The sequence below is a fragment of the Cricetulus griseus genome, chromosome 7 (assembly GCF_003668045.3).
Source record: "Cricetulus griseus strain 17A/GY chromosome 7, alternate assembly CriGri-PICRH-1.0, whole genome shotgun sequence".
NCBI classification, from domain to species: domain Eukaryota; kingdom Metazoa; phylum Chordata; class Mammalia; order Rodentia; family Cricetidae; genus Cricetulus; species Cricetulus griseus.
In genome coordinates, this window is record NC_048600.1 from 17,155,191 (window position 1) to 17,227,279 (window position 72,089).

The window sequence follows — 72,089 nt, forward strand, 5'->3', positions numbered from 1 at the left end:
TCTGCCCCCATGGGAGAGAAAGGGAAATTTAATTATTTTTCTATGGATATATTCCACTACTATTGCCTGGATATATGTTATGTGCCAGCCACTATATAGAATAGAGGATACTGTTGTTTATACTAGAGAAACTTCTCTGCTCTCAGAAAGCCTGTATTTTGAAAGAAGCAATACAGTGATGGGCAACGCAATAACAGGTATTTTGAAGTCTAAATGGCATGGTTTCAAATCTTAGCTGTACCCTTTGAGGTTTGTTTGGTTCTTAACCTTGATGTGAGATTTTTTTTCTGGCAAAATTCAGATTTGAATGCTAACATTGTGATAAGTTTGTGATGAGGTTAATAGTTTGTTGACTGAAAAAAATCAGCAAATACAATAAAATTAATGGTTCCACAGACATATATGCACAGCATATATATACAAACAATTATTTTTTGCTGGTTATATTTTTTTTAATTCTTTAATTACTACTCATATTTACATGTCCATCACCCCCATTCCATGCCCCTCCCATACTCCCATGTTCACCACAAACTGCCCCAACCCATCCTGCCACTACTCCTCAGGGATAGTGGGGTCCTCCACCAGGGACCTTCAAAGTCTGTCATATCGTTTCGGGGAGGGTTTAGGGCCTCCTTGCTGTATCTGGGTTGCAATAGTAACCCTCCATAGGGAATGGACTCCCAAAGCCCATTTGTGCTCTAGGGTTAAAGACTGGCTCCACTGTTAGAGGTCCCATAGACTGTCTTGGCCACCTAGCTGGCACCCACATTCAGAGGGCTTGGTTGGGTCCAATGCTGTTTCCCCACCTTTATGACTAGGGTCTCCATGTTCTCTCTAGGTCAAGTAAACTGTTTCTGCAGGTTTCTGCAGCACTGTTTTGTCTCCTTTCCTCATCCCTCCTCCCTCTCCACAACTGAATTCCAGTAGTATGGTTCAGTGCTTAGCTGTGGATGCCTGTTTCTGGTTGAACAGCTACTGGATGAATGCTCTAGGAATGGTAACCAAGGTAGACACAAATTTCATTATAGGGGAAAGACATCAATGGCATTTTCTCCACCACTGCTTGGATTCTTAGTGGGGGTCATCCCTGTGGATCCCCTAACATTTCCCCTGTATCAGAACTCTCTCCATAACTGTACTGTCTCCCTCTATCAAGGCATCTCCTTTCTTGCCCTCCTCTATTCCTCCCCTGTCTCAGTCCTCTTGTTCTCCTCCCCCATCCCATACTTCCCCTCCAACCTCCTTCCTCTCCACCCCCGACCCATGCTCCCACTTTTGTCAGGGGTTTTTGTCCCTCTCCACTTCTTCGAAGGACTATGCAATCTTCTCTTGGGGTCCTCCTTGTTTCCTAGCTCCTCTGGCAGTGTGGATTGTAGACTGGTAATCCTTTGCTTTATGTGTAAAAATAAAAACTGAGAAAGTACATACTATGTTTACCTTTTGGTGATTGGGTTACCTCACTCAGGATGGTTTCTTCTAGTTCCATCCATTTGCCTGCAAATTTCAAGATTCCATTGTTTTTATCTGCTGAGTAGTGCTCCATTGTGTAAATGTACCACATTTTCTCTATCCATTCTTCGGTTGAGCGGCATCTAGGCTGCTTCCAGGTACTGGCTATTACAAATAGTGCTGCTATGAACATCATTGAACAGATGTCCTTGTTGTATGAATGTGCTTCTTTTGGGTATATGCCTAAGAGTGGAATTGCTGGATCTTGTGGTAGACTGATTTCCGGTGTCCTGAGAACCACCACACTGATATCCAAAGTGGTTGTACAAGTTTGCACTCCCACCAGCAATGGAGGAGTGCTCCTCTCTCTCTACATCCTCACCAGCATAGACTGTCATTAGTGTAATTGTCTTAAGCCATTCTGACAGGAGTAAGATGGTAGTAAGCTGCATTTCCCTGATGGCTAAGGATGTTGGGCATTTTCTCAAGTGTCTTTCAGCCATTTTAGATTCCTCTGTTGAGAATTCTCTATTTAGATCCATACTCCACTTTTAATTGCATTGTTTGGTGTTTTGGTGGTTAACTTCTTGAGTTCATTTTACATTTTGGTGATCAGCCCTCTGTCAGATGTGGGGTTGGTAAATATATTTTCCCATTCTGTGGGCTGGAGTTTTGTCTTGCTGACTGTGTTCTTTGCCTTATAGAAGCTTCTCAGTTTCAGGAGGTCCCATTTATTAATTGTCAATCTCAGTGTTTGTGCTATTGGTGTTAAGTTCAGAAAGCGGTCTCCTGTACCGATTTGTTCGAGGGTACTGCCTACCTTCTCTTCTAGGAGGTGCAGTGTGGCTTAATTTATGTTGAGGACTTTGATCCATTTGGACTTAAGTTTTGTGCATGGTGATAGGTATGAATCAATCTGCAATCTTCTACATGTCAACATCCAGTTATGCCAACACCATTTGTTGAAGATGCTTTCTTTTTTCCATTGTATAACTTTACCTTCTTTGTCAAAAATCAGGTATTCTTAGGTGTGTGAGTTAATAACAGGGTTTTCAATTCAATTCCACTGGTCAACCTGTCTATTTCTGTGACAATACCAAGCTTTTTTCAGAACTATGGCTCTATAATAGAGCTTGAAGTCAGTTATGGTGATGCCTCCGTAAGTTCCTTTATTGTACAGGGTTGTCTTGACTATCCTGGGTTTTTTGTTTTTCCATATGAAATTGAATACTGTTCTTTCAAGGTCTGTGAAGAATTGTTTTGGGATTTTGATTACAATTGCATTGAATGTCTAGATTGTTTTTGGCAAGATTGCCATTTTTACTATGTTGATCCTACCTATCAAAGAGCATAGGAGATCTTTCCATTTTCTGGTATATTCTTTAATTTCTTTAAAGACTCAAAGTTCTTACTATACAGGTCTTTCTCATTTTTGGTTAGTGTTACCACAAGATATTTTATGTTGTTAATTGCTATTGTAAAGGGTGATATTTCTCTGACTTCTTTCTCAGAGCATTTATCATCTGTATATAGTAAGGCTTCTGATCTTTTTTGAGTTAATCTTGTATCCTGCTACTTTGCTGACAGTGTTTATCAGCTGTAGGAGTTCCCTGGTAGAGTTTTTTGGGTCACTTATGTAAACTATTATATCATCTGCAGATAGTGAAAGTTTGACTTCATCCTTTCCAATTTGTATCCCCCTGATCTCCTTTTGTTGTCTTATTGCTCTAGTTAGAATTTCAAGTACAATATTGAAAAGATACGGAGAGAGTGGATAGCCTTGTCTTGTTCCTGGTTTTAGAGGAATCGTTTTGAGTTTCTCTCCATTACTTTGATGTTGGCTCTTGGTTTGGTGTATATTGCTTTTATCATGTTTAGATATGTCCCTGTTATTTCTGATCTCTAAGACCTTTATCATGAAGGGGTGTAGGATTTTGTCAAAGGCTTTTTCAGCATCTAGTGAGATGATCATGTGGTTTTTCTTTTTCAGTTTGTTAAATTTGTGAATTACATTGATGGATTTTCATATGTTGAACCATCCCTGCATTCCTGGGATAAATCCAACTTGATCATGGTGGATGATATCTCTGATGTGTTTTTGGATTCAATTTGCCAGGATTTTGTTGAATATTTTTGCATCCATGTTCATGAGGGATATTGGTTTGTAATTCCCTTTTTTCATTGTGTCTTTGTGTAGCCTGGGTACCAAGGTAATTGTAGCCTCATAGAAAGAGCTTGGAAATGTCCCCTTTTGTGGAACAATTTGAGGAGTACTGGTATTAACTCTTCTTTTAATTTCTGGTAGAAAATTTCTGCACTGAAACCATCTGGCCCTGGGCGTTTTTTGGTTGGTAGACTTTTGATAACTGCTTCTATTTCATTAGGGGTTATAGGTTTGTTTAAATTGCTTATGTGTTCTTGATTTAATTTTGGTAAGTGATATCTATCGAGAAAATTGTCCATTTCCTTTAGATTTTCAAATTTTGTGGAGTACATGTTTTCAAAGTATGGCCTGATGATTCTCTGGATTTCCTCAGTGTCTGTTGTTATGTCCCCCTTTTCATTTCTGATTTTGTTAATTAGCATGCTCCTCCTCTGCCTTTTGTTTAGGTTGGATAAAGTTTTGTCTATCTTGTTGACTTTCTCAAAGAACCAACTCTTTGTTTCATTGAGTCTTTGTAGTGTTTTCCTAGTTTCTACTTTATTGATTTCAGCCCTCAGTTTGATTATTTCCTGGCATCTACTCCTCCGGGGAGTGTTTGTTTCCTTTTGTTCTTGAGCTTTCACTTGTGCTGTTAATTCTTTAATGTGACTCTTATCCAGTTTCTTCATGTGGGCAGCTAGTGCTATGAACTTTCCTCTTAGCATCGCTTTCAAAGTGTCCCATAAGTTTGGGTATGTTGTGTCTTCATTCTCATTAAATTCTAGGAAGTCTTTAATTTCTTTTTTTATTTCTTCCTTGACCCAGGAATGGTGCAATTGCACATTATTCAATTTCCATGAGTTTGTAGGGTTTCTGCAATTTGTGTTGTTATTGAATTCTAACTTTAAAGCATGGTAGCCTGGTAAGATAAGGGGTTTATTCCAATTTTTTTTGTGTGTCTGTGTAGGTTTGCCCAGTATGTGGCCAATTTTATAGAAAGTTCCATGTGGCTCTGAGAAGAAGGTACATTCTTTCATGTTTGGATGGAATGTTGTATAGATATCTGTTAAACCCTATTGGGTCATAACTTCTGTTATTTCTTTTGTTTCTTTGTTAAGTTTCTGTCTGGTGGTCTTTTCTAGTGGTGAGTGCGGGATGTTGAAGTTTCCTACTATAAGTGTGTGAGGTTTTATGTATGATTTGAGCTTCAGTAATTTTTCTTTTACGAATGTGTGTGCCTTTGTATTGGGGGCATAGATATTCAGTATTGAGACTTCATCTTGATGGACTTTTCCTGTGATAAGTATGAAATGCCCTTCTTCATCTCTTTTGATTGATTTTATTTTGAAGTCTAATTTGTTAGATATTAGGATTACTACACTCTTGTCCAGGGGGAGGCTCAGGAAGATGCAAGCAGAGGGTGATGGGGGGAGCTGGGGACAGAGCAGTGTTCAGACTCACCTCAGGCAGCAGTTTGAGGGCAGAAGGCAGAGGGGGAAGAGATAGCTCAGCCATTAAAGGCTGGGCTCACAACCAAAAAAAAACCATATACAGACCATTAATGCATATGTACATATATAGTCAGATAGATAAAAAATACATACATACATACATACATCTACACATAAAGAAAATTCTGTGAGTAAAGCCATAGGCGAGTTAAATTTTTAATATAAAATAGACCAGATACACATCTTCTCTTATTTTCCCTAGACATCTTTAGATGACAAGATTGTTAAGCAGTAGACGTAAGCACAGAAATATGATGGTGAGAAATTGTTCAAAAAAGAGAGTTGTAGATGGAGTTTCTGTCATACCTGGCCCCATAGATGTTCAGCCCCAAATAAACACATAGAGGTTTATATTAATTATAAACTGTGCAATGGCCAAATTATTATTATTAATTATAATTAATATTGTAAATATTGACTAGTTCTCTCTTAATTATTAACCCATAACTATTAACCTATGTATTCCACATGGTCTTATCTTACTGGAGAATGGCCAGAAATCCTACTTTCCCAGTAGCTCCTTTTTCCTCTCCTCCCCAGAATTCTCTTTGTCTGGTAGCCTCTCCTATGATTCCTGCCTGGCTACTAAATAAACAATGTTTTATTCATCAACAAATAAGAGAAACATTTGTTAAACATACAGAAGGACATCCCCCATCAGAGAGTGAATAGTAGAGCCCTTGCCTTTGGAAAATTAATCAATAACATAATTTCATTATCACACAAAAATTATATCTTCAGTATACATTAGAAATTGTTAGACATGCAGACCAAGAATCTTCTAATGTGTTTCAAGAGTAACCTAGTCACAAAGAACTCCAGAATCCTATGGATGTGGCCCATTTGTTTCTGCATTCCAAATCTGAACATAGTCATTCCAGTAAGGAGAAATGGCAGAAAGCCTTCCTGATTGTGATGAACTGAAAAATTTATTTATGCACAAACTCAAACATCCAAGAAAAATCTCTTCCCTGGTCACAAAATTCACCAAACGAAGTTTCATACTAGATCCATTCATTGTCTTTTTTGTCTATTCTGCTATGCTCACATGGGGCTCAACAATCTTTCTAGCCAATGCAAGTTTTCCTGGTTATATTTGTGTTGAGTTGTGCATATGGCAAACTTTCAACGATTCAAAACTCTTTTTAAAGGTACTAAATATATTTCCATTTTATTTTTAACTTATGACCATGTAAGAAATGATTAGTAGGTTTTTCCTTCTTTTTGCAAATTCTGGTGTAGCATAACCCATTTTTTTCAATCCTACCAAAAGTGATAAAATTTTTTAAAAGCCCTATCATTGGGGATTTCCAGGCCCACTAAAGAGGCACATTGTTAATATGAGTTAAAACTATATACATTGCTATAATAAATAGGCTATCTATTGAATGTGAGATGCTTTTTGAAATACTTGAATATTTCAAAGCATAATATAGTCTCTTTTATTACATAGCTCGAAACCAAACTATAAGCAACAACCTGAGTATCCCATAAGTGTTATAAAGGTAGCAGAATGGCACTATGGGGAAAGAAAGCAAGTATCACACTTTGCAGTGAAGTTCCTCTGATATATTTTCATGCCATACCTCAGAATAAAGTTTTCTACATTCATTTCTTCTAATGTGATAAAAAATTCCATATCAAAACAAAGCAACAACAAGAAGTTAAGGAAGAAAGGGTTATACTGATTACAAGTCCAGGCTAACCATCAGACAGAGCAGGAACTTTGAGTCACAAGTCACATACACAGTCAACCAGAGAAATGAATGCTTAAATGTCTACTGGTGACAGTCCCCTCTCTATAGTTACACAACACCCAGGGCTCCAAGTTCAGCAAATTGTGCTGTCACCAGTAGGTAGGTCTTCTACATAAAGATACTCCTCCCACAACCATGCCCATAGGCCAATCATATCTAGAGAGCCCGTCATTGATACTTTCTCTCCAGGTAATTCTAGATCCTGTACTGAGATTCATCTTATAATTTTGATGGATGAAGTTCAGTTCAAAAGGATGGTCACCCTCCTGCTTTCCATTGCTTTGTGAATAAGAAATAGCCTAGTGCCAAGCATTATTTTCCTGCAGAATGTGACAATATGGGATCTGTCATCATTTTCTTTCCAGTAATAATTCTTAAATTTCCTGTCAATATCATTAAGGGTTTTCTTTTTTCACCTAGGATTTGGTGTAAGATTCTTGACTCCCTATATGTACCAGTTTCTGAGTCAGTGCTATTTCCCTTATTTCTCAGTCTCCAATTTTTCATTAATTTTCATGTTATAATGTAATGAATAATCCATGTGGTTATCACCAGTGATGCACAAGAATGTAATTGGGGATAATAAGTGATGTGAATGTTAATGGAGGGGTGAACTCACCCTACAGAATTCTAGACATCACGTATTGTTCAATTGCTTCAACACTTCAACCCCCACAGGCACTCCCAGAGGAGAATGCCTAATCCTGAGGTACCTCTTCAGTGCAATTTCAAGGTACTTTCTAGGGACCCTGTCTTCCTTGAAGGAATGCACTATAATTTTTGAAGAATTACCTTCAGTTTTGGGGGAAGATTCACCTATTTGGAAGTGTATGTCCCAGCAGGTAGCTAATAATTACAGATGTAATTAACAGAGAGATTCCAATTCACAACAGATTATTCTCAGACTTTAGCTCTTCAAGGAGAACTGTGTTAGCATGCATATGGTGCATATTATGGAGTCAATCTGCCAAAAGGGCTCCTCTCAAATATTTTTTAAACTTTATATAGAAACTCTGAGTTCTGGCTTTCCTTTCTCTGTGATATATATGCCCTATGTTATTCCACCAGGTTTTAGTCCATGAACAGAGTACATGGAAAACTGGTGTAAAAGTTAGCATATTCAACTCCCCAAACTATCACTTGACTGTTGCTGAGAAAACACTAAATACATTGAAATTTACTGAGTTTAAAAAAGAACATCTTGTCCATTGAGTCTTAGGATGCCCATACTTGGGAAATGACCTATGTTCAAGTAATTCGGAGTAGGTCTGGAAATTTTTATTATAATTATTATTTTCTATGAACAGGATGAGGAGACAGAACTGACACAGAAAACCATTGATGTACTAGAGTCATTTGGGTATCCAACAGCCATTCATAAGGAGAGAAAACTCTTGAATGAGAATGGATGGGAAAGTTCAGGGGAAAATTTGAAGCATATAAGAAACTAACTATTGGAGTGGCTAAAAGGTTTGGAGTATGAGAGTAAGATTTTGGATATTAACTCATGTGGCAGAAAGTGTGTTAATGAGTTGTTCTTTCTGAGCATTTAATAGAGTTCCATTACAGAGTTTTATAACAGTAATACTACCATCATCACTATTACAGTTGCTAAATAATAATTAATATTGTGACAGTAGTAATCATTTGTTTACAGGAAGAACATTCAGAGAAACAATCAATAGCATCTAAGCCATTGCCCTAAGTAGATGTGAGGCAAACAGCTTTCTCTGGGCTACAGGCAGCAACACAGAAGAGTTAACCAAGGGACCAAACAATTCAAATTAACAAGTCAGATGAAGCAGCTTGTGACCTTTTTCTGCCTACCACAGCATTTACAGTTAGACTTGGGTCAGGCTCTACCAGATGTGATAGAGCAAATATTGACTTCAACTGGAGCTTGTTAGAGATGCAGAAGTGAGACCATCCCCCAGACATTCTATGACAGAATCTGTATCTTAATAATTTCTCTAGATGCTATGTTTCAGGTTAATGAAGAATATATTTTTAATTTCATATATAACCTAGAAGGAGTATTTCTTCTTTGTGGGCTGTTTATTGGCTTTATTTCTTGCAGTGCTGGATCCTGACCCTTGACATTCCTAAATAGCTTCAGAATGGACACTTTCTCCTTCCTCTTCCTTTCTTAATAAAAGCATTTTGAAAAATAAATTACAACTACTCCCACAAGCCTTCCAGAAAATATAAATTGTCTAAATGTGTTGACTTATGTAATCCACATTTTTAAAAATCATGAATAATAAGAAATCTGTAAATTAGTTATTCAGTTGTGTGTTCTCAGGACTTTTTTGAAAATTTGTCACAAATTTACCAAGGTCATTTATTTAAAAATACATATAAACACACAGCAGCATTTTTTCATATGACTTCTATTTGCATTGGGAATTTAATATATTAGCCCTAAAAATCTTCACAGTTTTTTTTTTTTTTGCTCACTTTTTCTTTCTCTGTAAAATGAAATGTCCTCTTTTTCCTAGAAAGAGACAAACTAGAATAAAATACTAACCAAACAAAATGCAAGTCGTTATACTTCTTAGAAGCAAATTTCTGTTAGATACCAACTTTGGCATCCAAATGATGGCTTTTGATAACAACAAATACTGAAAACTCTGTCTCGTAGGGATTAGGATGAAGCAAAGAGCCTCAGAGTTCCTACAGCTCACACTGACAAGGAAAGTATCCCTATTCAAGGAGTAGGGGTAATTCCTTAAAACCTTGCCGATTGAATAAATGCCACAGTGCTTTATTTCCTAGTGCTTAAGAAGGTTAAACATTTTCATCAAGGTTTGGACTGGTGATGATATCTAGAGCAGATAAAAGAAGCTATGAGTTGATTTTCACTGACTTTATCTGTAGTATGAAACTATTTGACAGAAATCACCCTTTAAAAAGGTTTTGAGGTATTGATGATTTCTAATTGCTGAGCAAATCAAAATAGGAATGAGGAGGAAGAGGAGGAAGAGAGAGGGAGTAAGGAGGGGGGAGGAGGAGAGGTCAATTCTTGACTGTAGCCTCTAGATGTGTGTTCTCAGATTTGAAAACTTATAAAATTTGTAAAGTGGAATCAACTTGTCAAAAAGACCATAGTTTTGTTTTCTAATCAGTTTCCTATGCCTCCCCTTCACAGCTGTGCCACTTACAATTTTCTAGTTGCATTTGGAAAATTTTTGTTTGTAAGGTCAGATACATGCCACAAATAAGGCAGTGCATCAAGAAACTGCCCTGTCAAAATGCTGTAAGAGATGCAGTTACTGTCTCTGCATCCTCAAAAAAATGATAAAATGAGGTTTATTTGAATATTTTTAAAGACCTCAGAAACCACATGATTTCTGTATGGTAGTAATACTCCCATCCTACACTAATTTTTTTAAATGGTAACAAAGTCTGGGCTCAGGGAGATAACAGTTTGCAAGGCAAGACATTGAGATTGCCTTAAGTCATTATGTATGCCAATAGAAAGCAAAGAACAACTTTTGTTCCCCCTAAACTCGTAAGTCATCACCATTCTATATAAAAGTTACTGGCTTTTGTTAAAATACAGAGCCCCTGGAGTATCTTGTTCTACTCTAGAATAATCCATTTTTTGGAAGGAATATCATGTCACTTGATATCGGGCTGGCTGCAACTAGGTATCAGAAAATGCCCTTCTCTGACTCAGAGATAAATTCCAGCTTGACAATTACAAACCTTTGTGTCCTAAAGTCCCATCCCCTCTTGAATTCTTAGATTTCTAAATTCTCCCCCATGCTATAAATGGAAGACATTTTTCTGTTCTTTTGATTGGTTCATCTAATTCATATTGTGACAATCTAAACCTGATGATGAAATCAGGAATAAATTTGATAATATTTGCATTCATGTAGAACTGGGGAATAAAAAGGCATATTAAAACAGTTTTGTAAAGGACCAGAACAAACACAAAAGATCATATGACCAAATCTGGTGTATATTCTCTAGAGAAATCTAAATAGACAAAGGAAGGGCTGTAGTGGGGAAAAGTCTTCCATAGGGTAGTCTGTTTTATTAGTTATTAGCATAAAATGGTAACCCCTGCAGTAGCCATTACTGCTGTGAATTCAGACTCATAGTCTGCTCTGTCCAATGAGCCTTTACTTGACATTGTTACTGACAATCTCTTAAGGAATTGACTACAAATTGGTACTTGAGCAGCTGACTCTACTGTATGTGCAATTCCATTATTGTAAAATTTGAATGCCTACCCTCTATGCATGTAACATACATTATCCCACTTAGTATGATCCTTCTTAAGATAGCTTCTATCATGAACTTAAGAAAGCAGAACACAGAGTAACTAAGGGATGGGCCAGTGTAGCTAGGAGTTGGTTCTATATTCACTTGACTTTATCACCTTTCAATCCCTCACAAACATCTTGACATGGGTACCAGACTCAAACCAGTAACAAATTGGCCACCAGCATGAGAGAAGCCATTCTTGTGGTCAGGCACCATAAGCACCTGAACTTTAACATGCCTGGTGTCCTCTAGGTTTCTTCAGGAAATTTAAGCCATTGTTCATAACCCAAATAAGTGGGCAGCCTCTCTTGCTAGAGTCATCTTAAATAAGAGGTGGCTTGTACTTACACCAGTGCCTGCAATTTGAAATGTTTGTCCTTGTGAGTCCCACTTCAGACCTGGTACTGTTTGTTTTTCTTACATATAGTATCTTGTTATATGATTCCTCTTGGGTGACAGTCATAATGGCCTTTGGATTGAGCCCAACTTCCATCAGTTTTGGAGATAAACTGGCATCTTCTGAGATCCTTCAAAAAACACTGTCCCCCAGTATAAACATTACAAATGTCATAAAGTGTGTATTTGAAGCCAGACCAGCCACACATGTGTCTTCTAAACCTAGAGCCAATTTATTCAGCCCTTTGAATTGAGAAAATATTAGAGGGAGAATAAAAATTTATTTGTGCATAGTTCCTAAGCAGCTGGTAGGCATTTGAAAGTAGCACTTGAAAAAACCAAGATACTGCTATTCCATACTCTTTGCACAATAGTTCAGGCTTGGAGTCAGCATGTGCTCTGCATTACTGGTTATCCACATAATGCCATTTTACTCCTCAACAAGACAGAAATCAGATAGTCTGATAGCAATTTGGGGGAATGCTTCTGTTTATACAAAGGAAAATTTACCTCCCTCCCTTCAGTATAACATATTTCATTAAGGAATCATGTTTCCTGTCAAATTGAGATAATCCAGGAAATATATATATATCATTCAGAAGAGGCATCCTTGTGTATTTAGTTATAAACTTACCCAACAAGGAGACTCTGGTAATACAATTTGTTCTGAAGTGTACATTTGATGTTTATTTTTTTATCCCAAATCATAGAACCTTGCCTTGGTGAGGGACAGCCTTCTGTGCTTTGTGTTTTCAAATAGTTTTCCTTTCAAAACTATTTTTCACATTATAATTTTTCATTACCCTGATACATTCCTCTCTCCCACTCCCAACCCACCTCCTGGAACATCATGCCAAGCTTGTTTATTGACATCAAGAGCCTTGAATAGTCTTCAATACAATGTTCCCTTTCATCCTCAGGAGGAATATGGGACCTGGAGGCAGCAAAGCTGGGGTCCAGGCATTAAGTCTGTTTACTAAAGGCAGCCATTATTCTGTAATTCTCTCTGCTAATTTCTGTGGGCACAAAGCCGGTTGGCCCCCTGAAGGTAATGAGCTTAGAGCATTTCTCTTGTTTCTGGTCCAAAGCAGGGATTTTTCTTCTTTTCCTTTCCTGTCACCTTCAGGTGAGCTAATCAGCTCTGAGCAGCCATTGCTTTTTGGAGCCTATTTCCAGCTCCCTCTCTCTAGCATGTCCATTTTTAATCCAGACACCTCTCTTTTCACCACCAGTCATTCCTGCCTCCCATTTCCCCTGTTTGGCACCTCTCCAATGTGGATGTCTGGTAGGTTTCCTCATGGAAACTGCTCTGTGGCGATTTCTTTTTGTTTTATGAACATGACTTTTTATTAAACTTGGACTAATTGACCGTGGACTGCTATGGAAAGTCTAAATTAGTGCCATCTACAACATCGGATTGTGGGCCCCGGAAGGTGGTGCATGCTTCTCAGTCAAAACAAGCCATCTGTTAGAAGACAAGGATATAGAGGTCACCTAGCAACCTGATTGGAGGTTGGGAAGGAGTTCCTACCACTATCCTTATAATGGAAATCTTCAACATATTAAAATTATTTTACTTTGTTTTGACTCTATAGTATGCTGTGTCCCAGATTTAAATATTTTTACATGGAGAAGTTGGGAATGTGATTGTATCTTAACTTAGCTAGCAGATATAGCAGATATTTTGGATTAATAAATATATTGGTATACTTTATTGATGGACCATCATAGAGATGTGGGTATTGTGCATCCTTGAAACTAATATTCCTATTACTAAAATTGGTTCCTCTGAATATATATATATATATATATATATATATATATATATGATCTCCTTCATAAGAAAATAAAGATTTTAAATTCATTTTATTAATGTGTGTTCCTGCATAAGTCTATGTGCACCATGTATGTGCAGTTGCCCACTGAGGCCTGAAAAGTGTGTTGGATGCCCTGCAACTAGAGTTGCAGGTAGATGAAGAGGGGCATCTCAACTCTTAAGTGACTTCAAAATCTGAGATACTTCCCTATAGTTCATTATGTTTTTATTAATGTCTTAGACAGTTCTTGTACACTTGTAAGAGTCCTTATGTGCCAGGCATTGGTGGTGCACGCCTTTAATCCCAGCACTCAGGAGGCAGAAGCAGGCAGATCTCTGTGAGTTCGAGGCCAGCCTGGTCTCCAGAGTGAGTGCAAGGATAGGCTCCAAAGCTACACAGAGAAACCCTGTCTTGAAAAACCAAAAAAAAGAGAGTCCTTATGTCCTAGCATATTATTTGATAACAATAAACATGGCAACATGGCAGTGATTTGATGAAAGTTATTTAAAGCAGCATCTGTATACAAAGGACAGTCATAAACTTACTTGGAATGATAAGGTCACAACTTCAGAATACTTTCATAAAACAAATGTTGTTTTTAAATTCACCTTATTTTAGTATAACTCAAAGATGGTCTAATTTCTTATTGAGACTTACAAAAGGGAATCATCAAGCTATCAAAACCTGCTAATTTATGATTACATGGTCTTAGAATTTTAGTCTAAACATGTTTTTATTAGGCTATAATATATATATATGTATATATATATATATATATGTGTGTGTGTGTGTGTGTGTGTGTGTGTGTGTGTGTGTGTGTGTGTATTTCTTCTGAAATACCTTCTTGTCATTAGATTCAGGTCTTCATGCATTAGATGCTCATTGTAGAGAACTGATAGTTTGAGTTTTTATCATAAAAGGAAAGAAAATACATGCAAATTGAGCTAGGTTTTAAAATGAGCTTAGTATGAATTTGGTAAATTTAACATACACCTTTTTTTCCAATTAATTGTGTGAGATAGCCATTTCTTTCTTTGCTATTTCAAAAAGTACCTCAGGGTCCCATAGGAAATCCATTCTCACCAAACAAAAGCAGCACAGTGTCACAATCCAGGAACAGATATCACATATAACAAAGAGAAGTAAAGGCAAACACTTTTCTTTGATTTCCCCACAGACACTTCTGGTCATGATATTTAAAAGGAGCAACCCAATGAAAAATGATTTTCTAGCAAAACTCAAATATCTAACACTAACATTTACCTGGACCCCGGGTTCACCTTTTATGCTGTAACTGACTGAGTTAGAATCTTGGAAGCATCCAAACAAGTGCAAGTGATGTGTATCTGCATATTCCTTTTCTGCCTGTCTCTTTATGTAGTGTTTTTGTGTTGAGATATTTGGTTGCACAGTACTTTATATGCCAGTGAAAAACAAAGCAAGCGTCCATACCATAACACTAATATTTTGGCTAAAATACAAAGTAGTTTTTGGATTAAACAAACAAGTGCTAATTTTGCTTTTGGCAGTATATAATAAAAGCTATTTTAATGTAATTGTGCAAGCAATCCCTGCTGGCTCTCCTGGTTATTCATTTTGCACAAGTACGATTAGTGCTCTCTGCAGGTTAAGAGTTAGTGACGACTTTCAAACTATTTGCCATCTACTGCAAATTATAAAATCAAATATTTTGAAACACTGTGGAAGTGAATAAGTAACTATAGGCCTAAAGCATTATGAGAGTGGGAAGAATAAAGGAACTACAATGTCAGTCAGGGGTAATTTTCTAATAGTTTCCTAGGGAAGTCAATGCTCATTTCTGTCTTGGAATATATAGTGTGTGTGTGTGTGTGTGTGTGTGTGTGTGTGTGTGTGTGTGTGTAGTAAGAGATGGTCAAAGTGTGCAAGAAATGATCAGGAAGGAAAAAAATTCTCAAAAAATCCCATGTTGTATTTAGCAGTCAACAAGAAATTTGGTGGCTTTGTAAATATTCCAAGTGGTGAGTGTTCAGACAAGTTGCTAATTATATGCAGAACCAGGTACACAACATGTGTAAACTGTTCTGAGTTGCCCTGAAGGTGACTTAGTTAGGAAATGCCTTGAATGAAGGGAATGAATAATCTGATTTGCTAAAGAATAACCCTCTTAGTGGATGGTAAAATCACATCTAAAAGTTGCCAAATCCAGAGCTTGGTAGGGATATGCACACAACGTTGGGAAAGGTAGGGAAATTAAAAAAGGACTAGCCATGAACAAAGAAGAAAACAAAACAAAGCAACAAGAAAATGTGCTCTATCCAGGGTATAAAGAGAAGACAGAACGAAGTGCCAGTTCAGGCTTCTAACCTCAGAAGCAAATGGTGTTCAAAGATGCAGACTAATGTGCTAGTCCAACTTAGAAACTCAATTTTTTATTTCTCTACTCAAATAACTGATATGGAAGTTGAACTATCTTATTAAAAATTATGTTTTAGCGGGACTGACCTTGTGAAGGATGAAGAATAAAGAAAGGAGGTTGCATTAGAAAGCCACTGTCAAGTGAGAAAAAGATATCACGACAAAGGGATGGTCATAGTAGAAATTGGACTAATGGTTCAACAGAACTTATCTAAAAACTTGTGTTTATTCCTTTAATGGGTGGATTGAATCCAGCTCTGCTTTCGCATGTGTGCATGCAGACATACTCCTACACACACGACGAAGTCTATAACATTTGTACCATGTGGTGTAAAACATGTACTGATTATACACCTTGATCAGAAGCATTCATTGTTTTGTAGCAGTAATGATTGGCTGACTTAGTCTGTAAAATAGTTGACTATTCTTAATCTAGAAGACTCAGAAAGAAATGACTATATACCTTTCTATGACAGCTTTTATTCTAGCTATTTTATGTGTATAATTAATCAGTGGTATAATGTTAATTATATTTCTTTTAAGACAGAAGAGTTATTTTTCAAATGTTTTACTTTATAAATATAAAATTACATTTCACAACTTTCTCCAGTTTTTTTCTTATTCACCTACATATGTTTTTTTTAATAGATTCCTACACCAATTGTATTTATAGTTTCTTTCCCTTCTTTCTCATTTACATATCTCTGGCATATCCAAGTTTCATATTACTCCATCATTCAAGTGTGTGTCTTCCCCTAATACTCACCATCATTTCCTTATTGGCAGACTGCAGTTGTCTGATTGACAATGAAAATAGTAGACCTTCTATATGTATTATAGCCCTTTCTTTGATTTAAATATCGCTCCCATAGAAATAAAATGCAGGTTACAAATATGAGTCTATCACATATTATTAAAATTCCTATGATAGTCTAATATTACAGAGACAGTCAGAAATGAAAAGGGTCAGTGAGATGGGCTCAACAGGTCAAGGCAGTTGCCATGAAAGCCAGACCATCTGAGTTTAATCCTGGAACTCAGGAAAAGGTGGAAGAGGAGAACTGACTCCACAAAGTGGTTTTCTGAACACCACATATGCCATCATGGCATGGAAATACCCACACATATGTCATATGCAAGAGCATATACATTTAATAATAGAAAATAAAATAATTTTAAGTAATATTTTGTATTTTTAGACAATACTACACAATGTATTTTAATCATAACTACTCCTCTCAACTTCCACCCATTCTTTCTTACCTACCCGGCTTCAAGTTCTCTCTCTCTTTCCTACATTCTTTAAGCCCTTTGAGTCTAGTTTGTGTGGGCGCTTATCTGGAATGTGCTCATTATAACAGAGGTCACACCATTAAAATAAATTAAAGACTCTTAAAACACATTTAAAAGAAAACAGTAAAATATCTTTTAATATCTCTTTATTTCATGCCAAATATATTAAAATATTTCTTTTTACGTATACTCACATTATTACAGACATTTCCATCCTTTTTATTTTGATTCAGCAAATAATAAATCCTCTTATTATTTAGTAAATACTCTAAACTAGCAGACTAATGGTATACTTTGACTTGGAATTGGCCAAATAGCAAGTGGCTTGCAGCTACTATGTGAGACAGCATAGCTTTAGATATTTTCTGCAGAGAAATTTATAGCCAAGATGTTACTGTATTTTTTTTTTTAAATGTATCATTTTGGCTTGGAGAGATGGTTCAGAGGTCAAGAGCATTTAATGCTCTTGCAAAGGACCAAAATTTGGTTCCCAGCACTGATTCACCTATGTCTCTACACAGGACAGCTAAATCCTTCTTAGGCCACATCAGACACCTTGACTCATATGCATTGTCTACATATAAACACACACACACACACACACACACACACACACACCACATAATTTTAGAAACAAAGTTGAATGCATAGTTTTAATACCTTTGTTTTCATAGAGTTATGCATATCCCATTAATTCTACCAACATAATCTACATTTTTTAGTTAGGCTATTAATTCAATACTTAAATACTCATAGCAAGCTGAATGTAAAATAAAAATCTGTTAAAAAATTAAAAAGATCCACCGCTGCCTATATTCAGGATCAAACAATCAAAATGTTTTCATGAAAAATAAGGAACTATATGTGTTCATTTGAACAGTTATGTTGCTTTGAAAATGACTGAGAAAAAATATCCAGAGACAAAAAAAATAGTTTTGTAGGGACTCATCTTTTTAATATTTTCAGTTAGCTATTCACAACCATACACAAAGAGAGAAAGAAGGAGGGAAGAACAAGGGAGATTAAGAGAGAAAGAGAGGGAGACAGGAGAGAGAGAATATCAAAATAGGGTCTGTACAATCTACAATCAGAAAAACACTGCACTGTTGGTATGGCCAATCCAGATAATTCCAGCCCCCAACCCTAAACAAATAGCAGTCCTCCTTTTCCTGCAGATGGCTGAAGTCTGTAATTCCCTTACTAGCAAGCATCACTTTGCTGAGGGAGATGCATTCTGGCTTCCCTATCTGGGTCTGTTCCGCTCTGCAGGGGCAAATTTCCAATTCTCTCATACCAGCTTCCGCTTGAATTTTTTTGGCTGTAATTGTTCACATTCTTGCAGTACTTATGCTACGAGGGCAGCAACACCAACAAACAGGAGCATTTGCAGTTTCTCTCCATCTACTGGGAAGCCGCCTTCCTAATCAATTCTCCTCAGCAAATGCTCTAGGACAGTGGAAAATTCCTTGGGCGAGAGATAATACCACCCAAGGGAAAATGCATTTATAATTGATGTGGTAAAAAGCTGTCAGACAGACATGGGTTTTCTCAAACATTTTTGTAAACACCGTTAGCAGTCCTGCCTACAACAGCAAAAGCCTACAATCTCTCTCCCTCTGGGGGAAAAAAAGCAACCAAAAAAAAAACCCCAACTATGCAGCCAGAAAAAGCCAATGCAGCAGATCCCATGGTTTTGTCATTTAGTGTCCCCTAAAACTAAGTACTGATAGGACCTCTTAAATTCTGTTAACTGTATTTTATTTTAAAGTGAATTTGAATAAAGTGCTTGTTTCATTGCTGAATAGTTCACCAAGAATGGGAAAAAGAAGAATGTGAAAGGAACTTCATCAAAACTGGGGGCTTTTTTTCTTAAGCAATCTTGGAAAGTCATCAGGAAAAGAGGATGGTTTGCTAACACTCCTGGGCTGCAGAATATTTCAGAGGTATATGAATTACATGAAGCCAGGTAAAGTCTGCAATTGACAGTGTTTGGTAGAGCTACCAGCTTCATTGTTTTAGCTAGATGCCAACCATAGTATAGGAATTATACTCTATTCTTACTTTACCTTTGATTGCTATAAGGAAATTACACAAAGAAAATAAGTTTATTTGGTTGTGTTTGTCTAACCTCAAATTTCAGCCAAAATCACACATTACAGAAATGGGAGAAGTTTGGTGGAGTTCAAGATGATGTATTTTTTACCTTTTCTAGTGGGCTGGATTTTAAATTTGTGGGGTCCCAATTTACCAGGAAGGCAGTCTGGACTTAGCTCAAGCTAGATCTGACCCAGTAAATACTAAGCATCAGAAAGCTTGTAAAGTGGGCTTCTGTTCTTCCAATCCCCAAATGTGCAGAAGGGGCATCCGATTCTCACTTAACTCAAACAAGGTTACAATAGATCAGAGTCCCACACAAGCTCTCCTGTTTCAACATAGCCCTTAAAACTGGCAGGACTCTCTCACTGTGTTTACTATCTTCTCCCATAGACCCAGTAATTCCCAGTCTGTTCTGCTCCCTGCCTTTTCTCCCTTTTCTCTTTCTGTCTCTGTGAACTAGCCTCTCTTATCTATAATAACAATTAGAAGAAGAATAAAGCAAACACTTTTCCCATACATGGAGCAGCCATATCAGTCGCTTCTTTACTGTGTCCTTGGCTTACAAAATTACTCTTTAATCAACATCACTGAATATAATTCTCTCTCTCTCTCTCTCTCTCTCTCTCTCTCTCTCTCTCTCTCTCACACACACACACACACACACACACACACTACAAATGTGCAAATATGTGCTTGTACTTTAGTTTGCAACTAAAGTTTAGATTTTAAGAAAGCGATTTTCACTGTATGGTCCTCTTTTACCTACCTGACAAATGGAGTCCCTGTCATCTACCTTTCAAATGGGGCACAGGCCTTCACCCGAGAATGTGGGAGGCAGAGGCAGGTGGGACTCTGTAAATTCAAGGCCAGCCTAGCCTATATACTGAGTTCCAGGACATTCAGAGCTATATAGTAAGACCTCTTGAAAACACACACACACACAAATCAAAATTATGGAGGATTTTAGCAAAGCTTTGTAGATTAGTGCCTCATTAGTGTAGGTATGTAATACACTGGCATTAAAATAATGCTGTCTTCCAGTTAGATTGTAGAACCAGGCCTTGCAATTTATCTAACTGTGACTTAATTGAATGATTTGAATGATTTATTCCAGGATTTCAGTGGGGTGTCTTCTCAGCCACTTTGAATAACTTGGTGACAGTTCCCTTTCCAAGTGCCTTCTTGAGTTGTATCCAGCCTCATTCTTGGTTTTAGTTCAGACAAAAGACTGGCCTGAGACTCAGATTTGCAGTTGGGAGTTTTACTCACTCTGTTACTTGCTGGTCCCTTCTTTTTTAACTGAGTGCTGTGTCTAGATTTTTTCTTAAATTCTTTCCTGTCTGCCTCTCCTGTGGATATGCCAAGCAGGGAGCCGCACAGACTAGATGATCATATGAAAACCCTGGCCTCATGAGTTCCTTTTCTTTCTCATGGTTAACTCTGCCCACATCCTTTCTGAAATAGATCTGTGATCTTTCTCTCCTGGCAAGGGAAGACGCCTTTACTATTGACTTCATCTGGCAAAGAGACATTGCGGGCCTATATTAAAGCTAAAAAGGCAGTTGTCTGGATAAATTTGGAGGCACAGACCCCGAGGCAGCAGCCTGTAGTGGCAGGAGCAGATTGCAAAGCCAGACAGCTAGGATTTCAGTCTCACGGTGCCACACTCTAGCTGTATGGTCTGCATAGAATGTGTAGCTCAATACTACTGTGCCTTAATTTCCTCCATTATAATATCTGAGATCCAGAGATCATCATGGTATGCCCAAAAGGGGCCATTTGTGAGAATTTAATAAAAGGAATCTTTTATAAAGTTGTGAGTCGGTTTAAGGAAGATGAATAATGGATCATAAAGCACTCTGGCAATAAGACTCTGTACCCTGCTTAAGTGCAAAAGGGCCAGGGAGAGAGTGGCTAATAGGCCCTTTGGAGAGTTATAGCTGTAGGGTCAGATGCCTAGGGTAGTTGCAGGCTATGGGTTGGCAAAGTATCTATTGTCAAAACACAGATGGTGGAATGGAAGCTGTGAAGTAAAATACTGACCCTTCTATTCTCCCACCCTCTCATATATTGACAGTACTGCTTACTTGCTGGAACAAGTGATGAGCCTGAGGGCAAGGAACCTGACAAGTGAAATCAGGCTCTTGGGCTTGAATCATGGCAAAACATGATGAGACTTGGATGCAGAGTTGCTGAAGGAGAATATTCAGCCCAGTAATAGTATCACCCTTGTAAGAGTCAGTACCAATTAAGTGAGTTTCATCTGCAAAGCACAAGGGTTATATTTTGTGTTTTCTTTACAGAAATTGTTTATTCCCTTAATAATGATGATCTCCATTAAATTGTCAAGTTTGGTATTTCAAGACTTAACAGAAACCCAATTTTCTCATCAGCAGACTGATTTTAGGGTGTATGTAATGGTATCTCAGAGCAAGAAGCCGATATCTGATACACCAGGATATGATACGTGTATGTGCGCGCGCGCGCGCGCGCGCGCCCGTGCGTGCGTGCGTGCGTGCGTGCGTGCGTGCGTGTGTGTGTGTGTGCGTGTGTGTGTGTGTGTGTGTGTAGATATGCTAGGCCTATAGGCCGAAGATGGATGCCCCAGCTTCGGAGAAAAATCTTGGGTGACTGTCCAGACAGCTTGCTGATTCTGTCATTTCTCACATATTTTTGGAAGTTGCTTGCTTTCACTTCCTGTTTACTCAGTTAATATTATTTTCTTCTTGGGTCTCTGAGAGAGTTGAAGACTAAATAGTATAGTTACAGTTTTCTCTGTTTACCAGAGTCAATAAAGAAACTCACTGTAGATATATTAAGTGTAATAGGTTTAAAAGACATTTAAAGATAATTTGATATGAATACTAGAATAGAAAGTAAATTAGATTCAAGACTTTGGACTCATCAAGAAAGAATAGACGATGGAGTATTTTCTTGGAATTTGTCATATGTTTATGGACCAGACATTGTACTTACTTATTGCCATGTATATATTATATATAGTTATTGTTCTTTTTGTTTGTTTGTTTGTTTGTTTGAAACAGGCTTTCTCTGTGGCTTTGGAGGCTGTCCTGAAACTAGCTCTTGCAGACCAGGCTGGTCTCGAACTCACAGAGATCCTCCTGCCTCTGCCTCCCAAGTGCTGGGATTAAAGGCATGCACCACCACCACCCGGCTAGTTATTGTTCTTATTGTACATATTTTTTCTCATACTGGTTATAACGTTTTAAAAATTTTAGACAAAAAAGGAGTATATATGGTGATATCTTTCTTGCACAAATGAAGCGTGCCTGGGGGTCAGAGAATGGAACTTGCCACTAGCTAACCCTAGAAGTCTGCAGGTCTGTACAGACAGGCAGGAAGTGATATAGCTGGGCAGTAACAGGATATAAGCAGGAACAAACAGGATATAGCTCTTCTTCTCTGCAGAGGTAAGGTGTGCTGTGGCTGGTTCCTAATCTCTGATCTCTCAGCATTTCCCTGTTTATCTGACTCCAGTCTTTTATTAATGTAGACCATTTAAGAACTCCTATTACAGGTGGTGGTGGCAAAAGCTTTAATCCCAGTACTCAAGAGGAAGAAGCAGGAGGAAGAATTCTATATGAATTCAAGGCCAGCCTACTCTACAGTGTGATTTCCAGGACAGCCATTCAGATCTACACAAAGGAACACTGTCATAAAAACAAAACAAACAAAAAAGAAGTGAAAGAGGACATATTGGCCAAAATATTTCAGCCATAGCTGTATGGGTTAGTGTAGCTAGATTTTGTTGTTGCTGTTGTTATTGTTGTTTATTTAAAAGCAAGTGTTCATTTCAATATGAATCTATATTCATAATGAATGGAAGAATAACAGGAAAGAACTATTGAAATGCCAAACTCAGTGCCTCAGCTACAAAAGAGAAGGATGTGAATTGAGATTGGATATCTTTGATGGGCATGGAATTAGCAAAATATATAAATACAAGCTTATATCTATAACAACAGATTCTCTTTGACTAGGCATTTTCTCATATTCAGAGAACATGTTCCTGGGTAGGATACAATGTGATGCTTTATTTCAGTTTTAGTCCTTCAGGGGCTCTTACTACTGAAGTAACCAACACAAATAGAATTGTCTGCATGGAAAATTAGTGCCCCTAAATTCAAGCTAAGTGATGAACATTGCAAGATATTGGCAGTTTGAGGAGCCTCTAGAAACACAGAGATGGAGAAAGTCCCACAAAGTAGGCATGAACTTAGGTAGAATCTGGGCCAGAGCCAGATTTTTAGGCAGGCAAGAGAGGGTAAATACTATTAGACTTGAGAGCTAGCGGGGAATCATCTCATTGAATCTGAAACTGGGAGATGTCTCAGTAATTCAGAAGACTTCCTGCACTTGTGGCAAACCTGGGTCCAGTACTTAATTAGTGTGGCTTACAACCACTTACGACTCCAGCTCCAAGGATCCAGTGCCCTATTCTGGCTTTTAAAGGTATCTGTGTTACTACACATACCTACACATAGACACACAGACATACACAGAACTTTAAAACTAAATAAAATAAATTTGTGAAACCTGGAAGATAGGTGCAAAGGACCACATATTCTGTAGTAAATGAAATTAAACTATTTAACATGAACATATGGAAAAAGACTTGGACCGGTTCTAAGACCCAGAATAAGGAAGATTGTGGGTAAAAGGCCAAAGATTTTTGCTATTTATTTTATGCTCAGCAAGTCACAGCTTGAGGGGTTGATTTCATTTTGGATTTCAGATATGAACACAAGTGCATCATTTCTGAACTACCTATATTTAAATCAATGCCCAGCCCCGAGAAATCCATGCATGCTAACTGGCTCATATACTCCATGTATTATTTTCTTATTTGTTGTTTGGAATTTATTGATCTCACTCAACTTTCTATCTACTCTCTGGTAGACATAGAGGTCAATGTAACTATATTAGAATTGATCTTGTATTCAAAAACCTGACCCTGAGCCAATACTAATGGATTGGGGATATAGAACCAAGGCATGGCATGAGTGCTTGTCAGTTCTGCATTGGGAATGACATCGTTTGGAGTGATGAAGTACAAGGCAACTGAAGGCTGCAATCTTGTAGTCAATCTTCCCAGTTAATACACATGGCACTTAAAGCCCGCAATGTCAATAAGCATGGGTGAGTGCTCATGCACTGGTTCATTCTTTTGGGGAGTTGAAACTATCCCAATTAATAACGCCAAACAGCAAAGCAAAGCCTTTCATACTACTTTATTTTTCTTTAGAAATTTTTCTCAGATTTGGTCCCTGATTCTGTTTAGAAGTTGTAGATAATAGAGTAGGTAGCTCCTAAGGAGGTACCACCAAGGATGACAATGCTCTTAAGAGCCTGTGGGAAAACATGAAAGGAAAATAAAAACAAGTAGTACAAAACAGGAAACCTAAATGGGCTATAAAATATGAGAATATGCTAAATATAATTAATAACCATATAAATGCAGATGAACTGGCTTTGTATTACTGTTGCAAACCCTAACAATGGATCAAATTGTAGTCTGAGTACCTAGTGCAGGTAAGAAATTAAGAGCTGGGAATCCCCATATCATATTAGATGAATGCATTTAATTCCCCCTAAACTCCAATTTCCAATATGTAAATTAGAAACTGGGGTCACAAGTTCTAGTTCTAAGTCTGAATAAATTAATACAAGGACTTTGAAGCACAACAGGTCATTACCAAACATAACTAGCTATTTGAACCTAGAAATGCTATTCTTGAATATAAACCCAAATAATGAGTATAAGTATATATGAACTGTGTGTCAAAAATGCATAGTGAAACTTTGTTTTGAAGAACAAACTATGAAAAAAAATCTGAAAATTGTCTATTAATTATAAAATTAACAGCAGTGTATCTGTATACTACAATGAGTAGTATGTAGCAGTAAGGTTAAGGGTAAATGGGTACATGAATAATAAAAAAAAAAAAACATGAAATCCTAAAACATAATATATACACACAAAAAACAGGAATAAATTCATCTATTTCTATTTAAATAAAATATAGTAAACCAAACTAGATACACCATTTCCAGAGACCTTAATATGTGTTTGATTCTTTTTTAAAAAGTATGAAACAATCCCAGCACTCGGGAGTCAGAGGCAGTCAAATCTCTGGGAGTTCGAGGCCAGCTTGGTCTACAGAGCAAGTTCCAGGATAGGCTCCAAAACAATACAGAGAAACCCTGTCTCGAAACAAACAAACAAACAAACAAACAAAAAGGGAACAACGAGAAACAAATATGGAGTCTGATTAAAAGGAAGATTAGCAAGCTTGTATTATCTTAAATACTCTCTTAGGGTTGGCGGCATCTTTGCCTACCACTGCACACACACACACACACACACACACACACACACACACATACATGTATACAAATATATGAATAGATGCTTAGCACTCGTTTTTCTATGTTCTGTTAATATAAAATTAATTTATACCATATATATATATATATATATATATATATATATATATATATATATATGGTACATGGCTAGAGTCTCAGCATTTGGGAGGTATAGCCACATGGGTCAAGAGTTGAAGACCAGGATGGGCTAGAACAGTGGGATACTCTCTTATAAAACTTAGTGTCTCTTACATGTATTAATCCACTCTGGCCAAAAGCCCAGAATTTTTGTTTGTTATTGTTTTCTTTATTTAATCAAGTATAATCCAGTTGAGGACAAGAACTTTTGTTTGTGTTTGGTTGTGTTTGGTATAAGTTGGCAGTTTCCATTCAGAAGAAAGTAGTGAAGTGTTGCCTCCTGTTTCTTGTTCTTTACTTTGTGCCACATAAAATTCTGGTCTTTCTTTGCTTGTGCTCTCTCAGATTCACTGCACTCAGACTTTCGTTCTTACTTCTACACCTACACTTTCCCCTCTAAATACCGATGGCTTGCATTAGAGATCTGGGTCACCATTTCTCAGTCTGTGTCTTGTTTGATGTATCAGTCGTAGCTGCTGTAATTTATCACAGCATCTCTCCTGTAACATTCACTTGACCTCTGGGACTTCTCTGAGAAGCCCTTCTAATTTTCTTGTCTGTATTTCCTGTCTCCTTGGTTGGCTCCTGCTGAGTTATTTAGCTTCCTAACTTTGGAATGCTCTGGGTTTCCCTTATTATTCCCTTTCTGTATACATTCATCTCAGATATGTTTCTCCATCCCTGTTCTTTTGAATAGACATCTTCATGTAGAAGGCCATTATAGTTTTCTCTCTAGCTCATACCTTTCAGGAGTTCCAGACTTATAACCTAGGGACTACTTAACCTGGCCCACTTTGTTTTACAGGCATCTTCATGTGTCATTTCTGTACTGAGATGTTCATCTTGTGTTGCTTCTTCATGGTTCCCATGGGGATCTGGTGTGCAATTGATCCAGCCAATAACTTAGAGCTATAACCTGATTTCTCTTCTTACTTCCTCTGTATACAATGCATTTTTATTGTTTTTCATTTCACGGTCTACCTACAATGCATTCAGTCCCTTCACCACTGTGGTTTCAGTTTCCACAGTCTGCTTCAATCTTTTCCAAACTTTCCTCCTCTTGCTTTACTTCTACTGTCCCTGTCCTTGATCTTCTTCTCCTGTTGTAGCTTGGACACTGAAAATCAAATGATGTCTTTCTTTTACATTAGCTTTCTTAAATGCAAGGGAATTTATCCTTTGCATTTGAGTGTCTGGTAAAGTCCTCAGTTCCACTTGCCACTCTCCCTCCTCCCATTGATCCAGCTTCAAAGGCTCTTGTCCCCATCTATTGTAGCTAGTATTCTCCTGCTGGGGCCTCTACACTGGCTAATCCTTCTGTCTATGCTAATCTCCTTCCACACATTTTTTGGGGGCCCTCTCCACTTTTCATTCTTTTTCCTTCACATATTCTACAATCTTATAAGGCTTTCCTTACCCACCTTATTTAAGAACATATTTCTGAAAATATCTTTCCAACCTTTCTTTTCTCAAGGAATTTACTATTCCTTCATTATACTCTAAATGGCTTTGTGATTTGTTATTTTACCACCTCTGCCTCCTTCTAAAGGCAAAGGTTGTTTTTATTTGTTGATTTATACCCAAGAGCCAGGGTAATAGTTCTTCACAATTGACACTAGATTAATATTTACTGGAAGAATGTTTCTATATATGGTGTGAATAAATAATTTAAAATTTATTTGTATATTTTTCTCAGATATTTTAAGAGTGAGCTCTTCATTTGTTAGTACTCTACCTAAGTTTATGTGTATTCTTAAAAAATATTAGAAAGGAGGGATGCAGAGGACATGAGGGAGCAGAAAGTTTGAGTCAGGAGAAGAGTAGAAGATAACAAGAATGGAGATATCATAATAGAGGGAGAGATTTTAGGTTTACAGAGAAATCATGTACTAGGAAAATGTCCGGAGATCCACAAAAATGACACCAGCTAACAATCTAAGCAACAGAGGAGAGGATACCTTAAATGCCCTCCCCTGATAATGAGATTGATGAGTGACTTTTATGCCACCCGATAGCCCTCATCCATTCCATCATAGCTGGTGGAAGTAGAAGCAGACACCCACAACTAATCACTGAACTGAACTGGAATCCAGTTGCAGAGAAGGACTAGTGAAGAGCAAAGGGGTCCAGACCAGGCTGGTGAAGCCCACAGAAACAGCTGACCTGAACATCTGAGAACTCTTGCTCCCCAGACTGATAGCTGGGTTACCAGCACGGGACCAATCCAGACCGCAGGAACATGGGTTTCAGTGAGGAAACCTCGGAAATCTACGGGACCTCCTTGATCTTCTTCTCCTGTTGTAGCTTGGACACTGAAAATCAAATTATGTTCAGTACTTATCCCTAGCATAGGGTGGACTTTGGGAGCCCATTCCACATAGAGGAATACTCCCTTAGCCAAGACACACGGAGGTGGGCCTAGGCCCTATCCCAAAGGATACGATAGACTCTGATGACACCCTATGGAAGGCCTCACCATCCAGGGGGAGCAGATTGGGGGGTGGTGTTAGGGGAGGACGGGAGGGAACTGGGATTGTCATGTAAAACAATCTTGTTTCTAATTCAAATAAAAAATCTGCAAAAAAAAACATAAATAGCTACAACAAACTGAAGTCTAAGTGACATTTACCATTGTAGAAATAAAGTTTCTTTTCTGTCTTTCATTTTTGTTCATTTTTGAACTACTTTGCATTTTTATCCTTGAATTTAATAACAAAGACTTAATACAGAATGAACTGGTTCTGATTCATCATTTGACACTTTCTTAGTTATTTATACAGCTGTATACTATGGATATTGTCTATGAGATGTGCACAGTAAAATGCAAAGTGAGCTTGGGCTCCACAATGGGCCATGTACATTTTTCTAGACTATACAATATGCAACCTTTTTAACCCAAATTATTTTTATTACACACTATTTGATAGAGGGTAAATTTAAACTATTTTTTTCCAATTAGTTTTTGATTGTTTTATCCTGAATTAATTAAAATGTTGCTGGAGTTATGGAAAGGCATCCCCATTGCTGACCCTTTGCAGTCTCTTGGAGACAAAACAGATGACTCAACAAAGCAAAGTTGTCACTAGGTAAAACAGATTTTCAACAAACTCTTTTGATTCAAAGTATGATAACACTGAATAGTTTAGGGAATTATAATGAGCTAAGTTCTCACTGTAGTACCTGGCTACCTCTGGCAAGACACAGCATCTCTATGATGACCTGAGATGACTTCCCCTTTCATTAACTCACAGCAGCAGGAGTTGTGCTCCTGGAAGCTGGGGGATGCTGGTGGATCTTTCACCCTTCTTCAAACCTTATGGTTCTTCTTTATCTTTGCATATTGAAGAATCTCTACTGTCCTTAACCCACCTTCTCTCCTCCACATGTCCTATACTTTCACTTAAGCCATATACTTTTTCTCTCCTAAGAGAAGGGCCCATCAATTTGAAATCTCCATTAGTGCTACCTCAATCCCCCTTTTATACATATATTTACCCATGTTGTGCTTGAAGATCTTCCTCATTGCTTCATGATTTCCTGCATGTTCACCATCAGGACAGAATTCTTCATTTTCAGAATCTCCAAGCATATTTATATGGGAACCCTGTTTGACAGGGGATCAAATGCATCAGTACTTTGTAATGTTAATTTTCTCCATACCAAGAAGGGAGTGGGCCCTTGTGCTTAGACACTCCAAGTAGATATTCCAGGTTCCTTGTCTGCCAAGATGCCTTTTAATTCTAACACTCAATGGGTTCGTCTCCCTAAGCTGTTAAATATTCTTAGCTTTGCAACATTGTTTCTCTACTGTTGTGTTTACACTTAATTTCAAAGGTGAGATACCCTGATGCCATTGCTTTCTTGATTTTTTTTTCAGTATTGAAAGAATGAGAGAGTTCTTGTTCCTTGCTATACTTGGCTTGTTTTCACTTACACCCATTCAATATTGGGCTCCACTAAATCACAAATCACTCAGTCTCCTTTATAATGAAAAAGATAGATAATAGGACTGTTATTCTTTTGTTTAAAAAGAATAAAAGAGAAATGCTGAGACATGAGACATAAGACCATAAGTTTATTATAAGGCCCGGCAGAATGGGGAGACTAAGAAGAGGAACAGGGGTAAATGGCTGACCGCCATGGCCGGTTGCCATAGAGAGAGCACATAGGAGAGAGAGAGAGTAGAAAGGAAGCTGAGAGGAAACAGAGTGGGGAAACAGAGAGAGGGGAACAGAGAGAAGGAACAGAGAGTGTAAATGGGCAGGGACTTGTCTTTTAAAGGGGTCCTCTGTATCTGCATGCAGACTTAGTTCCCATGGAACCTTGGGCTGACCAAGGTACTGCCTATTCCACCAGGTAACAGGGGCAGGCCAGCATAATGCCTGAACCTTTCAAGGACTATATGCCAAAGTATATAAAGAAACAAATGCAGAAAGTCTAGGTTTGATGGGGCTTGTGGGTGGTGTTAAGTGGAAAAAGAAAAGAAAAAGAAAGAGGGAAAGGGGAGGAATTCCAGAATAGAGTCAATGAGTTTTCTACCAAGATCGGGTAATGTACACTGTTCATCTGCAAGTCCTGATGAATGCAGCACTTTCCAAACCCCTGTGCCTCCCTCACATCTCAGCACTCTGGGCTTACAAACCATTTCCCCATTGTGTCAAATTCTCCCACAGTAGCCTTATGAGAGGAAGCCAAAATTGTCCCAATTTTTATATTACCTCTGTCAAATAAAGATTTCTGTCTTAAAAAATAAAAAGAAAGAAAGAAAGAAACTCCTTTTCCATCAGATTTTTTTTTCTTTCCTTTTTCCATTTTGCCCCTGGGAAACCTCTCCTTGTGAAGTCCAGGATGGCAAGAGTTTAGCCATTGTAGCATCTGAAAGGCTTTAACTGATTGGCTTGCCTCTCAGACCTCTCCTGCTGTGCGCTTCTTTTCAGCAGCAAATAAGTGTCAGACAATTAGAGATGGGGCTGCAGATGTGTAAATTGTACTGTCGCCTCAACAAATTAGTAATTTTGTGATAATACACTGCCCTTGTAACACGGTTAGAGTTAGCCCAGTTACTAGCCTCTATTTGTGCTAAAAGGCCGCAGGCAAGATTGATGAAGATCCTGCCCAGTGATTCATTCTCCTCCTTGACATGCTTGCTCACCCTCCTCTCACCAGAAAGGAGACATTAAACAGCTTCGGGAGTTGAACAAAGCCTCCCCTGTGGCCTCAAAGCATACAGGTACCTGCTGGACTGTCACAGGCTAGGCGATGTCTCACTGCCTGAGCTGAACAGGTACAGGGATTCATTGGAAACAATGAAGGGGTAATCTTCCCACAGCTACTGTTCCAGCCTTCTGTTAGTTAGTGGGCAGGACCTTAGTATGAGTGGTACTGGTTTTGAAACCTGCTGACTCTGCTCTAACTTGAATAATTACAAGTATTGACAAAGGATATCCTTGTGATTGTCAGTTGCCTCAAGACCACTGGGTGTCTGGCAGGTATAAAAGCAGAAGGGACCAGTTGGTCAATGGAATTTCAGTTAATCCATACATCACTTCTTCCAAGGCAATTTTGTAAGAAGGATTGTTTACAATGTCACCTATATGTTTTATTTTCTTTGTGATAAAGGTAGGCCTTATGTTCATAAGACTACCATAAACTCACTCCACAACAATTCCTACAGAAACATGGGAAACTGATATTGAAACCTAAGTAAAATGTGCAATATGGCAGTTGTAGAACATAAAGTATAGCAAAGAAAGGGAAGGGAAGGGATGACTTGCAGCTCCAAGTTTAAGCAAGAATGGGGAAGAAAAGGGGTTTTTCTTCTTCATCCTCTGAACCTCTTAATTTCTATTTCTCTTATATACTTCTGTTAGAGATACATTGCTGTTGGTTTTCTAACTAAGGATGTATGATCAAACCTTGATCAAACCCTACTTTTAAAGAAAAGGAACAGCCAAGAAAGTTTTAAGCAATCATGGAGATGGCATATTGCCTTATAACTATTGTGATATTATGTAGCAATAGAAACTAATTGATGTAGGGGGTAGATAGAGTATATGAAGATAGAAACAGTAAAGAGACTGACTCAGGTATAGGAAGGGGAAGCCGAACAAAGTTGAAAAGTTAGATATCTTAGAGTTTCTGTTACTCTGAAGACACACCATGACAATGGCAACTCTAAAAAAAAAAAAATAAGGAAAAACATTTAGTGGAGTGGCTTACACTTTTAGAGGTTTACTCCATTATCAGCATAGTATGACATGATGGCATGCAGGCAGACACGGTGCTGGAGAAGTAACTGAGAGTCCTGCATCTTGGTCTGCAAGCAACAGGAAGTGAATTATATCACCAGATGTAGCTTGAGCATAGGAAACCTCAACGCCCACCTCCAAAAAGGCCATACCTACTCCAACAAAGCCATACCTCCTAATAGTGACATTCCCTTTGGGACCATTTTCTTTCAAAGTACCACAGTATGGTAGAGGATTTCTAGGAAGGGACATACTAAGAATCAAGTGAGGCCATATGGAAAGTAAGTGCCAATCCCACATCCTTATTTTATGCTCACAGAGGATGTGGCATGCTGAGAAAGTTAGGTACCAGGAATGGAAACAAACTAACTAAACAACAACACCACCAAAGAACTTAAAATCAAAGAGATTAGCACCATCAGTGAGTCCAGTGGATTTGAACTTGAGGATGCACTAGAAGGGAGGTCAAGGCTGTGAGCTCTGTATGAGGAGAGAACAGTTACAAACCTACAAGGAGTCCTACTGTAAAGCCAAACACAGTGGATTCAACAGGCAGGTTCTATTCTTTGTCTTGTAGGCAAATAGAGGGAAGATAATGACATTCAATGGAAAGATGGGTAACGGTTTCTAAGTTTGAAGAGATTCCATTAAGAAAAGAAGAGGCTCTTTGAAACAGTAAAGAGATATAGAAGTTTAGCCAAAAAAGTTATAGACACTAAAACTGAATTAGAAAAAAAAGGAATACAGAGTGAACAAGACATCTAGAAATTAACAGGAGTATATCCCTAAATAGAAATGTATAGAAGAAATGGAAATTAAAAGGCTCAGAAGATATGAAGAAAGCTCCAAATATTCCTAAAAGATAAAAACAAAACAAAACAAAACAAAACTCAAGGCTAATGAAAACCAGGAAATAGAAAAGTTTTACAAAACACCTTACAATCTTTATAGAATCTGTGAATTCAGGATAACTATTTAATAAATGCTGTGGAGAAAACTAGACTCTTACCACATGCAACATGGAAACATTGACTGTAGTGATAAAATAACCTAGAACTGGCCAAGAAATAAATCATTAGGAAATAACATTAAATTCCTGAACTATGACATTTTCCTTTTACAGCATAACAAAGAATCAGCTTCATCTTTATTCTCCTTCCCTCCTTTTACTTTCCATCCTGCCTACCTGTTAACCTTCCTTCCAATGCCCTATAAATCTGAAAAGAAAGAAATGTTAAAGAAAGCAAGATATCAAACAATAAGTAAACATTTTCAATAACTATGCATATTTATAATATATTCTAACACTTGGATATGTTATTGACATTGTACAATTATGTGATATATCTCTGTGTATGCACACATACATGTCTCCACCCCATGTGAGAGTGTGCAAGTGAGAGTATATGAAGGGATTTAGTACCTATAAAGCTAAATTTTTTGTATGCTCCAACTGAAAGTATACTTTCCTTTAACTTCTTTATCTGCTCAATCTGTAGATTTTTTTCCTGGTTTTGAACAAAGAAGAAACATTAGCTTAATTACCCTTATTTGCTCATTGGGATTTATAATATCCATGGTTGTTCATGGATGGAAAACAGAAGGAAAATCTGACAAAAAAAATAATGGCTGCAGGAATTCTCATTAAATGGATGACCACCTAACAGTAAAACAAACAAACAAAAAGTCCTTGTTGAGGGAGTAACTTGGGAGGAGGGAAAGGCTACATATGAGGCAAAATGCCTACTGTTCTGCAGACCAATTTTACCATTCTTCAAATGTAGCAAAGCCATTCATTTTTCTCTTAACTGAGAGGCATTGTTGTTTTCTGTATTGCAGGATAATTAACTAACAGAGATAACAAGCTGTTGAAATGCTCCATGTCATCTCTCGGGTGACTCATGTTTTATAAAGGAGGGAGCTTCAGAAAATTATTGCCAAAGTTTGTGAGTCACAATGGGCACGTTTCCCAAATAGGAAAGACTTTGATTTCTAATCCTCCACAACTCAGAACAGGATACACATGGAAATATAAGAGGTTTACATTTGAAACTCAGGGACTTGATTTGAAGACATTGAATATAGAAGGATATTGTGGGACCAAACTAACACCGCCCCCCCAAAAGCTTCTCTCCAGAAAATTGGTAAAGTAGCTTTAGACCTAACTAAGTCAGTATACCACAGTCAGCCTCTTATGCTGATTTTAGTAAGATGGTACAAATGAAAAATCAACATTAGAGATTCTATACAATTGAGCAGTGCCTATAGAGGGGCTAAGATAGCCACCCATTAAGTCAGTAAAGCACTTGCTGAAATAAGAAGCATAAGGATTATAGCAATCCCATCTAGCAAGAATGAACTTGTTTCAAATAGGAGTAACTGTTTACATATGTGTGAACCCATATACAGTCTAATGCTTCAGGTCAGGCAGGACTAGCAAAACCCATGTTGTTTTTATTTGTGGTTTCTATAGGCCAGGTAACAGTGTGGCCATCTGAAGGTGGCCTTTGAGTCCCATGCCCACCAAAAGGAATTTCCATCATCATTAAGCATGTTGACAGGAGCAGAGTTTGCAGGAAAGACATTCTGTAGATGTTTTCAGGAGGTAAGAGTGTACAAATGTTGGAGAGATCTGTAACAACTAATAACGTGATTTATTTCTGAGGAAGCAGGATCCTTAGTATGGTCTTTTGATGAGAGGGCTACAGTAACCTTTTTCAAGGAAGTTTCTAGCAAGTGTTTGTTTATTTCTAAGCTAACCAGCATAACCTTTAACAAGCAGACAGAACTTAATATACTGAGGTAAAGCAGTAACTCGTTTTTTTCTTCTACCCTAGCTTATAATTTCTCAGCAGAGATTTTTCTCTCTCTTTTTTTAATTTAAATTAAAAACAAGCTTCTTAGCCAGGTGTTGGTGGCACACGCCTTTAATCCCTGCACTCCGGAGGCAGAGGCAGGTGGATCTCTATGAGTTTGAGACCAGCCTGGTCTACAAGAGATGACTCAGATGTGGGTAGGCATATTAAGAAGGATAGTACATTTTCAAAGGAAATGCCTGCAATAGAACATTACTTTAAAAATGGAATTTTCCTTTTGTTTGGTTTTATTTATTTTTCTTCAGTCATGTTAGTTTGAGTTTTACAGAGACTATGTCATTGGCTCATAAATACTGTTCAAAAATCATATGGTTAATGTTGCCTATTTTTGAAAAGCAGAAATTGTTTCACTATATATATTATTGATATATTTGACAGATTATATCTATACATCTGATATATCATCTATCATCTATCATCTATATCTATCTATCTGTCTGTCTGTCTGTCTGTCTGTCTGTCTATCATCTATTATCTATCGACCTACCTATCTATCTAAGACCAGTTTCTGTAAAACAAAGACACAGAGAAATTAGTATACAAAGATTTTAAATATCATTTGTATGTTTGTTTGGAGTGGAGCCACTAACAATTTCTGATGGCTTTGTTGCTCTTTCTCACTTTTCAAAATAAACAAAAATATGGGCAGTTGGATTAGTGTGTTAATGGTGCCCTCATTGCCTAAACTATTTTTTAAAGTTCTCTTGTGACATCGTGTTTTCCATATGGATCTCTGATTATTTCCTCTGGTGTGCTTACCAAGGGCTTTGAAGAACTCTGAAACTGCACTCAGTAGGTGTTTTAAGTTTACTAAATGTTGATGGGTATCTAATTCTGTAATTTTTCCAGTAGTAAGGAAATTACCTTATTAACAACATTTCTATTCCATTGTTAACTGAGAGGTTTGTGTCTTTCAAGTATGTGTCATTTGATAGAGAAAAAATTATCAGACAAGTTACAGCAAGGAATTGTTAGTGCCTTCTTCTGTTGTTGTCCTATCCCTTTGTGTGTGTGTGTGTGTGTGTGTGTGTGTGTGTGTGTGTGTGTGTGTGTGTGTGCGTGCTATTTACCTAAGAACTGGCCTCCTTTGGAGGTCCAGGGATTCATCATTATCACCTTCATGTGGGGGTGAGATACATGGGCATCCTGTGGGGAGGTTAACGAGTTGGGGATTTTATTGCTGGGATTGCCTTCCAGCTTCCAATTTTTTCTATAGGTCACTCATATTGCAAGTAATTCTTGAGCAAACCATTCCCCATCTGTTCAGATCTTGTTATAACAAAATCAGCCATGACAGATTATGGTACATAAAACAGAATAAACTTTGCCCAGCTGGATGTACAACGTAAGGAGAGAGAGGATACACAGGGCCCTCTGGCAATAGAAAGCAGTAATCGAGAGAAGATTTCCCCATCAGAAAGCATAAAAGGAATGCAAAGTTCAAGGGAACAAAAGTAGGACTACCTATTAGGAAAACCATTGGTAATGGTTGCTGATTAGTGTAAAAAGGCACATAAGAGCTTTGGTCTGAGATGTATGTCCTCAGACATAGCCTCTCCTCTGTTAACCAATAATTGTTTGCCCAGAACCCAAGCTCCTCTGTAAAGGATAGCACACTCTAGGGAACACAGAATAGACAACGTGACTGCCATTTCTAGAAGCAGCATGCCACAAAACCCCACTATTATTATGACCAGAATATTTTTCTCTACTAATATGGTCCATAAAAAGCCACATTTTTCATTGCTACTCTTAGAATTCTGGGGAAGCATCCTTGAAGAACTCTGTGCAAAGTTAATGGGTTCTCTCTGGCAAGTGTCATTCTGGAGAACAGGATTCCTTTGTAATGCTTTGCCCTGAGTGTTTTGCCCCTACAAAAGGAACAGCATCCATTGTGTAAGTAAAACAAAAGTTGGTATTTCTAAAGTCCTTGTTATTGAAGAAGCAAGCATGTTTGTCACTAGGATGCCCACTTTCAGGAATAGTTTGTGTGGTCTTGAAATCTACTTAAGCAGTATGTAATATTTATTTTTAAAGAGAGGTAGGTTATAACTGCAGAGGATAATGAAACTGCATTTTAAGGTTTGGATTAAAGGAAGGTAGATCATTCCCTTAAATATTAGTCATATATATGTCATTTTTATAGAATCTTACATGCATGTATCACATTCTCAAGAGCTTGACTCTAATGAGTAGCAAATAACTTCTAATTATTCAAAATTTCTGTTTCTTCTAATAGTAGAACATTCATCAAATGTGCCTGTGTTTTAATATAGCAATAGTCATGAAGTGGTTATAGTCTATAATGGCATTTAATGAAATTAATTTTTTCATGTCTTGTTTGTAATTTTTTGAGAAACTAAAAAAAAAAAAAAATCAAAACTTCTTAAGCCAAATCAGTCGATGTTTTTAAAGTTGAGAGTTGTCATCTTACTTCTAAAGTTACATTTGCTTTCAAATACAGATATATTCTGAAATGTTTACTCATAGTTTCATGAGTTATTTTATAATAAAAATAGACTGAATATTAATATAGTATTGTATGTTGATGCTTTGTATGAGATTTTTTTTTCTAAAGTTTGGTGGTTCACCCAAATAATAAGGCTTCTAACAACACTTAATAAATTACCTTTTTCTTTCCTAGCAATGTATGAGTTCTCTTGTGAGACTGTGAAGTTCTAAATTAAAGCAAGTCATATGCATGAATTTACCACCCTGATGCTGTAGCTCCTGGATAAACATTCATTAGAGGATAGATTATGATATAGGGAATTTGTGACTGTTCTACAATGTTTTTTGATGTCTTTGTACTTCCTGGATGCATTTTCATTATTAACTGTTTACATTGTGTTTGAATATCTAGAAAAAGATTTTTTTCTGAAATATCTGACACAGTGCCTGCAAATTCTGTTTTTAGAGAGATATTAAAATAACTTGAAGGTTTATAGTATATTAACACCGAATTGTGTTTTATCTATTTTTATTTAGGTAAATTTAAAGTTTTTAGTTAGAATTTTAAGGCATATGTTTAATTATGTGATCAGGGCTCACCTTCACTATGGTATTTTGCATTAACCCGTGAGGCCTTGGTTAACAACAAACCATCTTCTATTTCTGTCCCAAGGGACCACTGCCTATGAAAAGTCTGCTTACTGGATCAAATACACAATGGATAAATCCTTCAAGGAAGAAAACACACACATACACAATCCAACACACACATTGGAGAGTGGTGAATTATGGTCAAAGTGAATGATGTACTCAAAAGAAATTGTCTTTATAAACCTTAGCATGGTGTGTGTGTGTGTGTGTGTGTGTGTGTGTGTGTGTGTGTGTGTGTTGTGTGTGTGTGTGTGTGTATATATATATATATATACAATGTTAAAATACAGAGTCCTTTGGAAATATGGCCAGTACTGGTATAACTAGATAATATAGTATATCTAGTTATAGCATTGGGAATCACTGGTGGACAAATGTTGTATATAGCTATAATCACAGCATTTGGGATGCTGCAGAAGAAGGACACAGTTCAAGACCAACCCAGGCCACAGAGTCATAACATGTTTCAAAATAGCAATAACAAAGCCTATTGGCAGTTTCAATGTAAACTGGTATATTCATATTTGGGTAAATAAGGAAGGGAAAAGAAGGAAGAATTGGAAAGACAATATAATTGTTTATAATAGCAAACTACTAGATACTATATAGACAAAGAAAAAATGAGATGATCACATGAATCTGTAATTAATATTGTTGCAATAATATCTAGAATGTTTCTATTAAGAATAGCCAGGGAATGGAAACAACTTAGATGTCAGCAACTGATAATTGGATAATGAAAATGAGGTACATATACACAATGAAATGTTACTCAACTATAAATAGAGATTATGAAAATTGCAGGTAAATTGTTAAACTGGAAATGATAATTCAGAGTGAGATAAGCTAGACCTAAAAAGACAAAAGCTAAAGGTTGTTCTCATGTGTGGGTTATGTAGCTGCTAGCTTTATATTGTTAAATACTCTTGCTTAAATTGGAGTTCCAATAGAAGTCGGAAAATTAGTCAGAGGCAATTTAGGGTGGTTCAAGAGAAGAGAGAGAGAACACAGATGATGTAGTTGGGAAATCAGAAAAATGGAACAGCAAGAATAAAATAAATTGGTATGTAGTAGGATAGAATAGAGGAGGAATTTTGAGGAGAGATAACTAACATTAAAGACCTTTAAAACACAGCAATAGAAACCCTCACTAAGATAGATGGCCAGCTGACCAACACACCATTTTTCTTCCAGAGAAGAAGGTAGAAGTCGGGTTTTGCTGTTTCTGAATGTTTGGTTCCAGTTCCTGGAACTGCAGACTTGTACTGCTGTGCCTGTTTTTTCTGGTATCTTTTAAACTACACTTTCTGTAAATTGTTTCCCAACTCCCTGTAGCTGCAAGAGCAACTGACCTGCCACAATGGTCTGTATCCTACCTAGAGACAAAGGTCAGAAATTGGCTTGCAATAAAATCTTTTGAAAAGTCAAAAAGAAAATAAAACAGACAGATGGAAGCTACTACTGTAGGAGCTTTTTGAAACACACACACACACACACACACACACACACACACACACACACACACACACACACACTTTAAATGAAGTTACTATATAACAGGATAACAGGAGGAATGAACAGTACCTCTCCCTCCATGACACCAAAGGCTATCAATAAAATTCTCAGTGTCAAGCATGAGTTGCCAATTTAAAGTCATTAGTTACTAGATTCCCATAAACTTTACCCAAGCACCAAAGGCTATTTTAATTGCTCTTGGTTACCCTGCAAAACTTTATTGTTAGACCCTATTGCTGAAGACACCACATACTCAAGTCATCAAAAAAGGAAAAATCAAGTTGGTAGCAACCTGTAAAATTGGTCCTCCCTGTCTAGCTTTCAGTTACCACAAAAGAAAAGTCAGGAAGAGGCTTATGTAGTTGTGAGTCTGTGAGTTCCAATAACAACCTGACCTGCAAGTTCTGCTCTGTGGTGCAATAGTAGCAAATTTCTTAGGGAAGTAACCAACCACTTTCTTGTTGGATTTAAAACATGCTCCATGAAATGAAACTCATGTCTGGTATTTTTAACTGGAGCAAAAATCCATGATTGGCTAGGTCATGGACGCTAGGTGAGAGCCCAGCACTATTATTCTGCTAAGTGGACATAGTATGAAACTGCCCCTAAGTTTTTATCTTTATACCTATAGATTATTGTATCTCTACTTTCCTCAGAGAAGCTTCCTTTGAAGTAGGTGGTGATTAATATAACTCTCAGCAAGTGGTCAGTATGTAGAAAATAAGAGACTGTGAAGTCATCAGCTCTAAGTGCAATGTCTAAATATTACCCGGTTCCTTCAGGCTTAGGGAGTTTTAGTAGAATAGATTTTAAGAGACAGAGGTAATTGATGTCTGTAACAAAAAAGTATCTGATGAATATGATGGAGACTTTACAGACATGAACTCTTAGCAGCTATAAGTAAATGCACAAGACTGGCTCAAGATCAAGTCAGCCAAAATCCCATCATGGATGGAGGAAGAGTTCATTAAACCCTATCTCTATCTAAAGAGTTATTGGTAATTGAAGATTGTTGGGGTAGGGATGTTTTTCCAAATTTCTTTAGCAGTGGCACCTCTAAGAGTCTAGCCATTGTCCAGTAGATTGTCCTCTACCCATGCATGTACAGTCAGGACCAAGAAGATCGAGTGAATTTTAAAAAATTGGAGGGAATCGTAGTAGAGGGGTATGAGTGGAATTGTAGGGGAGGGACTAGACTGTAGTTTTGGTCAAAACAGATTACATACATTATGATCTTCTCAAACAACTGAAAAAATAATCATTTTAAAATGGACTTTATGTTTAAACATACCTTATTAAAATAGGATCAATTTAAGAATATTGAATCACAGGTCTTAGGGTCTATTAGGGAGCATCCCAGGTGAGACAGGGCAGAAGGTGATTATGAATAGACAATTGTCTCCTTAATAGACTTGAATAGTCAACATCCATGTTGAAACACTAAATGATAGGTATGTGGAATTTGAGAAAATAAAATATGTTGTCAACAAAAAGAAAATGTGTTAATAAATAATATCTGTCAACAAAACTGGCTTCAAGCAAACTGTAGGTAGTAGAATAGTTTTCAAAGGCTTAAGACATTTTTCCAGTCCTGTTGTGATTAGAGTAGACTCAGAATACAACCTGACTTACTCTTACATTTTCTGTTGAAATTGTAGAAATCTGATTTCTCTTGACCAAGGGTGTGATCATTCTGAAAGCCCAAGACAGAAAGGCAGAACACGATCTTGCATGGCAGGCTTTCCTGTTGTCCACAATTCTGCCTTGATGTGTTTTCCTATAACTTGCCCTTGATCAGTCCTCTTTTGACCCTTATCTGTCACTTGTCTTAAAACTCACTAGTGTTTTCTAAAATACTACAATATAGAAAGAAGTCAGCTCTGAATACTATTTCTCTTGGTTAAAAACTTTTCCTGGTAAAGAAAAAAGACTGCAATGATCAAAATAAGTAGAAATCAATACAAAGAAGGCATTGAAATTCTGGGCTGTTTGCCACTTGTCACCTGTACAAGGCAGTCAGTGGTAGAAAACAGGAAGTAAAATTAGTTGGTAAATAGAACTATAGAGTTTGCCAGGTCATAGGTCCTTCTTTGAGTTGAGAAGTGCCTGATGTCACAATCTGGCTTGTCTCAATGCTTTTCTCTTTTGGATATGATACAACCTGTAGGACGCCTTGCTAGAATTAGCCTCAATAAACTATACATGGGCAGAAAATGAGCAGGAATGTCTTCAGCAGCTCACTCTCAATCATTGACCAAGATGAGTCATAGCTTCAAGAAGCATGAAGAGAATTAGGCAGGACCCCAAGAAGATAACAGAAAAAACCATTGCTGGTATTGTTCTTTTTCTTTTATTTTATTGTTTTATTTTAGAAACAATCTTATTTTACATATCAATCCCCATCCCTCGCCTTCCCATCCTCCCATCCTCCCATGCCCCCCACCACCCCTAATCACCCCCACAAACACCCCAAGAATAGTGAGGCCTTCCACGAAGTATCGTCAGTCTGTCACAACATTTGGGGGAGGGCCTAGGCCCTCTTTTGTGTATCTAGGCTACCCCTCCATAGAGAATGGGCTCTCAAAGTCCATTTGTATACTAGGGATAAACACTGGTTCTACTGTTAGAGGTCCCATAGACTGACCAGGCCTCCTAGCTGGTACCCACATTCAGAGGGCTTGGTTTGGTCCAATGCTGGTTCCCCACACTGGGGTCTCTGTGTGCTCTCACTAGGTCAGGTCAACTGTTTCTGTGGGTTTCTCCAGCACAGTCTTAGTTCCTTTGTTCATCACTCCATCCTCTCTACAACTGAATTCTGGGAGTATGGCTCAGTGCTTAGTTGGTGGTTGCCTCCTGCTTTGATCACCTACTGGATAAAGGCTCTAGGATGGCAATTAAGGTAGTCATCAATCTCATTATAGGGGAAGGGCATCAAAGGCAGCTTCTCCACTACTGGCTAGATTCTTAGTTGGGGTCATCCTTGTAGATCTCTAAACATTTCCCTAGTGCCAGATTTCACTTTAAATCTATACTGGCTCCCTCTATTAAGGTATCTGTTTTCTTGCTCTCCTCTATTCCTCCCCTGCCTCAGTCTTCCTGATCTCTCTTGTTCTCCTTCCCCATCCTCTTCTTCCCTTCTTTTTTTTCCTACTTCCCTCTCCTTCCCCTTGTGCTCCCAATTTGCTCAGGGGAACATGTGTTTCTCTCTTAGGGTCCTCCTTGTTTCCTAGTTTCTCTGGTGGTGTGGATTGTAGGCTGGTAGTCCTTTGCATGGTATGTACTCACTCATATATGGATATTAAACATGGCTATTAAAAGTGTGGGAGAAAAATGACAAGACCAAAAGTAGTCTTACTAGGTAAGGAGGAGACTAACTAGATTAAGGAAGGGTATTGACTAATTTATGAGTAGGAATAGTTTCCTATACTAAATCTTTGGAGACACAACTTTTTTGCTACCTGTGCTAATGCAGTCAGGAATCCACTCCTTAGCAGCAGTCAAGATGAGTGCCGTACATTTTCTGTTGTTGCACTGACAGTATACTAGCTTATTGCCAACTCCCTCTTACCATAACAGAAGATATTCAGATTCCTAGGAAAACCAGAGGTAGCCACAGTTCAGAGTGACAGTTCATGGCTGCTGTCATTTTGGAGTATTTTTCTTTTTGTAAATAAAAAGTAGGACATTGACAGCTAATCCTTGGGGCTACTCTTGTTGGGTACCTATGGTCACTATTGATCTAAATCATGGCACCTTCACACTGTTTTCTAGAGTTGTTTCCTTGCTGTTCAATAAGCTCTTTTTTTCTTCAGTGGTACATTTTCTATGGATTCCATTCCTTTGACTGGTGAGACATGAATGTAGGGTTGATGTCCTGTGTTGGTAGTCTAGTGGCAAATGATTGTTTGGCAGCTTTATGCCAGTGCCAAGCTCTCCTGAGTCTGTTGACCAGATTCCATTACACTCAAGGCGAACACTGAAGTTTCACTGAGCTTTTGATGATTATAGAGTCAACATACTTCCCAAAGGGTTCCTTCCTTCCTTCCTTCCTTTCTTCCTTCCTTCCTTCCTTCCTTCCTTCCTTCCTTCCTTCCTTCCTCCCTCCCTCCCTCCCTCCCTCTCTCTCTTTCTTTCTTTCTCTCCTTCTTTTTGTGAAGACTCAAAAGCCTGAATTATTCAACTTAAATCTTCACTGTAAACAGTTTGTATAAAACCAGCATCCCTACATTGAATTTACATTATAGCATTGAATTTAATAGCAAATGTTTCAACAGGCCAATGCATCAAATCCAATATCACTGCAAGTGGAATAAGACTGACTTACCAGATGAATCTTAAAAAAATTTTTGTTTGTGACATGCCTTGTATCTTTGTCAACTAAGGGAACATAACCAAACCCCATAGACTTAGTGATTTATATAGTGCATGTTTATTTATCCTGCTTCTGGATGATAAGAAAACCGCAACACAGAGTTTGAGAATGTTCAGATTCTACTGTAGCTCTCCATTCTTACTTGCAGTGACTTTCTGTTTACCATGTCTCTGTCTTTCTGGATCTCTCTTTCTTTTTCCTTCCTTCCTCCTTTCTTCTTTTCTTTCAGCAGAGAAAAGAGTTCTGGTATACCCCACTCTTTTTTTAAAGGACACTAATCCCACCGAAGAGCCCCATCTTAATGATCTTATTGATAGACTTTATGACCAGCCTCCCATAGATCCAATTTCTAATATTAGGTGTTAAGTCTACAACACAACACCCTTTCCTCCTTGAGCTTGGTTATATGTATGTTTAGTGGAACAATAATGTGAGTGCAATAAAGAGCATTAGTAGATATATAGAAGACTAGAGTGACTGGTGTAAAATATATGTACATTGCCTCATTTAATAATTTGTTATCTTATGATCTTGGCCATTCCGTTTGATTATAGAGTAAAATGAGTCACAGAGAAGATATAATTAGCAAGTGAAACAAAGACTGAACACAACTTTTCTTGATCATAATGCATATGTTTAGTCCCACTGAAGTTCCACGTACCCGCCAGAGATTCTGTGGAAGTATCTAAAGATGCTTGCTGAGGCTGTATATATCTCTCTTAAAATCTACTCAGTACCTGAGTCATACATTTAATTTTTAACTTAGTCAAGAGTCTAGGTGAATTAAGGAGAAGTTCATTTGATGTAAAGGAATTTAAAGTGACCATTGATTTAGGTTTTTATCTTTCGTATTGATGGGAGAATTTTTCTGATAAGGAATAGCAGATTCTTGCTGGACTCTTCCATATATCCTAGTCAGCTGTCAGGTGACATTACAAATAGGCCAGCAGCTGGATAACCTAGGATGACCCCACTGGTATATCTGTTTATCAGGAGGCTGTAAATTGGGGAGTGATGGGAAATATGTATCTCACAAACTACAAGCAAGCCAAGCCTGCCTTGCTAGCAGATTGATGTCTTTGAAAGCAGAAAGATAGAGCAACTACCCTTATAAAAGCTACTTCCCCAATTTTGATGATGCAAACCTGTTACTGTCTTATTGAAAAAAACAAACAGTTGAAGAAAAAAAATTGAAAAATCAGAGAATCTCACTTCACCTCTTGGTGAAAAGAGCACCAAAATCCTCATATATTCAGAGATGTAGAGAATTTTTGTCAAAGTTTGCAACACACTGAATTGACTCTTGCTTACTGTTTTATTCTGTTGCTTATAAAAGTGTCTGAGAACCTAGCAATTTATACTTTCCATTCATCATCTCTTCTTTAGTTCTCTCTTATAGCAAACATCCTAAAAACTATGTTAGCATGCAAAAAAAAAAAAAAGACCTATGAGATATTACTCTATGTATTTCTTCAACATTTCCCACTCTTCAAGGTATTCTAAAGTCTTACCAACTACAAATTCCTGGTGCACTTTTTAAAAATGTAGCCCATTGCCCAATGGCCAGATAACAAGTGTGAAAGGAGTCCCAAAATTCTACTTATTCTTTACTTCTTAGGTAAGGATTTCTTTTTCCTTCTATTTACCCAAGACAACGTTTCTATTTGCTTAACTCTATTGCCTAGTTTTGATAAATATGTGTTTAAAGTCATTTTGTATTCACATACCTATGGCCTGTTAAGGGTGGGGTATTGTTTCACTGGACAGTAAAGCCTCAGAACATTGCATGAGGGATAAGGAAGCAAACAGCAGTTATGCACAAATTTCAAGTTCCAAAGAGGCAGTGTTGCAGAAATCAGTAGTATAGATCTTAAAATAAGTGTGGTAATCCTAAATATCCAGGTCATGTTTGTGTGGCTAGATATCCTTGACTTCCGATAACCCATTCTTTATTGTTCCAAATGTGTTTCATCACTGAGGAAAACCTTTCTCCTTCCCCTCTCAGTGAGAATAAATGCTCTGTCGAAAGTGGGCCATTCCCTGCTATGAATTGATAGGATAGGGTCAAGCAGTTTTGAGATCTTGAAAGTAAGTTTTGTGCAGAAGTGCATAAATGCTGTTAGTCGCATGTCTGGAGAATTGGATGTAGCCCGAGTGTGCCAGGGGACAGACTGCTATGTGAGAACGATTTATGATCTGTCAGGTGGGGACTTTTATGGTGCTGTGCTAAGAGACAAAGAAATTTTAGGAGCTGCTAAAAGCAACACAAAATATGATTTCAAGCTTAATGAGGAGAGGCAATAGAATTGAATTGGCATGTAAGGCTGGCTTCGTGTGTTTTAGAAATGCTGAAATATTCAGTGTTATATTATTTGTTTTGGGAAAAATGGATATTATATCCTGACACAATGAGCAACAATTTCAATGTCTATCATTCTAATAGGAGTTTTATTTAAAGATGATGTCCCAAGCACAGCTTCTGTATAAGGTTGTCATGAGTTCATTTTCTCTATTATTGATGAGGAAAAGTTAAAATAAATAAGAAAATATAAACCAATACATAAATAAATAAATTCCTTATTGTCTTGGCTGAATGAACTATCCTTACACTGGGTGAAAATCATTTTTATTTAGCTACTTATAAAATGTTTCCACTGTAATGGCCCTAACAGAATTAAGGGTGCATATTGGCAATAATGGCAAATATTGTTTTAGGCAGTTGATTGCTATAACCACTGACCCACAAAGACTGTCTGGAATACATCTCATAATAGTCAATGGTACCAGTGGCTGAATAGTCTTGGCAGTCCTAAAACTGAGAATGGCAGAGAGATACTGGAATACTGTGTCTTCTCTAACTATGCTAAGAGTGAGGATAGTGCTTTGGCAATCATCAAAAATTTAAGTACTTTAAACAACGGTCACACATAAGGAATGGACTCTTTCCAAAGTCTATGCATGGGTACTTTTCATATTCCTAAAGGTACAATGTGCCTTTAAAATTGTATTTTCATTTATTCTTAGAGAATTTCCTATCATATATTTTGATTATATTCTTTCCCCTCCCCCTACACTGCCCACATCCTTTCCCACCTTCCATGTCATTCAACTTAATGTTCAATATTTCCTTTAAAACAAGACAAAAATAAACAAACTCAAGCCTGATTTGTGTTGGCAAACTACTCCTGAGCATGGAGCCGGCAATGGATTGTGGCTGATGTAACAATGTAACTCCATTTAGCAAAACAAAACTATCAGCTATCAACTGCAATTATCTTCTTTCTAGGGATGGGACTTCATGCCCACTTCCCTCTGGTATTTTCACTAAATTTCACAAAAACTGTGTATCTAGTTATTCTAACCAGCTTTCTCAGGTCATTCTCAACTTCTCTATGAAAATGACTGCTTTAGTAGAATTTACCTCAGCATCTTCACAAGACCACATAGCTGACACTGTAATTCCATAATTATGAGATAAACTTGTTGATTCATTTAGGCAGCAATGACATGAGAAGTGTATGTATTTACATATGCATATATATTTCTCTATATATAAATTATGAAGTTGCATCAACTCACACAAATGTATAAATATATGTAAAATAATCATACCTGTGGACTTAAATTGTCCTAAAGTAATATATATATATATCTATATATATATATATACATGTATAATATATGTATATATATATTATAATTTGAAATTGTTTAAAATTATATAGACTGGGGCCTGGTATTGAACACTTCCTCAATGATTGCTTAGTTTAAAAATCCTGATAGTCCCCTTGCATGTAAATGCACTGGACCTACTGAAACCAAATGGAAGTGCATCTGTTCCTAAAATGAATAGGCTACAAACTTCAACCTGCAATAGTCAGCAGTTGGTATGTGTGTGTGTGTGTGTGTGTGTGTGTGTGTGTGTGTGTGTGTGTGTCATTGTGTACATATGTAGATCAACAGATTTACAGAACTATGTGATCATAAAGATACAGATGTATTTCATATTACTGTTACATCAAAAGATCTTATTCAAGTTCTAGAAGGATCTTTGTTGTATAGTTTACTCTTCCCCATGAAGTGAGAAGGTGTATTACACAATGGGTTCAGGAGCACAGATTCTTATGTAGCCCCATAAGCCATCATGAACACTGAAAAATAGAAGAGCATCAGTGTTAAGATGACAACCTTAGAATGTATATGGTACAGATATAAGGGCATTCTTAGGCACTACACTAAGATCCTGGAAAATTGCATCTGTGTTTTCTATTTTTTCAGGCTACAATAATGTTAATAATGGTATCTCCCTTATGTGGTTGTTTTGAAATTAGGTCAACTTAAACAAAAAGGGGGAAATGAGGAAGAAAATGAGGGAAAAAGAGAGGGAGGATGGAAAGAGAGCTTAGATTACTATCTGTTACATCATAATATTCATGGTGTAAAAATGGATAGGCTTACATTAACAAACAAGGTATAAATGCAAGTGGCAAACTAAGGATTGCCATAAATTCTGGTATTTGGGACAAGTAGATTTCCAGGCAACATAAACTAGGAGAAGTCCTTCAGGAAACAGCTTTCCAATGTGGGCTTCTGCTGACCTGAGAAGTTTGTACAGTATTCCAAGGATAGTCCCTCGTCAAAGACACAAATTCCCTTCCAAACAAATTGAATAATCCATCTGTTTTTAGAGAGCCTCCTTGAGGTATTTGTCCCTGACTCTCATAGTCTTCTACAGATTTGAAGTCATCCTGAGAAGGATCCCCAGTGCTTCCTTGTTTACACAGGATGAGACACTGAGTCTGCACTACAACTCTAGGCTTCTCTTATAGTGGAGGACAGGGGCAGTGACTCTAAACTCAGGAAAAGCAACCCAGGTGTACTTAACTGTACAGTAGAGGATTCTCCTAAGGTTGCACAGGGATCCACTTTGAAAAATGCGTTCGCACACAGGAAAGGATATGCACTTAAAGAGGAAACAGCATGTGATTTCAAAATGCCTTTCTGCTGAAACAGAACACATGATGAAGCAAAACTTCCAAAGTGTTCTGCAGGAACAGAAATACCCCCTTTTCCACTGTCCAAATTCTGACAGATTTCAACTGATTACATTTCCAGTAAGATAGCTCTTAAAATAGAGAAAGAAAGAAAATCACTATACATCCATCTATGATGCTCTGCTGGAATTTTAATTTGTATCCCATACTAGTCACAAACTTTGCTTTTATGTCCATGTTTCTCTGATTCTAAACTTTCTTAAAAACCCAGTGTATATTGAACTATGCTAATAGATATGGGAGGCCTCAGCTTTAGGAGAAGGCAGATTGTTCCTTGTTTGTTTCCATTAGAAATATTTATTTATGTATATACATTTTTATTTCCTAGAAAGGGAATTCCAATTCATTCATTAGGTTAACAGTGTAAGAAAATGCCTGGGATTTTGTTTGTTTGTTTCCTTCATCAACACAAGGTTTGAATGACATTTAAAAATTGTGTAATTAGACAGATTAGTAAAATTTTCTTCCTTCCTATGCAGTTCTGAATATATTGTTTACACCAACATACAGTTTGAGTCAATTGAGTCTGTAGAATTTAGAAATAGTAGTATACCAGCCACTTAGTGGTCTGCCTTCCTGTCTGGACTTCTATCCTTGCTAGTTGGGTGAAAAAAAACAAAAAGAAAAAAAAAAAAAAAAAAAACAGCCTGTCCCTGTCAGTTTAGGTCTGCCCCATTTCTGTTTCTCAGAGCCATACCTGGGCCCAATCACCAAGACACCCCTTGATTCCACACATAATCAAGAGGAAAATTTAAAACCCCAGGAAAAAAGCTTTTCATGGAACAGGAATTGCATCCTCCATCTTTATATGCTAGAATCAGCCTTCAATTTTCTCCGTGGGGATCTGTTTTATGTGTTATTTTGGTTTGCTTCTAACCCTGTTTTCTACTGCAAAAAAAAAGGAAGAGGCAATTTCTATTACTGGACCCTTGATTCGATGTGCAGTTAAATGCTACATCATAGCTGAGTTTTGATATTTCACAGTGGATGGGGAAAGTCTTAACAAAGTTTGTGTTTTCCTGCACATATAATAATCACTAATTCATGGGAGTTAGGGATGTCACAGGTAACTCTACACTTCTCAGACATTTGATTTCCTACCCTTTCCATCAGGATTTCACCCAAATATAGGTGTGTTTTGAAGTGTCTGCTTTGCTTATTTGACAGAATGTCAGTCTCTTTGTGATTTATTTAAATGATTCCAACTTCTAACCCTTTGGTGATAGAGGGCCTGAACACTCAAGGACAGAGGCAAATCTCCTGCTTTATTTTCTTCTTATAATATGTTATATATCACCACACAGCTCTTCAGTTACTCCAAGGATCTGTTCTTTGATTTAGATCTTTCCCACCACCCTATCTAACGATCCTGTGAAGCCCAATCAGTGCATCTAAGTTTAACATAGGGATGGAAACTGCAAGGATGGCTCCTTTAAAAGCTATCAGTTTCTTCTTGCCTGGAAGGTATGAATATTCTGAGGGGCTGTGTATTCTCTGTGATGATGAACACGAGATGATATTATAAATGGAGACCCTGCAGCAATAGGAACCCCTAGCCCTGTAAAGCACATAGTAGCATGGCTGTCAGTCTAAAAATATGGGTGCTATTGTTTTCTTTGAGTTTATGCTAGTGCAGATTTGTGTGCTAAGGCACTTGGAAGTCAGAAGACAACCTCAGGTATTGGTCTTCCCCTTGCATCTTGTTTGAGGCAGCATCTCTTATTTACCACTATGTAGATGAGGTTAGCTGGTCTGCATACTTCCTTGGGTTATCTACCTCCCACTTCACAGTAGGCATTCTGGGATCACATATGCAGGCTGCCATGTCAAGTTTTACATATGTTCTGGAGATCAGAACTCCAGTTTCACAATCCCACAGCCAGCAATTCATAAATAGTATCATCTCCCCAGGCCATGTGGAATCCTTTCTATTGTTCCTGTATGCTAGTTTCTCATTTACTTCTCTGTAGGTATCTCTATTGCCTCTAAGTGATATAAATATTCCTTAAGGGAAACTTGCAGTTCAGCAGATCTGGATTGTAAATGCAATTACTGTGTGACATAAACAAATTTATTTAACTATTAAAAAAACTTGAATTCACCCATAAGTTACAGAAAAGATAAAAATACTGTGTAAGAACATTATGGTGATTACATGTGATAATATCTACAAATCCATGGCAGTGAATGCAATATAGTCAATGTGATACTTGGTGAATGTTCTAAAATATTTTTCTTTTGAACTCTATACTATTGAAATTGGATTGGCCACAGGACCACTATTTTAAGATTCCTTTTTAAGTTTGAATTAATCTGGAACAAACAATTTTAATATATCTTATTGATTTATCTGTTCATTGAAATACTTGAACTTCCATATTTAGAAAATATATTGAAATCTGTCACGGAAATGGAGATGACAGGTGAAGCCAAATAAGTCACATCTTGGACACAGTGTGCACTAAACACATATTTGTTGAGTGAATTAACATATGTGAATGTTCCATGCCACTCAATTCTGCTGAAGAAATTATATAATTTAATCTGGGGTCTCAAGTATGGTACTAAATATCGTAATAGGAGTTTCAAGTTCTAAGATATGTGTTAGACACTTTATTCAGATAAATGCAAAATATCTGACAAACTATGCATTTTCTTCTTGAAACCTTAATCTTTTAAAAAAATGAACCTTATAGTTCTGTCATTTAGCAAATATATGTTTTATCTGTTGGAGGCCAACCTACCTTTAAGGAAAAAAACACATGATGTCACAGATTCATATATCATAGAAAGATAAACTAAATGTTAGGCATCTTTATTTAAGAATCTAATATTTAAGTACAGAATTCCACCTGGTGTGTTTTTAGATAAAGAAATGACTTGGTTCTTACGTCTCCCTCAGAAATTAATTCTGAGTTCGCAGAGGTCAACATTGCTCTGACTCAACCCAGTCAGCCTTCCCTAAGATTCCAAGATACCCAGGACACCACAGTGTGAATCATATTTTAAAGGGCCAAAAGAAGAAAAACAATGCACAACAAATATATCATGTGATCGTAATGGAGGAACATGCAGGGAAAAAAAAACTGGGTACATTAAAGCCCACAAATGGCAAAAAGCTGAATGCAACCAGGAAGCCTCCTACCCTAGGCAGAATATCTGATCACCCTGTCTAGTAAAAGAAGATTACATAATGGTGCATTTCTTCCTGTTTTCTTAGCATCCTAACTAGTTAAGGGCATCTGTATTTCCTAACACGTCTAATTCTTAAAACAGATTTCCCTTCCTCTCTTATTCCACCAGTGTTCCTTCTTCTGCCAACCATCCCAAGGATATTTCCCAGATTTCCCTTGGTCCATGGTTACAAGTATCTCTGTGTATACCTACTGGTCCACGGGCTTCTATGTTGATGGTCCAATGAACTTTGAATTGTTTGTATTTCTCAGTGTTCTGTCCTAAGCTGTCCATTGCCTCATGCTACTCATTAACTTCTTGGTTTAATTTAGGACTGTTTCAACTTTATGAGGTGCAAAATTAAATGTATTCAGTAGAAATCATACCTAAGTTTTTAGATTTTTCCCCAGCCTAGTGAGAAATTATACATTATTCATCTGATGTAGTCCACTTCTGCCAGCTGCAGCTTCTACATAGTCGTGTGAACCCCAGAGGACTCAACTGAAACTCCATGGTTTGTGGGGTGGCTATGCTCTAGTAGTCTGTAGGGTAAGGAAGTCCAATGAAATTTAACTTCTGGAGTTTCCAATCTATGCCAGGCTTTATCATACTCTATCCCTGACAGATTGTAAGATTGTAAGTAGACTGGAATCTATATTCCCTTACAAACTTTGTTGTTGTTGTTGCTGTTCTCCTCCTCCTCCTCTTCATCGTCATCCTTGTCTTCTTCTTGATCTTGTTCTTCTTGTTCTTGTTCTCCTCCTCCTTTTCTACTTCATCTTACACATACGTGTAGAACCTTGCATGTGTTAGATAGTGCTATATACACTACAGACCTATGATCCCAGCCCACCAGCAAACATCCTACATTAAACCCATCAACTGAGCTCTTGTATCCTCTTTGTAACATAATAGCTCTGCTTTTTACGTTCATATCTTCCACTCAGATTTCTTTACTGTGCTGTTTCCTCAGCATCTCTGGCCATATTCTTCAGATCTCAAGCCCACCTGCTTGGCAACATCTGTTTCCTTTTCTGTGTTTACATCCCTCTATTTAGTTACATCAACTAGAAGTTTCTGAGTTATGATTGTCCACATGGAGTGGGGATCACCACAAATTACATACCTTCCCTTCTGCAGGTAGTTTCACTGTTGCTGTGTCCCTACATTTCTCCAGTTCAACCTACTTCCCACACATCTCCTTGAGATTAACAATGGAGCAGGAAGTCCTTAAACCCTGTCTGCTCTTTTCTTGGCCCTCTTGGAAATTAAATTTTTTTTCTTTAGCCAGATAATCTATGGGAATAGAATTTGGAGGGCATTACTTCTCAATCAGAAGCCACTTGTCCCTTGTGATCAGCTTTTCTTGAATTTAACAGAAACCTTCATGCCCACATGGGATGTAGTCTTTTACTCTCTCATGTATCCTCTGGTATAGTTTTCTGTTTGTGGACTTCCATAGCACTTCACTTGACTTTTTGTTGATGCTTTTGTCCTGTTACCAGCTCAATTGCAACTTTCATGAAAGTCAACCTTAAGAATATTTCATAAAAGTTTTCACATACCTGACCAATAGTGTTACATGCTTTAAAATACATTTCACTAACTTTCTGCCATTAATGTGTGTCTATCTTATATCACTCTCTACTCCTATGTATCTTTTACTTATTAATTAACATATGATAATATGTAAGATTTTGATTAATATTTGCTTTATTTTGTTGCATATAAAGTATTTTTAACTGCATCACTTAGTGTAGAATTATATTTCTCTTTATAACTGTTTTTGAGTTATTAACATTAATCTTATTTTTATTTTCCCTTTTCACTATATGCACATTTAACTCAATTCTTGAATGGCAATATGTATGTCTTCTTAACATACTAATATTCATACTTCAATTAAAACCTTGGTCTTGGATACAGGCTCATATTCCTTCTCTGTGTGTCTTTTTTTCTTGGTTTGATGTCCAGTACTTGTTCTCAGTTCTTCCTTTACATGAGTCTTGGAATTGCATAAACTACTGTTCTGTGCTGAATTTTCTTTTCGATGTATCCTTCTTTCTTGATTAATTCATGTTTGTTTAGTTTTACAGCATTTTCCTGGAGAAAATAGTATATAATTCTTCTTGAATCAGCTCACAATGAATCATGAATCGTTTCCTAAAGGAACACTGTAGGGGTCAACCTGATGAGGAGTATGGGAAAATTAAAGGAGGTACCCCTGCTCTAGATAGGATACTGTCTGGTCCTGCCAGGAAATGGGTGAAGTCCTGTGGGAAATCTCAGCCATTACTTCCCAGAAGGTGGGACAAATGAAGCCTTGTTAAAATTACAATTGGCAAAGAAGCATTGGTTACTCTTGTTTGTTAGGAGAGAGACTGTTTGGGTATTTTTTTTTTTTTTGTGGTTAATATTCTTGCCTTTGCCTGTGCTATGTGTGATTATGAAGTTGTCTTATTATCCTTGTTTCTGATTGTCATGCAGTGGTCTTTATGATGTTAATTTTCTGTGACATTGTTAAAGGTGGGCAGGAGGACAGCAAGGTCAGCCATGATGGAGTGCTAAGCCAGTTTCAAGCACTACCAAGGCCAGCTGCAGTGCCAGGCCAGCTCTGGGATGTCTAGGTCTACCTTCCTTTGCTCACCTTTAATTCTACGGATCTTACCTCAGTGGAATTCATATTGTTTTGTTGTTAGACAAGGTGGGCTGGCCCTTTGATTATCTTTTGATTTGTTGTTTTGTTTTTGCTTTCCTATTTTCCATCTTTGCCTTTTTCTGTGTTCTTTCTGGCTGCTTTGCTAAATCTAACTTGTATCTTTTCTAGTGAGTTTAATTTTAGGAATATTTTTTGATTCTCTAGACACATCTTTTCATGGCATTCTGTTCTTGTTCATGCATCGAATACATGATTTTTCTTGCTGTGAAGACAGGAGGACAGAGAGATGGCTTTTGTTTTATTTCATGCTCATTTGTTTTTGTTTTGTTTTGTTTTGTTTTTTGTTTCTCCACATTGTCTTTCATCACGCATCATTTTCTCTCTGTTTCCTTATCTCCTTACATTTCTCCTTCTATTCCAGCAATGGATCACGACAAAGCTCTGGGTGCCTGCTTTTCCCTCTTTCGTTTTAGTATACTCCTAGTAGGGTGATGTGGCCCTTGGATGCAGCACCATAACCCTCTGAAATTCTATTTAGTTAGGTTAGCGATATGGTTTTGTCAGAATCTATGCCTTGTATCTGCCCAGGAGTCTAGAAGTCAGGAATGAAAAGAAAGCAAGTTGGGTGAGGAAACCTGATAACTCAAAGTCAGCATGTACACTTTTGGTCACCCTTTTTCTTCTATGGCACTCCAATCCAGAGCTGGGCTCCACATCTAAAGACATACATAAGGGAGGGAATGAAGAAGAGAGGAAAGATGTCAGTATACTTAGTCACTGAAATGGAAGAGTTTCTCAGAGAAGTGAACTTCTCATATAGGCTCCTAGTCAACATTTCTTAATTTCTCTTGAAACTTAACTTTTAAACATTATCAAGCTGTCATGTTTTCTTTCTGGGGTTCTTGGATGTCCAATCACAACCAATCATCTGTTATTTTCCTCCTTGCTGGTTATGTAGTCTCTCTCAGGTGTATTATTATTTATTATCCTATTTTATTTAAATGAATATTTTAATTTATTTCCTTTTGCATCGTTAATTGTGGATTTGGAAGTCACTGAGAGGAAACCAAAGAGTTCAAAACTTCAAGTTTGACCAAAATTCTCAGTCACTAATTTGGAACTAAGGGAAATAATTAGATTTTGGAAGTTGAAATGTCCATGATATGAATACTGAGCTAGAATCTAGTTTGGGACTTTTAAAAACAAAATGTGTAAATTATAAGAAGGAATTTTATCAAAGAGTTCTGTGAAGAATAAGATCTAATGGCTGAACATGGTGGTATTATGCCTTTAAACCCATCCCTGGGGGCATAGGTAGGTGGGTCTATGTGAATTTGAGGTCAGCTTGGTCTACACAGTGAGTTCTAGGTGAGCCTAGGCTACATAATGAAGCCCTGGAGAGAGGGAGAGGCAGAGAGAGAGAGAGACAGACAGACAGACAGAGAAAGAGAGAGAGAGAGAGAGAGAGAGAGAGAGATAGATTAATAACATTGGTCCATCTTAATATACTAGTTCCATTTGTTAAATAACATGGCAAATCAGTGAAATGTGTTAGCTGGAATAAAATTAATTATAGAACAAGTATTTGAAGATATACATATTGACATAAGGTTAGAAAATATGTGTACTGGGTCAGACCATGGACTAGAGACCCATATAACATATGATTGCATCATAGCTAGTCACAAAACTAGCTCCTAGTTTTGCGATTTTTGATGACCAACTTAGCCATATATATTGTCATGTTTTTTCCTATGTGAAAATAGGAATAATAATTTTGATTTACAGAAGATATTGGTAGTTTGGTTTCTAAGTTGAATATGTGTGTGTTTGCATGTGTTTGTGTTTGCATGTGTTTGTGTGTGTTTATGTTTGCTTGTGTGTTTATATGTATGCTTGCATATGTGTGTGTTTTTGTATGTGTATTTGCCTGTGTTTGGGTGCATGTGAAGAACAGATGTGGGTACTAGGTATCTTCCACCGTTCAATTTATTGAGCCAGAGACTCCCAGAGATCTCAGAGTTTATCAATTCAGGTACTCTAGCTAGCAGCTTGTGTGGAAAAGTCCCATCTCTACCTTCTAAGCACCCAAATTACCAGAAAACAATAAACATTTTTATGTGCATGCTGGGGACCTGAACCCCCATGCCGATGCTTATATAGCAAATGTTATGTTTTCCCCACTGAGTGACTACTGCTAACCTCTGTTGGTAGCTTGGTCCCTTTTCTAACCTCTTCTGTATTGTCCATTGCATCATGGTGGAGTAGTTTCAGTGGAGTGTTTTCATTGAGATTCTGCTATTGAGAAGCATTGATTTTAGATTTAAATGCAGACAAAACAGAAACACATTTTCAATTACTTTTTCTCTTTTTAAATTATAATTACATCATTTCCTCTTCTCATATACTCCTTCTTGCTCTTTTTCAAGCTCACGGCTGATTTTTCCATATATTGAGTTACATGCATATATGTAAATCCCAGTCTGAATATGAAGAAAGCCAATTTTCTCTGGAAATGGCTTCTGATGACATCTATTTAATCCCTATGTTTGGCCATTATGCATGGTGACCTAAGTTTTTATATTTTCTAGAAAACACGAACAAACAAACAAACATACATGACAGTAATGCAGTAGGCCAAACCATATAACATAATCAGTTTCTGAAGCAGATATCTAAGATAGAATGTGGATTTTAAAAAGTGGTGGAATGCAGTGACTATAGAATCAATTGTCGAAAGTTTTATTAAAAGTTTTTTAAAGCTGGTTAGGGTTTTAATGAGCCTGTCACCTCTCTTTGTGTTTGCCCTGGATAGGTGTCTTATTTGAGCCAATGACCTTGTAGTGTCCAGCTTCTTTCTGTATTTCCCACAGCACTTAGCATAGAGCCAACCATGTAAAATATCTTCACAATGACTTATTAAATTAATTTTCTTAAATCCCTTCTGGACTGTCCATTTGCCTTCATTAATTATGTCAGACCCACAGGAGATGACCTGACTTGCTGGCCTAGCTGAATTACATATTAGTCTTGTAGATTCTTGGAGCAATATTTTTTTTCAAGGGATGAGATAAACTACCAGTGTTAGAACCTATTCATTTTGTAGATGGGGATAAGAACATTTTTGTATTTCATCATTTTCTCCTCCCCTCTCCTAGAAACTTGCTGGTGTAAGCTCCTTTTGTATACACAGCCTTTTACCATAGTTTCTAGCTTCAATGGAATGGATGTGGAGTGAGAATAGAGACATGCCTTTGCCTTTGTCTGCTCGTCTGGAAAAAAACACACACACACAAGTAAATACCCGAGTTTTAGCTATTACAATGCAGAATACAAATATGTCATGTCAAACTGTTTTTAAATGATAGATTTTCATTTTTTAATTACACTAAGTATTTCTTCTGAGAGTTCAGAGCCGTTAAGGTTTATAAGAATTCACTCTGTTGTGCTTCTGATTTGTTTGCTCGTATTTAAAGGAGTCAGGGGTAGAGTTGCGATAGAATATTGATGCCGAAGGAAAACTTAGAAAGAATGCGGCTTATTTCCTCCCTTTGTTTCCAAATGTGCAGAAATGAGGTGATTCTTTTACAATGGAATAATTGTGCCTCTATCCCCTTTTCATCATTCATTAACGGCAGGATAAATATGAATCCTGGATTTTGCTAATCTGATGGTCTTGGCTGTGTTTTCAGTAAACAGTGTAAATTATTTCCAGAGGAGCTGTGCAGAAAAATGTGTGACATTACTGCAGAATCCAGCACTCATAAAACTTACAAAATCCCTGCCTGGCCCAGGGGACACTAACTACCCATGTGCCTTTATGAGCCCAGGGGAAGGCATCAGACAGGCTCTCCCCTCTCCACATCCTCACCCCAACTCTGGTTGCACCTGGATGAAAGAGAGTCTGCCAGCATTTCTTTAGCAGGCTTCTGGCTGTCAAAACAAGCTAAAGCCTCATGGGGATGCTCACACTTGCCTGCTGAGGAGAAAACACCTTGTTAAGTGTTTTACATATATTATCCTATTATATCCTTACAAAGCCTTTTGAGTAGGGTCGCCATTAAGCAAATGATAAAAGTGAGTCTCATGGAGGGTTATATATTTAATAACCTACATCTTCTAATTGGAAATATTGGAATTCAAGCCCCTGTTGCTTGCTACAAAAGTGGGGACTGTAGTACACTGCTTCTTAGAGAGTTTTGTTGGTAGCATTGCACCCCAAACCCTCCTTAGCCTATTGCACCCCTTTGATTCTCTCTTAGACAGTCCAGCCTGCTGAAAAACAGAAATGCCACAACCCGAGTGATTTAAAGAAAGTAAAACTTCCTGAAATTTTGAAGCCTGAGATCAAGGATATCACAGGGCCAACATAGATGAGTTCTGGGCAGATCATTTTCTCTGATTCACAGGTGACAATATTCTCATCTTCTTAGAAGTAAAGGTAAGGACATGAATATATTTTGCCACTTCTTATCTTATAAAGGCATTAATGTAGTTCATGAAGACTCCACCTCCATAACCCAATCACTTCCCAAAGCTGACACCTACGTAACATTGAAGATTTAACATCAGCTTATAGATTTTGATGGAACACAAACATATGGCCCAATGTACTGCCTAATATCAATTGATGAGTAAAGCAAGGTATTCTATATCAAGGGAACCAAGCCTACCCAGTAAACTGTGTGCTAAGCATGCTGGGATTCCATGATATTTTTGCACATCTTTAAACCATTGTTAATGTTGGAACCCAAGGTCCACAAAAGCTAGCACTATTCATCTACTGAATTCAATGCTATGTCTCAGCCTCCCCATCCCCCGAATGCAGTGTTGAGTCTCAGCCTCCTGATGTACATCTTGCTGAATGAAGAGAGTTACTCACAAATACCTAGTGGATGAAAGTATTTCCCTGCTGGCCATGGCTCCCAATGCCAAGTGAAGACTGTGCACCATTCTTTTTATTTTGTCACACAAAAGTAAGGTTGCACTTTGGAGGAATAAATGAACCTTTTAGAATGCACCAAGGAAAAAAATCATACAAGTTTCTACAAACCACAACTAAATAGATATAAAGTCTCCAGCTGCTCTTTCAGAGTGGCTTGCCACTGGTTATAAACTATAGGCATTTCTGTCTCCAATCCACTAAAAGCATCCATTTTTCTTCAGAATAAGTTTTAGTCCATTAATCAAACCCCTACTAGCAGTGGTTAGTGCTGTGTGATAGGAAGCAAAGGATGTCTTTCTCTAAACAACCAGAATGCTAACTCTGCCCCCCCCAAATGATTTGTTTTCATAGCCAATGTTTCTTCATTGTTAATTAATGTCTCTCTAGGGATATAGGAACAATTCCCTACAAGATTTTTGCAGTTGTTTTGCTTGTACATTTTTGTTTAAAATTATGGTAGACGACAGCATGGTAAAATGGTAGAGGACTCATGTATACAAGAAAAAGAGAAAAGTCCACACCAGTACAGTAGGGAAGTGGACACAAGGGAGGAACAGGTGAGAACTGAACAGAAAGAGGGATTCAGTTCTACTTAGTTGATGAGCATCAGAGCTTTACTTTAAGGATTCATTTTATGATGTAGAGGTCTCAATAGGTGACTGTTAATAAAGTGCCTACCATACAAATATTAGTATCTGAATTTGGATTTCCAGAACCTCTGGGACAACTATACTTTGTGGTTTGGTTCCAGTTACCCAGTGCCTCAGGGCTGGAATGGAATATAGGAGTAGGCAGACCAAGGAGGAGAGATAAGTGGGTTTTTGAAGTTCCTTGGTCTTGTAGCTCAGTCAAAATGATGTGCTTTATGTTCAGTGAGAGACATTGTCTCAGAAAATAAAGGTGCCATATGACCAAGTAAAGGCTCCTGACTTCTATTTTTGTCTTCTGCAAACTTGCATGTGCACTTGTATACACATATGTATCTAACTACATTGAATATATACACCAAACACACACACACACACACACACACACACACACAATGATGTGTGTTAAGGAAAACAAAGTTACGGGCTTAAAAAGAGTTAAATGTTTATCTTTGATCCTAGATCTGAAAGTTCCACTCCATGGCTGATAATCTTACTGCTTTGTACCTGTGGTGACAGCTCACTGGCTGGGCTGGAGTGTAGACTTCAGGAAATCTTTTTGTAACATAGCCAGGAACAGACTGGAAAGAGCAAGAGGCCAGTGTCTCATCATCTGTTTGAAGAACATACCCCCAGGGCTCTAAATGCCATGCTAGGCCCTAGTTCCTAAGGGCTCTACCTTCCCAGTAGTGCCACAGCCTTTAGCACCTGCCCCTTTATAGGACCATCTACATTAACAGTGTCCCAACCATGATCTAGGCATGGCTGAGCCTCTTTAAGGTATAGTTCATAGAAGGAAATAAACACAAGCAAAAACGAAGTTCTTTCAACACTCCCGATTTTTATTAGTCAAAAATAAAATCTTATATACTTATATGAAAAGAAAATGTTTGAACATTGCCTCGATTAGTGCATCGGGGGAAAAACTGTAACATTCCTTCTAACTATAGCATGCAGGTTTCACAATAAAACAGGTAGGTTGATCATTTATGCAATCATTACTTTTAAGGGAGCAATTCAATCCCCCAATTAAAGGGCTGATATACATAAACAGATATGACGCTCCCTTAACATAGAGAAGTTACTTTTTAATTGCTTTGCTTATGATTTTAACTTCAAAGCCAGTAATAGTTTTCTAATTAATAGCTCATAGCCCATTTGATACAGTGATATTTAATTAATGAGTTCATAACTCCAGCAGCATATTGTCTTTCTGACACCTCCTCAGGTTGTTAGTTTCCATATTGCTGACTGTTGTCTGCTAACCATTTCTAGAGAGGTTTTTTTTTTTTTTTTTTTTTTTTTTTTGCTTGTATGATCCTTCCAGGCTGGATAGTAAAAACTAATGGCTCCTGAGGTAAAGTTGGACCTTTCTTGACTCTATTGCTGCTTGAGGGCTCCAAGGACAGGTAGAGTGTCACACTGTTTTGACTTTTAAGATATAGAAATCAAGGATCATTTGCTATGGTGTTATATACAGTGTTGCTAAGTACTTGTACCCCATAAGCTTTGGAGATGGGCAGGTAGATGAACAAAGTCACACCTCTGCCTCCTCCTCCTCAGATCTGGCTTACCCATGATGCCATGCTCTTCTGATCACCATGCATCTTGCCAGAGTTGCCAAACCAGGGCACTTGAGCTAAAACTGTTTTATCTTTATATAATCAAAAGTAATTTTCTGTATTCCTAAAAAACTTTTATCTATACAATAAAATATCATATCTGTCCCTATTTTCTTCCTCCAACTCCATCCATATCCTAACACAAAAATCCCACTCCCAACCTCTACTTTAATGCCTTTTCCCCTTTCCCTGCCCCTTTCCTTTTTTTTTAAATACAACCCACAAGTGCAGTTAGTGCTGATCGTCTGTGCACTGTACCCACTGAATTGTGGGATTTATATCAGTTGCCACATCCACAAAAGAAAAAAGTAAGTATTTATCCCTCTCCCAGGAACTATCAACTGCCAATTGCACCTTATTGAAGGGGAGTGGTTGGAAATCATTTACCTCATTTATGCTGGCATTCTGAGTGGTTTGGTCTTATGCAGATAAGTTCATGAGCTTGATAGCCATGCCGTGTCTAGAACACAACATTTCAAAGCACTCCTCCCCATCCTCTGGGTCTTACATTCTTTCTGTGTTCTTTTCCAGAATATTATTTTGTGGGCTTTTCTCCTTCATTTTTAAATGTTAGAGGAGAATAATTAGGAAAAGGAAAAGGAATTAATTTAAGACTCTTACAGAAAGCTTTGCTGATCATTAACAGGTAATAGGCATCTGTCCTCAGTTTCTATGACTGAGGTCCTACACCAAGATAGCTTTCCTCTGTCTGATGGAACATATGATCTCTAAGAGTTGATGACAGTGAACCCACTCCTCTATAAGAGGTCTTGCTTGTCAACAGCCTCTTCTTATTAAGAAAGTAGGTAGCCACCCACAAGACCATTGGATAAGTGATTCTGCTTTATGTTATATTCAGGTCACCCACCACTGTGGTCTCTTTAAGGAAAGGAATTTAACAGTGGGCCCTTTTCTTCCAGTGCTCATCAAATGCCCTGCTATAATTTCTGGCATTGAATGGACCATTTGAAATCAACTTTGTTCTGCCCTTTCTTAAGGCATTTCCAGAGGCAATAACTCAGGGAACACTCACCAAATACACTTGTGAAGTGCTCCCATGTTTCTCACAAGAGCTTTGCTGGCTGCCTGCTGGAAGCCAGGACTGCAGAAAATATGGCCGAGGACAAGGACTGAGAAAAATTAAGAGGCTGCCCCTTAGTCAGTATCAGCTAATTCTCTTCTCCAGAAAGTGCAGTAGTTAACTAAATTTCTAGTCTGGTCTCACACTGGTGATCCTTCCTGCATCATCCTCCTGAGGGCTCAGATTGTAGGTGCCTGCTACTATTTTCAGCTTGAAGTTTAATTTGTTTAGATCCCTTTCATGATTGGGAGTTTTACTAATAAAAGGAAAGGAGAATACGAACAGAATTCAATAAAGGAAAAGGCATAAATATGTCAGTTGCAGTATACAGCTTAGGGCTGACCCTTTCTGGACCCGTGCTGGAACTTCATACATTGCTATAAAACTTAGAATTAATTAATGGTGATTGAAACAACATAGAGTTATTAACAGCATTTGGATTAAGAGAAAGATAATTATAATAAAGTTAGGTACTGCAAATACTGATTGTATTAATGATTTTGACTTTAATAATTGCTTTCAAAGTGTGTTAGAAATTGATTTTCCATAGGTAGCCTAATAAAAATCATAAAGATAATAGTAGCTGTTATTGCTGAAGAGTATACTATACCTTGGAAACTCTGCTAAGTTTTTCAAGTATATTATTTTAGCTGATGCAAAATATTTTGGTGATGTGGCTTACCATGCTTTGAATTGTGAGGGTGTGTATGCCTAGAAGCTCACTAGAGGGGAGAATTAGCTGAAGAAGGGGTTCATTTAAATTCAAAATTTGAGGACTTCCATTATAGAGATGATAACTTCTGACAGATGTCCTAAAAATCTGGGGACACATTTAGGATGACATTTAGGGTGCCCTTCTGTGTAGAAGTTCATTTCCACAACCAGGAACAGGAGACTCAGGAAACTCACAATCTCTGAAAGCAATCCTTGCTTGAAATGAACAATGGGAACTACAACACTGGCTATTTCTGCCTTGGCCAGAGTCTGGCAGATTGGAGACCATTAATTAACAGTGTTATAATCTGTCAAGGCACATACTGAGTACTGGAATGTAATGGCATGGGTAGGTTTGTAAGCAAGCATGAAAATATAGGGTTTTGTTTTATTTCCATTTTGAACTTTCCATTGAAGATACTGCATCCAGAAACCAACAAGCAATAAATGATGACTACTGTTTATTGAGTATTTAGATTGATCTCAGGACCAGACAAGCACATATGTACTATTATATCTGAGTATATTGGCAATGGCAGCACTTGCATTTTGCCTGTGAGAACACAGTGGCTTGAGGAGGCTTCTTTACTTTCCCACTGCTGTACAAGCAGTATGGAATTTAACTGCATAATTAGTGATAGTTTATTAGCTGTACACTATTAATTGCTTAAATATTTAATTTGATTTATGCCTCACTATGGGTCATTTTTACCTGAAAAGAGTTGTTGAGATCTGTGAGTGTGTGTGTGTGTGTGTGTGTGTGTGTGTGTGTGTGTGTGTGTGTGTATGTCCACACACATATACACACCTGGACATGTAAGTGCCTGCATTGGGAGCTCACAGATGTAGGAAAGCCCTTGTCACAGCATCATTCAGTACTGTGTCTTTAATTAGCACACACTTTGATGATGTTCATAACATGCGGTGGTTTCTTGTTTCTGCTTGGCTTCTTGTCAACATTCGTCACTTTCCTATTTCTACTTCAGGAAAGCCTGCTGTTTTGGAAGGGGAAATCCATGCGTCTGACTTCAGTTTTTCTTTCTTTGCTTTTGTTTTGTCTTTTTGCACTTGAGCACAGCCAGCTGCTCTAGAATTTTGAAGATTCTGAAGCCCTTCTGTCTATTGAGTTAAAAATCCTCCCCATCCACTTACTCTGTGAGTCAACATCTTTCCCCAATCGAAAGGCTTATAAAAAGCTATTGGGTAGAAGAAGCATTTATGTAACTGTGGAGCCACTACTTATTTTTTATTCTACTCAGCATTTTCACACCCTAGATGTGGATGGGGGAAAGCCATTAAAGCCATCAAATGCATTAAAGTCCTCATATATGTTAATACAATGTCTTAACCAGGAAGGCAATTCAAGGTTATTTCTTAAGCCCCCTAGAGGTAATTTTCAAAATTAGTCTTTTTTTTCCCTTCCAAAGTTATTTTGCAAGCATCCAAGCTGCTGCTTGTCACAGAAATAGGTCAAGATGGCCTGATGCGTTTACCCATTAATTTAAACACAGTTCTAGTGAAATCTAAATGAGGTTCTAAGCAAGATCACTGGCCAGTTTCATTACTTGCTACTGTCTTTTGGAATGCATCACCTTTTTGTTGTTGTTGTTGTTTTCTTTTTGGTTTATGGGATGGTAGCTTGCAGTTGGCAAAGCAAATCAGAGGAACACCCAAAGTTAAATGTGTGAATAAAATACAAGAAAAACATAGTAATGACTAATAAGATGTAAATGCCAAGAAATTTTCTTGTCTTTTTAAATTAGACATCTGTGCCCTATTTTTACATGCTCATCACCATAAGCGCGTTAACATGTTTTCCCCAATCTGTCAGCACAGACATATTCTGGAGGCCTTGAAGCTTTAACACCTTTGCTGCTACAGAAATGCCCTGGCAGCCACTCTTGGAGAACATCTGCTGAATTCGAAAGATGTGTTAGGGAGGCGCTGCCTGTGAGTGCTTTGTCAGAGTCACTGGCTTGGTGCCACTTCTCTAATGAAAGGGTGTGTGTGTGTTTCTGGGTCAGGTCTGCAAGACGATCAGCTTTGGGTGACACTATATCTCCAATAGACCTATTTGTCATATGGCTTTGCCAGTTCAGAACTTGGCCTGGTATCTGCACAAGAGTAGGAGAGCAGATGAAGGGCTGTCTCGAAACTGAGCTGCCTCAAGCCCACACATGTTTGCACAGCTTGCAAAGTGACAAGAGCGTGGGCTGGTCCTATCTACAGAGAAACAGTTGGACTGAAGGGCTTCATATGTGACCATGGGAGATACTGACATTCAGGTCCCAGGAAACTTTTCATGAGATATCAGAAGTGAGAGGCCACTTTGCTTGTGAAGGGGAACCTCGTTTAGTAAGTGGTGTGCTTCCTAAACTATGGGAAGCACACCTGCTGTGACCTTAGAAGCTACTCCTTCTTCTTCTTTGGAAAGGATTTGTCTTTTAATAGTGAGAGATGGGCTTAAAAGTCAAATCCCTCAGGGTGGGCAAAGAAACGATGACCAGACATTGAAATAGAACATCTGATGAATTATGCTGGAGAGCAGACTGGCCTACAGGCTGTGTGAGAGGGACATGATAGATAGTGAAGTCAGACTCTGAAGGGAGGAGCAAGCTAAAGGCCTTGTGAAAAGCATAGTCAAAATCTATGTCTTATATAAAATGTGTCTGCTCATTATTGCACATTTTACATTATCTCTACTAATGCCTTTATCTCCCAAACATTCCTGAACATCATTATCATTTTACAGATGGAGAAACTGATGGTCTGAAAGAACCAACTTAAGGGAGATGCATGGTTTATATTGGAATTGAAATGGAATTTGGAATCAAATAGACCTGAGTTACACATCACAGTCATTCATTCCATAATCCTGAGTGCATGACTTGAGCTCTGTGTACCCAAGTTCTGCACATAGGCTATATGAAGTGATGGAAAATATGCTTTCTTTTTTTTTTTTTTTACATCCGCATGTAAGAAAAGATTAAAAAATGTTAAACAACTTGTCTGAGTTTATACAACTGACAAGAGGCCAGTTCAGAGATACACAGCCCAGTTTTCAACCCACGGTATCCACTGAATAAATGTGCCCTGAGATTAAAAGTTAAGTTCCTCAGGTCTACCAGGTATAGGTCTTCTATTTGTTTGCATGTTACTTTCTTCATGAAGCAGGAATGAGCAATTGGGAACAAGGAGGTTTATAAAACCAAATCCTGGCCAAGGACAACATTGAGATAGACTCAGGGAAAATGACACTGGTTACTGCCCTCTGTTTGGGAGATGAGAATGCCTGAACGTAACTAAGGAGAGCGAAGCAGCCATTTCCATAGACACAAGATGTAGCGGTGTGGTTTGTGCTTGTCCCAAGATATGACTCACATGCTGATTCAGGATGCCCTGCCAAAAGCACTTGGGCCACTTAGGCTAGTTTCTTTTGAGCCTCTGAAACATGAACTATCTGTTACTTGACCATTCATTTGTATATTTTTAAAACAATTAATAAATGGGATTCTGTTATGTCTAAGGCACCCAAACACTGAAGACTGAAGATAGAGCATTGAAGAAAACACAGGAGTCCTCAGTTTTCACAGAACCCATGGTCTTATGTGTGTAGTTGGGAGCAGATAAACGTAGAATGAGGAAGTTTAAATTTTATACCCCGATTACAAATTATGCGAATGAAAATTATTTTCTCAGTGTTCAAGAGACAAAAAGTCAGAGTAAGTGTTCCTGAGCTAGAATCAAGGTGTCAGGCAGGCTGGCCTACCTCCAGAGTCTCTGATGGAGGTTGATTAGTGGTTAATGGTTAAGTTTCTGATGGATGGTGGCAGGCTAGCCTTTTGGCTTGTGACCATATCAGTCTTAACTGTCGATAAGTGTCTAGCCTTACCAGGCCTCTGTTTTTAATTCTTTTTTGTTTTTGAAATTATAATTACAACATTTTCCCCTTCCTTTTCATCTCTCTGAAGTCTTCCATATGCTCCTTTGTTCCTTTTGGAAATTCACATCCTGTTTTTTATTTTTTTTAAATTGATGTTGTGTTTATATTTTATATTTTTGGTTGTGAGCCTAGCCTTTAACGGCTGAGCCGTCTCTCCAACCCATGTGTATGTTTTTTTTAAATTTTTTATTTTATTATTATTATTTTTTTTTTTGGTTTTTCGAGACATGGTTTCTCTGTGTAGCTTTGGAGCCTATCCTGGCACTTGCTCTGGAGACCAGGCTGGCTTCGAACTCACAGAGATCCACCTGCCTCTGCCTCCTGAGTGCTGGGATTAAAGGCGTGCGCCACCAATGCCTGGCCCATGTGTATGTTTTAAATAATAGTTATAACCTGCTCAATCTGTATATATTACTTGTATGTAAATGTTTATGGGCTGACCATTGTATATTGGATAACCAGTTAGCCAGCTGCCATGCTCATCCCTAGAGAAGACAGTGGATCCTTTTTCAGCAGATGTTAGTCACCTTATGAGCTTTTTTCTGTCCATGTTAGCATGGTTATTGGTGTCATCCTGGTTCATCGCATCCTTAGGCAGAAACATTGGTGTGGCTTGTGATATTTCTGGGAGACACAATCTCATAGTAAACTCCATTTCTTTTTCTCTTATAGTCATTCTTTTCCCCTTTCTGCAATGATTCCTGAGATTTAGATGTAGGAGTTGTGTTGCATATGCATCATCCTTTGTATTGTAGATACTCTAGATATATAATATGATTCTTTATAACTTTTTAACATATCACATTCTTACTGTTATTTTACCTTCCTGCCTTCTTTAATTATCTCCCTCCCCCTCTTTAATAAGAATAGTGGGTAAAATCTCAGGAAACCCATAGAATTCATTGGTTTTGATAACACACACACACACACACACACACACACACACACACACACACACACACACACACACATGCCTCTCTAACAGTTTCGTGAGGACTTAAAGACTGCAGTACTGAAAGATTAGGAATCCAGTTAAAGGACTGTTGAGATAATTCGGGTGTTTATGAGAAATCAGTCAACAGATGTTCTGGGATCATAGACAGGTGACCTTCCTGTATGTGTCCACAATAGATTAAATTTCTTAACAATGGGAAATATGTATCCAAGGAATGTAGCAAATGTGGAATTTATGACATCACATTATCTGGGTAGAATGTCTTCTCACACTCTCTTTATGAATGGAAAAGTCCCCTGAGCATCAAAGTCAGAACAAATCTTGCATTATCTAAGGAAACTGCTCTTTTGGACCATTTCTGAACTCTCTTTTCAGTGATGATTTTACATATTAGCTTATACAAAATGATCTTTGAATAATATGATTTTTTTTTATAAAAAGTGGCTTCCCAGATCCTACTCTGAAGGGTGATTAGTCAGTTCAAACCTTCATGTATTAGAGAGGCAGGATCATCTGATAGTGTTGTTAGTAGAGGCTAATATGTCAAATGAGTTAGCTAGGCTCTCTCTTTAAGAGTAAATTTAAAGCAGACCGTTTGGAAGCTTTCCTTTAATTATTTTACTTTAAGACAGATCGTATTTCCTCTGCTAAATGTGAGTACACCTACAATAGGGAATTCTACTCTTTACAAACATAAAGAAGAAAGCAACACATATTGTCAAATTCTATTAGACAGAAGGACAGATTCTTTGAACAGGTGATTAATATATGTGGATGAGTGTCTTCTTAATTAGTTCTCTGAAGGTTTATGATATTCCAGTAGAAAAGTGATGGGAGTTTCTTGCCTTATGAGAGGTAGTAGAAGCCTTCTAGTTCCCCAATTATGAACCAGGTAGAAGTTTTTCACTGCTTTCCGTCCATCCCTGGGATGCAATGAAATTCTTGTACCAGGTACAGGAATTACCTCTACAAGCACTGCATGTGAAAAGATGTTCTGAAAATATGTCCTGCATCTCACAGACTCTCTGTTAATGTCTTTTTCTCAGTTATTCGCCCTCACCCTTGATTGCACCTAGGATGTTTGATTGTTGTATATCCTAGTAAACTGATCATTTCATTCAGTAGTTAACCCTGTAGCTTCCCATAGCATGCTTTTAAACTCTTGAAGTTTGACTGCAGCTTTTCCTCCTTCATGTATCTTACACAATCCATAAAATATAATAAACATTTCATATCCTTGTTTACCAAGTTTGTCATTCCTGAGTCTATTTTATTGATCATAAATGGACAAATCATAGTCATATATACTTATGGAGTACAGAGTGATGTCATATTTATTAGAACATGGAGTACCTAACTCAGACTGAACATATACATAACCTTAAATAATTATATTTTTTTGTGGTGAGAACATGTGAAATTTACTTTCTCAGTGACTTTGAAATACAAATGTTTTCACTATATTCAGGAAATAATGAAATATGTCTCAAAACTATCTCATCTTCTGTATGACTGAAAGTTTGTATTCTTTCATTGCCATCTGCATCTACCCTCCATGCTCTGCTTCTAGCAGCCACCATTCTCTATCTCTCTTGGAGTTCAGTTGTCTTAAGATTGCTTTTACCAATGAAAATGTATGTTGTCTTTCTATACCAGATTTGTTTCACTCAACGTAATATTTCAATTGTATTATACTGCAAATTAATATTTTTTAAAAGGTAGAATTGTGTTCTATTTTGAATCTATGCTATATTTTGCTACCCATGCCTCTACTGGAGGATACACGTGTGATTTCTATTACTTGGACATTCATGTATTTTTTATTTTTATTCTTTTATGTTTATTGATGTTTTGCCTGCATGGATGTCTGTTTGAGGATATCAGATCCTCTGTAAGTGCACAGTTGTGAACTGCCATGTGGGTGCTGGGAATTGAACCTGGGTCCTCTGGAAGAGCAACTAGTGCTCTTAACCCACTGAGCCATCTCTCCAGCCCCTCCTTTAAATTTTTACTCCTTTCTTTCTACCCTCTTTCCTTCAGTCCTTCATCCCCTCCTCCCTACCTCTCCCTCCTTTCTATTCTTTTCTTATTCCCCTCCTTCCCTCTCTTCCTTTCTTCATTCCTTCCATCCTGTCCCACCTTAACTCTTCCTTCCTTGTTTTAAATGAATTTACTTCCATATCTATGAGGTTTTTAGACTGCATGTATCTGTATCTGTGTAGTACAACAGAGGGCATTGAATTGTCTTAAACTGAAATTATAGTGGTTGTGAACCACCATGTAGGTGCTGGTTGATTTGGTCCTATGAAAGAGCACCCAATTCTCTTTACTGCTGTGCCATTTTCCCATCCCCTTACTTTCTTTTCAGACCAGGTTCCATACAGAAAAATCTCTCCTTGAACTCTCTGTACCTTGAACCACTAACCTCTGGCCATCATGCCTCAAATTCCCAATGTTGGGACTGTGGTATGTACTATCACTCCTGGTTTATGATGTGCGGAGAATAAAATATGATGTGCTTGCATCCTAGGCAAGTCCTCTACCAACTTTGAGTTTCATACATTTTTCCTTAATGGTTGCACTAATTTTCATACACCCCCAATGACTCTGTACTTATTGATCAGAATCAGTTGTATTTTTTTGCTTTTTGTAGGTTGTGTACTATTGAACGTAGGTATGATGACTGCCGGGTGCAGATATAATTGTTCCATGAAACTTCCTGGGCTTCACTCTCAGGTTCATTGTGTTTAGTCGGACTCTGTTCCCTTAGATCCTTTGGGATTTGTATTGGCATGATAGTAGCATCCTTTCGTTGCTGTAACACATGTGTACTATGATGGCAATACACTATTTGAAATCTGAAGAAATATAAATGGTTCTATTTTAAATACTAAGAAGATAGTCTTTACCTGGAACCATGAAAACCTTCAAATTCCCCCTCATTGTTAGTGTTCCATGTGATGTAACTTTTCAACCTCTGGTGGGCTCCTTGCAGACCATGCTAAGTCCTACCTCTCTTACCTGATGAGAGCACCTTAGCTTTTCAGTATTTGTTCTGTATGGGATTACTATAGTTTGCTTTTATTCATGGAAAACTTGAGTGCTCTGGCACACATCTCTGGTTCTATCTCAATGAGTCCACTTGGGGGGATTGCCAAATTAATCTTTTATGTTATAGGCTGCAAATTCTTTCCAGTGATAAACTGAAGTGCACATAGGTCTCATCTTTTTGTCCCTGTCACTCACCACTCATTTAGTAATATTACATGTGGGTGTACATATATACTTCTCCCTCTCTCCCTGTCTCTGCACACACACACACACACACACACACACACACACACACACACACACACACACACACACAATTACAACTACTAGAATAAAAGAGGAGAATAATCTTGAGATTCTGAGTTAGGCAAAGGATTCTTATACATAGTCCTGAAGAAATGATTCCTAAAAGAAAACAGAGGGAATTGGTTTCATTGCATTAGGCTATCTTAAAGAATTCACTTA